Source organism: Fistularia commersonii, chromosome 13 (genome assembly GCF_037954325.1).
Source record: "Fistularia commersonii isolate RoL2024-O1a breed Wild chromosome 13, RoL_Fcom_v1.0, whole genome shotgun sequence".
NCBI classification, from domain to species: Eukaryota; Metazoa; Chordata; class Actinopteri; order Syngnathiformes; family Fistulariidae; genus Fistularia; species Fistularia commersonii.
The window spans coordinates 5,924,683-5,989,727 of record NC_141296.1 but is presented as its reverse complement, the minus strand read 5'-3'; the positions used below and the strand labels follow the sequence as shown (position 1 = coordinate 5,989,727).

The following is a 65,045-nucleotide window of genomic DNA, read 5'->3' as shown; positions in this document are numbered from 1 at the left end:
TCTCTTCCTCTTTTCAGGCAAACCGTGTAGAGCGTTTCATGTGGTGGTGACCCATCCCGTTGGGTGCGGACACGCGTGTGGTGGTGCTGTGATTGCCTTGGTAGTGTGATGGCGAAAGGAGCGCCTTATTGGACTTCTCAACTCCCTGCGATCAGTAGCTCCCGGCCGGAGGGAGAGTCTGGGCTCTTGTGGTTCAATAGGTCCAACCCAGAAGTTTTCGACATTGGAGTGTGAGAGTGGATGTCTCCTGTGCGGCTGATTGTGTGTACAGCAACCCTTCAGTGCTTCACTCGTGCAGATCAGCTGCATCTACTTAACCTGAGCAGTGAGTCAATGCATGAAGCGTACATGTGGGTGTAACTGTCCTGTACATCAATTCATCAATCCCTATGCTCAGTGTTTAGACTTTGTAATCCTATATATGTGTGGGTAGCTTTTTTGGTGTGTTTTTTTTTCACCCTTGATAGAGATTTTTGGGGTGGGGGGGACTGGCTAAATCGTTTTTGGAGTTCTTCTTTTTACAGGCCTGATCCTCCCTAAGCTGACACACCGAAAGAATCCCCAGTGATAGCCATTGGTACAACTTGAACCTGTCTTATTTACTATAATGCTATGGATGGAAACCATGCGAATCTGCACCAATTAAGAGATGTAGGAAGGTATTCTGTATTCATTAACCATAATAGACTTACTATTTGTTCTACATCTGGCGCAAATTGTAAATTGTTAAAACGGGTTTCATGCACACTTCGGGTAATGGGGGGGTGGGTTTTGTGGGGGTTAATCAGTCTCTCCCTAGACTTCAGTCCACAGCTCCATGTTCCCCCCCGAAAAAGCTTGAATAGGAAACATCCAGGTGCCCCATCAGGAATCGAGTGGACACAAGATAGCAACCTCTAAAGTAGTCTTCTGGTGTAGCAAGAAGCCCTGTTTCCCAGGCATTTGGAGTGCGGTAACAAGTCTTTTTCCTAGAACGTATTCAATTCTGTACAGGCTTCAAGTTGCTCTTTGGGGGTCTTTGGGAGGGGGCTGTGTATTTGTGACTCTTGCAGATAAAGGTTATATGGCCAGCCCAGCAAAAATCTTCGCGTCGTCGTCATCGGTTCATAAGGAAATCTTCGCATTCAGGCTTGTGGTATTTAAATGTTTCTTATGGATATTGGATGACATTAAATTGTATTCAGTTATTTGGTAGTGTTTTTTACAAGGCATTTGTACCTCTGTAATGCCAAGTAATTGAAGTAGTTCTGCTTCATTGTATTTTGGGGATGTTTTGTGGGAGAGAGGCTTTTTTTCCTTTGCATTTTCCAGTCTGCTGTGTCCTGTGCGCTCCTATACCTGAGACCATCAAGAAATCTCCTAAATCACTAAGTTTTCTTGCGCAACGCGCTTCACGTAAGGTCCTTAAATGTGTTCATTTTCTTAAAACATTCACTGTCTGGCAAAATTCCTCCATTGCAGTTCCTTTGCAATTAGTTACCATCCCTTGTATTGATAATACAATGAGTGAACTATCTGTAAAGGATTTTCTTATTGCATAATAAATGCATAGCTTGTTGTCATTGAATACAGTATTGGTATGCATTTGTTCTTTTGGGGGGCCTGTATGGGGAGCTTTTCTTGTGCTTTTCCAGGTATGACTAAAGCTTGGAGCTTTGTAGAGCACGGATGTGACCTGGGCTCGAATGACATCCTTTTCAAAGTGGAAATTGAAGGCAGATAAGTTGAATCCATCAAATTGATGCAGGAGAGAAAGTTGTAATTAACTTGAATGGGCTAAACTGCCCTGATCTTTAAATGGATGGCAGCTCACTGCACTTGACTTTAGACATGGCACTGCTGTGCTTAATCTTTTTTGTGATCATGGGAAGATTTGATGGACCAGCGATTGACGTTATCTGCAGTAAAGCATTTCGGTAAGGATAACTATAGTCAGTTCTATGATACAGTAGGGTTTGGGTCTTTTGTCTGCCTCTCATCTTACAGAACTGTCCAAAGGAAGAAAATAATCTCCCTAGGACGACACAGAAGTCTTGAAGCCCTTGAAATGGAGTCAGGTTGCTTTTTATGTATATAGATGAATATGATTAGTCCTCAGCTATTGGCCCTTATGCAACTGTGTAAGTGGCAAGACCGAATGAATTATTTCAATCGTGCAACTGTGCGATCATATTCCACAATTCAGTAGCTGAGGAAAGCTGTGCATGGTGCAGCTTTGATTTGGCATGGAATGCAGCGCAAATGTGTTGCTACATTGTATATTTGGTTTCGGTTGGGTGTTTCACTTCTCTTCACAGAAATCAGACAGCGATACTGGTTCAAGTGAGTGAAGTCCCTTTAACTGGAGAATATAGTAAGATGTTGGCTAATTTGTCAAATTAAACTTCTGCAATGTCGTAGACAAAATGACCTCCTGGAACTGGCTTTATGTTAACCTCAAATCATCAGTAACAAAATGCTTTACTAGCACATTCCTCTTTGGCCAAGGGGCCCTGTTGCTTTGCATCTCAACTCATAAGATGAGTAGAGTTCGAATCTTGAGTATTCTGTGGTGGGTTTGTTGTGTAGATCACTCTTTGTTTCAGATCATTTTCGTCTGTCCACTCCAATCTCGCCTGCCTCTGAATGCAAAGCCATCTGTGGAAGCTGTCCCCGAATATGACTGTGGTCCCTGAATGAAGTACCAACTCCCCGTGCACTTGAGCTTATATCTGAAACCCCGACGTCCTTCGCAGAAGCCCTGCTCTGTGTTGCGTGTGTGTGTCTGCGTGCGTGTGTGCGCCTCTTCTTTCCATTTGGTTTCTCAGGTTAAATTTCCTAAAAATGTCTTATTGGCATCTGGGATGACCTAACCTGTGGTGATGCGCTGAGAATCCAGTCACAAAGATCAAGAGCTGCAAGCTTGTTTCGCTAATACTGCATCACTTCAGTCTCATGGGTGCGAAGTTAAGTAATTTCGGTTCCCTTGATGATTTTCTTTAACATATCATGCCTTTAATTTGTAACATGTTGCATGCACATCAGCTCTGCATAACATAGTGTTCATTAAGTCGTTGTCAAACATTGCAGTAGTTTTGGTATGGGTTTTTGGGGGGGTGGGGGGGTGTAGGGGTACAACATTCTTCTCTCTTCCTTTCAGAATGCACAGTGCGCTAAACTTCGTTCTGAGCCAGTCGACTTAAAACTGCAGGAAGTCTTGGACGCCATTATTCAGCGTGCTTTAGAGTTAAACTCAATTCCCCAGAAGACTCCTGCATCACTCAGGATAATTGCCCCAACACTGATTCACCAAATGTGGTAATCAATAACCATAATACATCAATGGGGGTAGGGGGGGGTGTTAAAATTGTTTGGTTTTTTTTTTTCTTTCCTCTTATACAGTGTTGTCTTGGCAAGCCACTCCTCCAGGGGTCTGTTCAGCCTGAGAGTCCTGATGAAAGTACTTGTGGAAAGCCGTGCCGGTATCATTTCTTAACAGGCATCGCAAAATTGCCTTTGTTCAGGAAAATGCTGGGGATCAGGGATGCTGGTTGTCTTGTCTTCTAGTTTTCAGCCTTGTGGCCAAGCAATCCCCGTGCGGTGACAGGATCTTGTAGCAGCCAGGTGTACATGGGTTTTCTTTTCCTGGGGGTACAAACTTCAGTTTGTTCCTCCAGGTTTTGCTTTTGCCCTCAATACAGCAACAACAAAAAGCAAAAGACTCCGGTGATGGCACTCCTGACTCTCAGGACAGGGTTCAAATCCCTGCGGTGTCTTGCTTTTTCAGCTTGCTATGGGAAGATCAGTGTATCATGTGTGGTGTTTTTTTAATAGTCACAGGAAACCCGAAGATGAAGAATGTCAAAGATTATGAACAGAGAGATTTCAAGGTTAAGTGTAATAAGATAAATGCTGTTTAAATAAAGATGTCTGTGCTCCTGCCCACTTTGTTTGCTGTAACTTTTTGATGACCTTAAAAGTGTGTCATGTATCAGACTAATTATTAACTTCTTATATCACTGTCACATCAATGACTCAAGTGCTCAATACACTCCACAGGGCAGAAAGTGAGTGATATTTTAAATGTAGTTGTTTTCAGTAATTTACCTCTGTGCTGTAATCGAATACATATTCTTGTTATGCATATTCTTGCATTATTCTCCTGAAAATCAATAAATTATTCCGTGAGTGTATTTGCACCTTACTGTAGTTTCTTAAAAAAAAGCCCTCTGACAAAAAATGGCAGATTCCAAGCAATTTGACTACATAAGTTTCACATAGTACTGACAGGCAAGGAAAAGCATGAAACTTCAGAAATGAGCTTTTGTCCTTGGAATGATTGCCAGTGAATCATACCACTGCTACTAATCTTATGAGAGGAAAATGTTCCTGTAATATTTAATAAATCAACTTGTAATAAACAACTGAAGTGCCTACAGAACAAAAATTCATATGGTAAAAAAGCATGAACTGAAACAAGAGGGATACATTTCCAAGAGTCTAGAATCAAATCCAACCATTATCCTAAAACCAAGTCAGCAATTGTCATGTTACAGCGGGCATTTTTTCTTTTTTTTGAAAAAAAAAAAAACTGCTTGACCATGGAGCTGACCTTTGACCTCGCACAGAAGATAAACACGGCAATAAAAACCTGTGGAGTATTGCCCGTGGGACTTTTCAACATGTCAGTGTTTATAATCTATTATTCTTAAGGCAATGATGGCTTGAATAATATTTTTTTTGGTTTGTCCAAAGTGGTCAACACAGCAAATCAACCTCCTCCATCTACCCCTATTCTCTGTATCCTCCTCTCTCACACCAACTAACTCCATATCCTCTCTCACTGCATCCATAAATCTTCACTTTGGTCTTTCCCTAGACCTTCTGCCTGGCAGCTCGAATTCCAGTATCCGTATCCAGTATCAATCATATTCACTATCCCTCCTCTGTACATGACCCAACCATCTCAATCTGGCGTCTCTGACTCTCTCCAAAACATCTAACATCTGCTGCCCCTCTGATGGACTAATTCCTGATCTTATCCATCCTTATCACTCCCAAAGAGAGCCTCAACATCTTCATCTCCGCTACCTCCAGCTCTGCTTCCTGTCCTTTCTGTAATGCCACTGTCTCCAAACCATACGACATCGCTGGTCTCACTACTGTCTTGTACACCTATCCTTTCATTTCGGCTATATATATATTCTTTCCTCGTGTAGTACCCCTGACACATTTCTCCAGCCGTTCCAACCTGCTTGAATTGTTTCTTCACCTCTTTTCCACACTCGAGGTTCCACACTGTTGCTCTGGACCGTTGACCCTAAATACTTGAAATCCTGCAACTTCTTGATCTCCACTTCCTGTAGCCTCAGCATTCACACATATATATTCTGAGCTGGCGTAAATAAAATAAATGAGAATGATATATATATATATATATATATATATATATATATATATATATAAAAGAATAAGAATAACTTTATTTATCCTGAGGGAAATTGTTGTGTCAGAGTTTCAAGTAAAACATAACAATAATAAATAATAATGGGAAATTGTATAAACTATATAAAAAAGGGGGGAGAATAAGAACTACAAATAAAACTATAAAGTTTCAAAGTAACAAGTCAAGCTATAAAGTCTTTTAAGGTCTTTAGTATAAAGATTTTACATATCGTAAATGTATATATATATGATATATATATGTGTGTGTGTATATATATATGGTTTTATATATCCTTTCATTTTATATGGTTTTTATATATGGTTTTATATGTATATATATATATATCTATATATATACATAAAAAACCAGCTCCAGTTTATCAAAAACATATCTTTACATTTTATCCACTACATGATTCATAACAATCATTCGCGGAACCACTTAGCGGCAGCATCTTTTCCGCGGAGTCATTTCAAACCCGTACCGTTAGCAAGCTAAAGTTTCCCCCATTACTATTTGTGTCTCTGTGTGTGTTTGATGAGGTGTGGAGGAAAGTGGCGATGTGGTCCTTTTTCGTCAGGGATCCTGTCAAAGACTTTGCTTATGAAATTCTCCCAGACACTCAGGAGAAGTCTGGAATATGGTCCCTGCATCGGGGGAAGCGAAAGGTAATAGCTGGAGAAAATCTCTGATCTTTTGCTAATGTTTCGCACGTTCAGGCCTGCAGTTAGCCGGCTAACATTAGTGACCGTTGAAGTAGCCTCTTTACCTTTCTTATTGTATTACAACGGCGAGACAGCCTGTATTTCTCTATTCTATTTTTCCCAATGTAATAATAGTATCAGTTCAACACGTTTTTACTGATGTACGGCTTTGTTTATCTTTACTCCGGGAGTCGGACACGCAATCATACCTGTCGCCACGTCACCTCGGTTCAGAGGTGTTAACATTTGAAACTGAAGTAGTATTTTAGTATTAAGATTGTCAATCCATCGTGACTGCAGTCTATCTTTGCTGACAGCACGTAATAAAAACAGCTTAAACGATTATCATCCTTCGAATTTCTCGATCTGTGTTGTCAGTGTCATCGTTCCTTTCATCTAAATGACCACTAAGCGTTAGCTTCCTGTTTCAGCATCCTGAAACATGTCAACATATATCTTCACGAGTGGGTGGATGAACATGACACATGGTTTCTGAAAAACAGATCTATGTACCGCTTTCATTTTGTGGTACAAATATGAGATCGGTCTGTTCCGAATGTTACGAGTGATTGTCCTGACTGTTGCTTTTGTGATCACTATTTCATCCTAACAGATATAATCAACCTCATAGACAACAGGGTCTGTGTCTAAGCTCCTGTTTTTTGACTGAATGTTTTCAAGATACCTGTCATTATGCAAACTTCCAAAAGAGTTGCAAATGAAAACAGAATGTTAATGTATCCCATGTTGTTTAAAAATGCCAGAATAATAATACCAACAAACGTCTGTTTTTTTTTCCATGTAGTTTTCTTGTTTTAGTGGATTGAGTGGCACACTTTTGAATGATGAGCCTGTGTTAAGTGGATGCGATGTTTTCTCCTCAGACCACCGGGGAGCCGGTGTCTGTGTTTGTTTACGAAGTGGCTCTGGGAACAGATCAGCAGACCCAGCTGGCAAAGGCTGCCTTCAAGCGTATGAAGACCCTTCGCCATCCAAACATCCTCGCATATGTTGACGGTTTGGAGGTATGTGTTGACTGTCTGGAACCAACTGTCAGCGATACGTACACGCTTGTCCATTTTTCTATCCATGATGTTAACAGGAAAAATTCATTTCTGCTTGAGGGGGCAAAATATCTACCGAACAATATTTTAACAATTGTCTCATCTGGAAAATGTTTTGTTCTCCTTTTGCGTTCAGACAGAGGTGAGTTTAAAAACAGTTTTTTACTTTGTTTAGTCGTCTCACCGTGTAGTATTAGAATTTTTTTACGGGATTTTTACGATATCTCAAATCTGTTGAATTGTTCCATTTCTCTATTCTGTTCCTGTTGATGTAATAGAAAAAAACATATTAAATGGTAGTGGCAATTGTCTGAAAGATTTAAATTACAAGGAAACCGTGTTCAGTGAAATAAAGATAAGTAATTTTGAGCAAAGGCCTCTTATTCATTTCTTGTCCTTTACCTCATTGTTATTGATAGGTTAAACCAGAGCTGTCCACAGCATTTTGACGAGCTACTTTTAAAATGGCATGGTCAAAATGATCTAGTGACGTTAAAAATGCTATATATACACACAGTATATGCTGAGAATGATTAAAATACGCCATATGTTGGTGTGCATTGCAAAACTATATGAATCTATATGGTACAGTACAATTAAAAAAACACTAACTTTTATTGAAGATACTATTTTGAGTTTGTGGTTTGTGCTTCTGTGGCTGCGTTTGCTTTTGAATGCACCTCCATGAAAAATGACTGCTATCCGATTAACTACGATTTTAGTTCGCTCCCTCTTTCCCAGCCTTGCTTTTTAGGGAGAAGTCAGTGTAATAGTTTTAATGAGCAGTTTCAAATAGCCTCTCTTCACCCAGATCCTTCCTTGGAATAGCAATGAAAGATTGACAGATAAAACAAATGCAATTAACATATGTCCTGGTAAATGAAAAAGTATGAACTCTTGGGTCTCTTCCATGGTCTAGCACCCTAAATTATTTTTTTATATCCCTTCTCCAGTAGATATAGACTGGTAGTAACTAGGTCACTTAGCTATCTGGAGTTTTGCAGTAGCTCACTCGTCAGATCATTTGTGTCTGGTGACCCATGTGTTCGAAGATCTTGGACTAGCCACTTTGTACATAGGGAGGATGGATTAATAATTTAGAACTTTTTCTTTAATGCCACAGAATCTACCTTCTCTACCTTTGCAATCTATCAGTCCACAGGGAGCCAAGTATTGGGTATCCCTGGATTAAACCTTTTAGATATTTAAAACAATTCAAGTCCCCCTCTGGTCAAGAATATATTGTGCTTATAAACCAGTTGTATATCTAATAGGGATGCAAAAACCTTTTATAAGTGAGAGGGTAGTTTTTCATATCTAAGCAGGGTGTTATTATACCAGAACATAAAAAGAAATTGCAATTTCTAACACAAATAGGGGTTATGATACAGCTGGATGTGACTTTTTATACTGCTTTAGTCTACAGTTTGAACTATCAGACTGAAGTTCCAGTGAGTGTTTCATAACTATGTGAGTACCAGAGTATAATTTGCATAAGATTAATTTGGCATTTTCTAATTTCATTGGCTCTTGTAGACAAAAGAAGCCATATAGGTGTTTCTAGTTGAGTGGAATAGCTTTGATTTGTACAAGTACTACAAATACATTCTAATGTTGCTGTTTACAGACAGAGAAGAGTTTATATCTGGTCACTGAGCCAGTGACACCCTTGGCTGTCCACTTGAAGGCCCAGGCACAGAGGGAGGGATCGGGTGAACTGGAGGTCTCTTGGGGACTGCACCAGATCGTGGTGAGTATAGAAAGTGGATATAATCTAGGTTCTGGGGTGCAATAGTCAAGCAATTTCTGTCAAACATCTCTTAGAAGCGCTCTCAAACAGACTCTGTGCTCCTACAGAAAGCTCTGAGTTTCCTCGTCAATGACTGCCATCTCCTTCACAACAACTTTGGTGTCTGGGCCATTTTTGTGGACCGAGCCGGAGAGTGGAAACTCGGGGCTCTTGATCACGTTACCCCTGAGCAGGATGACCAAAGCGGGGTGTCACTTCCTGCTCCCAAAGCTGTTTATCCAGACATGGAGAAATATGACCCACCCGAGATGCCCAGTAACAGTGGAGAGAAATGGTGAGAGAGCGAAGCTGGAAAGGAAGAGATATAAGAATTAGGATTTATCAGGCGCCAAAGATGGGAAAACAGGTTTCAGCACATCATGGAAAGATTAATGAAATGTTGTTAATACAATGAAGTTCATGTCTTTGATTCAATTTTTTGGTTGTTGCAGGGTAGGGGAAGTGTGGCGGCTTGGCTGCTTGATCTGGGAGGTGTTTAATGGGCCGTTACCGCGCGCATCCTCCCTCCGGTCGCTTGGGAAGGTACAGCGTCATTGATGATATATGATGTGTTTACACAATAATGTTCTTTAATTGTAGTTACTTATAAAGATTATCTTTGCAATAACCCAAATTTGCACAGACTAAGGTACGCTGGATTTGAGAAACAACCCAAAGTTTACCCATATTTTCTGCTTGTGTATTTTTAAAAAAAATTGTGAAATACTTTTACCATATTCACCATGATTTTTCCATTACATTTTCCTGCTGCCTTACTTGGATGATAAATACAAAAATGGAATTAAAGTAGTCCTATGTAAGCATTTTGAACATATTGTGTTGTGTATCTGTTTCACAATAAAATTATTTATTTTCTCAAAAAATAGATATTAATTTGTATAAAAAATTTATAATTGCATTCATTTTAATCTAAATATTGGAAGCTTCTACTTTCTTGGAAAATAACTTAATTGTTTATAAACAAGTGCATGACAGCTCATTCCTAAGCATTCTTCTTCAAATATCTCCCCTAGGAGAAGATTAGTGTGTTTAGCACACTGTTTTAGAGTTTGTCACAATTCTCTCTGCATTAAATCAAGATGTAGACACTCTTATGTTTCTTTAAGTTTTGCATAAAAATGCTGTCCAGAACCTTCAACTACAACTCTTCTGAATTGGCTATTATTTTACATTTTTTCATCTTAATCCATCACCAATTGTCATGAAATGGAGAATTTACCTCATAAAGAATATCACCATTCACTCTGGGATGTATTGTCCTCTATGCCCACAGATCCCCAAGGCCCTTGTCCCACACTACTGTGAGCTGGTGGGTGCCAACCCACGGGCTCGTCCCAATCCAGCACGCTTCCTCCAGAATTGCAGAGCCCCGGGAGGATTCCTCAGCAACAGCTTTGTGGAGAGCAACCTTTTTCTGGAGGAGATTCAGGTCTGAAGACTGTTAAAAACACATCACTTTCACCTACAACAGTGATTGCCACCACTGGAATCAGTTATTATGAAATCTCATCTTTTAAGTCTCGACCTGAAAAGCATTTTCCCTTTAGCTACAGTCTGCACAGCTTCTGCGCAGATACTTTTAAGCGTTGCTTCATTCTACTTTTGCTTAATCTTCTTAAAATTGCTTAAAAAAAGAAAGCACGAGCAGGAGTTTTATTTCTTTTGCAGTTTCAAGCTAATCCTGCCCTTAGTTATTTTTCACAATTCACAATTAAGAGTGCGGTTTTGCACACGTAATGTACTGAATTGTACATACCTCATTCCTGCGGCACCAGCCTTTCTACCTCCATTTTCTTCACAATATGTTTGGTTGAATGGCACAATAACATAAAGTCATCAGAAAGATTTTTCTTTAATTGGAAATTGCATATCAATGTGATAGTACAACAAAAAGAAATATTGAGCTAAGGGACGTGTTTGGCCTAAATAATCATGCATTCCAACTCAGATAAAGCAGATTATATGCTAACGTATGGTCATCTGTGCATAACATGTCTAAATCTGCCATGATTGGGGAAAAAATAAAATGAAATAATTTTGAATCTTTTGTAGATTAAGGAACCAGCTGAGAAGCAGCAGTTCTTCCAGGATCTAAGTGACAATCTGGACTCTTTCCCTGAGGATTTCTGCAAACACAAGGTCCTGCCTCAACTGCTCACCGCCTTTGAGTTTGGCAATGCTGGAGCTGTAGTCCTCACTCCACTCTTCAAGGTAAAGGCTTCCACTTGCCAGGCAGCTTTGTTTTTTTAGATATTTGACAACCTAATCAGAATCAGAAAAAACCTTGCTGGCCGTATACAATTATTTTAAGTCTGTTAGTGTCAGACACTTTCGGGCTGCTGCGTAAAAGATGGTGCTGGCCATAACATACTCAAAACATTCTGAGTATCATCTGGCAGATGTTGAACAACCTCAGCTGCCCCAGGAAATAGAGACAGCTCTGGCTCTCCTTGTAGATTGTGTTTAGTTTTTTTGTCCTCCACAATGTCCACATCAACCACATGGATGAAAACAGGATGTAGATGACTGGGACCTTCTAAAATGCTCAGTCGGCTCCTTTGTCGAAGGTAAGCTGCAGGGGGTTCTGCTTGCACCGGGAGACAAAAGAGTCACCCCGGTATTCTGACTTATCACCCCTTCTGATATATCCGACCTCCTCTGAGTTATCAGAAAATCTTTGGAGGTGGCAGGTCTCAGTGCTGTGTCTGAAATCGGAGGTGGAGAGGACCGTCCCTTCCAGACGCCCAGTGTTGCAGACCACTCTGTCTGACACACAGTGTTGTAGGCACACAGACTGTGGTCTATCACTGAGATAGTCCACAATCCAGGACACAAGGGAGGCCTCTACCTGAGTTGATAACAACTTAGCACCAAATAGAGATGGTTAGATGGTGATGAATGCTTGAGAGAAGTCAAAGAACATCACTCTCACAGTGTTCCCAGGCTAGTCCAGATGACCAAAGGTGTGATCCAGCAGGTGGGGCAGGCAGAACTCAAAATATTACACTCAACTTAGCAGCTAGATACACATACAGATTATTTTTCAGGGTAACAGCTGTGTTAAGGTCTTTTTGGGAAAAAATCCGCTTCCTGTTATTGTCTGCCAGGTGGGGAAGTTCCTGTCTTCAGAAGAATATCAACAGAAGATCATCCCTGTCATTGTGAAGATGTTTTCCTCCACAGACCGAGCCATGAGGATACGACTACTTCAGCAGGTACTTGGCCTTCAGTCTCCTACAGTTAAAAAAAAAAAAAAAAAAAGATTCACATAATCTAAAAATACTTTTCCTTTGTCTGTGTGTGTCTGTCTCTGCCTTCCAGATGGAGCACTTTATTCAATATCTTAATGAAGCAGCAGTCAATTCCCAGATATTCCCTCATGTTGTTCATGGCTTCACAGATACCAACCCAGCCATCAGAGAACAGACCGTTAAAGTACGTCATATGTGGTCACTAGTCTGATTTAATTCAGGGTAATTTAACAGGGTAAATGCTTAAAGTTTACCAAAAAATTGGTGCTTTTTAGGAACTCGCATATCCATCTCTGTCACTTAAAGGGGGATGAACCCCCTTTTTCTAATGATGTCTAACTGACAAGCTTTTAACTCAGAGGATGAACAGGCAGAGTTTTAAGTGCAGTGGAAATGCTTGAACTGGAGGGCAAAATCCTCATGTCCATAAAAAAAGAATCCAATATAATCAATTTTCAACAGCACTTATTTTCAGAAAGCTCTGTCCGCAAAAGCTGGGAGATTATCATATGTAGATGATGCAATTCTCTCAGTGATTTCACTTTTGTTTTTTGTTACTTGTAACAGGCCTTAGTGCATAGATTTCCTTACATGGTTTGTATTAATTGTTTCATTTGAATCTTATCATATAGATGAATTTGTTTTATAACTTGATGAGTTTGTAACAATCGTCACCCAATACGAATATTATTTTGTCATCACGCGGGCCTTTGCCATACTACTCACAACATACTGAATAATTTCTACAAAGTCGCCGTCTGCTTGCTGAAGGCGTTTCCTCCCTCTCTGTCCCTCTCTCTAGTCAATGTTACTCCTGGCTCCCAAGCTGAATGAAAGTAACTTGAACCAGGAGCTGATGCGACACTTTGCCAGGCTTCAGGCCAGAGATGAACAAGGCCCCATTCGCTGTAACACAACCGTCTGCCTGGGCAAGATCGCCTCCTACCTCAACGCTGGTGTATGCTACTATCACGCTTTGTTTGTTGTTGTTGTTTTTACAAACTTCCAGAACAAAAAAAAAAATCACATTTCAATATTAATACAACTACGGGAATCTTTCTGTTTACAGACACGACAACGAGTTCTCATCTCCGCTTTCTCCCGAGCTACTAAGGACCCCTTCCCAGCTTCCCGATCAGCTGGGGTGCTCGGGTTTGCTGCCACACATAACTACTACAGCGTAACAGAGATCGCCGCTCGCATCTTGCCCACGCTCTGTGCAATTACTGTTGATCCTGATAAGAGTGTCAGGGACCAGGTACACATGACCACAGGATATTTGACTTCATGTCGCTGTAGTCCGAGACAACCAATTTTTTTTTCTTTCTGCATTTAGACTATTTGGTATTATCTTTGAAAATGTTGTGTGATCTTGCTCCTTCTCTATCAGGTGTTCAAAGCCATCAAAAGTTTTCTTTCCAAGCTAGAGACAGTGTCGGAAGATCCCAAAAAGCTGGCTGAAATAGGTATGTAAACATGTACTGCTTGGCAATATGTTTTTTTTATCTTTTTATTTTTATCAATCATTATTCATTGAGGGAGCCTGTGATTGTTCTTATCTGACATTCTCTGGCAATGGCCACTGAAAAATCAAATTTTCTTCTATTCAACCAAGTACTCACAACACTTTTTACTCAATTATGTATGTTTTTTGCAAGAAAACATGATCAACTCAATAATCCTCAAAAAACTCCTTTGCCATCATTAAGAATTTGAGAATATATAAATATTTTCAAAAGTTCCTATACCACTTGACATTAAACCTTAGGGTTCCTAGATAATATTTAACACGCTGTGAACTTGTCACAGACATAAAGAACATAATGTGCTGACATTGAAATATCTTTTTTGTTTGTTACACAGAAAAGGATGTGGCGTCCTGTGCTCAGCCTGCTAATGCCTCTTCTGGTTGGACTGGCTGGGCAGTGACAGGCATGTCCTCGCTTACGTCAAAGCTGATCCGCAATGCTCCCGGGACAGAAGGAGGGGCAGCGGCCGACGGCAGCGGGCCTGCAAGCATCCCTAGCTCTACTGATGCAACTCCTGAACCTGGTATGGTCAAAGAAAATGACATGTTGTAGCACAAGGTTTTCTCGTGCTACCACATGGTAAACCTGATGATCCCAGGGTTTCGGTATAAAGAATATGTGGATAATCTATTGTTAATTAATCACAGTAATCAATGTCAATACATAATCATAAGTCTTTTTTTTTTCCTTTTGCCTACTCCCTTCAGGGGTCACCACAGCAAATCAACCTCCTCCATCTAACCCTATTTTCTGTATCCTCTTCTCTCATCCCAGTTAACTTCATATCTGCTTTCACTACATCTATAAATCTTCTCTAGTTCTCCTGCCTTGCAGTTTCAACCCCATCATCCTTCTACCAATACTGTACATGACAAAGAACATCTCAATCCGGCTTCTCTGACCTTTTCTCTAAAACATCTAACATGTGCTGTTCCTCTGATGGATTCATTCCTAATCCTATCGATCCTGGCTACTCAAAAAGAGCACGTCAACATCTTCATCTCTGCAACCTCCAGCTCTGCCTCTTTTCTTTTCATCATCACTGTTTCTAAGACCATACAGGGTTGCTGGTCTTACAACCGTCTTTTACATTGCATCGTTCCCCTGATACTTTTCTCCACCCCTTCCAACCTGCTTGAATTATTTCTTCACCTCTCCACACTCTCCATTGCTCTGGACTGTTGATCCTAAAAACTTAACAATTATCCCCACTCCCTTATAACCTCACTGTTCCACTCGGGTTCCTCTCATGTACATCCATGTATTCTGTCTTTCTGTAGCTAATCTTCACCTCGGCTTTCAAGAGCACACGGGAGCTGTTTGTTATTCCATTTCTACCTTATCCTGAAAGTACCTATATAGTAGCACTTCGGCATTACACTGTTTTAAAATGGTGAAATGTCACCTAAGTACCCTATGTACATTGAAACGGTGCTTTGTTTACCTTCACAACTTACCACATATTTATTTATTTATTTGTTTGTTTATTTGTTTATTTTTGACATTCATTTCAAGATGAAAAAAATTGACTGACAATTGCCATTTGCCTATTTTCGGCATTTGATTTTGGAAAAGTGTTGTTTAGTATTTCATTTTAAAACTGACTGATCTCCTATCTTAAATTTAGAAAGAAAGGAAGAAGAAAAAAACAAGGAATTGAATTCTAGGAAGAATAGATGGGAAACCTTTATAAGTGTGAAGTCCAGGTGTAGAATTTGGTCCAAAACCAAACACAAATACCCCAACATACTGGAAATTTATGAGCGGGTTCATTCGGTTGTATGTTTTTTAAGTGGGTGCAGGACACCCCCATTCAGCTCTTTTTCCTTGTTTTTCAGGCTCAGAGGATAAAAGACCACCTGCACTTGTGGCTCACCCTGGTACTTCAAGCCACACCAACCAATCACAGCAATCCCTAGAAGTGACTGAACCTGATGATGAGACACCAGGAGAGAAATGGGATGATGAAGAAGCCTGGGGGAGTTTAGAGGTGAGATTTCAGCACTTCACTTTGATACTAAACAATTGTGTGTATGTATTGTGTACCATGGTTACAATTTTACTTCTCATTAACTGTTTACACCTTCTCAATAAGGATCCAGAGAAAGCTCTAACAGAAACTGATGACTGGAATACTGACTGGTCAGGAATGTCATCATCCAGAAAGAAGGCCAGTGGCAGAGGAGTATGTTTTTATGTATAAAAATAAATAAAAAATAGCTTTATTTAAATGAACGCCGTGCTGCCTCAGTCAAAATAAAATCAAAACTAGGCAAAAGCAAATCAAATTGACCTTTTCAGTATGAAACATTTTTATCTCTTGGGTTCATTTCAATATAATTTTTTTTATAGGATGCCCGGTCATCCTCCTCCATGGCGATGAAAAAGCAGAGCTCTGACTGGAGCAGCTCCGGCTGGGACGCCGATGACAGCTGGTCCAATGAGAAAGAGGGCCAGGGTCAGAGTTCAGCTGGTGAAGAAGGCTGGGGCAATGACTGGGGAGAGGAGGATAGTGACTTGGCATCAGTGGATAAAGCCCTGCCTGAAGGGGTCCGCTTAGCCAGCGAATACAACTGGGACACCAACAAAGGCACCAGTCAGAACGATCTTTTTGCCAGCGTGTCACAAAGGAACACCGCCAGCAGTGTTACCACGGTGAGGAAGGACTAGGTGGTACCACAACACAAGTGCAAATGGGGAGAATTTGTTTTTGGCAACGTGAAAAGCTTCAGGACCCATGACTCTTGAATGTTATCAACTAATTTTCCTCACTGAACCTGTTAGAGCTGCTCTTTTAATAGTGTTTCAAATTGTCATCATTTTATATTCAAACACAAATTAATCTTCCGCTACGGAAAGTTAAGACCCATAGTGGACATTACATGGTTTTCTGTTTATGGAGGTAGAGAAAGAGAAAACTAGGGTTAAGATCATTGTACAGTATCTTATTTTTTTATTTTTCTTCCTGTCAATAATATTTTTGTTATTTACATTCACACAAGATGCAGCAGCTTCTCTTAACAAACAAGGCAGCCCCCCTATTTTAAACAGATTGTCGGGCTGACCAGGAACACTTGGCTCTACATCTAAAATGTAGGGTTAGCTTTTTTGATGTGGTCTTATTTTCTCACATGATTTCATTTATATCTTTTTTGATCTTTGGCAGAGGTGATAAACATGTCACTGAAATGGAGACATGGTTAATGGCTTTTTAATCTTTCAGTGTTTGAGTACCAAGACTAAAATAACAGTTTATTCAGGATTTTGAAAGGGAAATAGTTTCTTAGTGGCTTCTTGATGATAATGCTATAACTCCTTATATTACACATGAAGGTGGCTGTTGATGCAGCCTCAGGCGTATGCACAAAAACAATTAGCACTTGAAATATACATAGCTCGCAGAAAAGTAAAGCCGAGTGCAGTCGTGGATGGGCAGTTTAATGAAGCGACCGTTGTGTTTTGTCGCTTCAGGCTACAGATGGTTGGAGTGCAGAGGCAACAGGAGACTGGGGTACAGAGGAGAGCTGGGAGTCAGTGGATGCAAGCCAAGGTAAGTCTCGCTTATCTGTTCAGCTTTATTGTATTTATTTATCTTTTGGTAATGCGATTATTACTTTATTTTGAAGGGAGTTGTCTTAGCGCTGGTGATGTGTGCATTTGTGGTAGTCCATTTGCATCACCTGGGTATTGGCAAAATTGAACCTGGTGAAAAGTGTCTATTTTCCCATATGCTGACAGGAGTGTATTTATATTGCCCCTCATTATTTAATTTTTATCATTCATCCATAATGATAATATTAAATCAGGACCGCCTTTTTCCTGCTTTTGTCTATAAATAGGTGGAATATGTGCATGTCAGCTGTATCTAATGATGGCATGAGTGAATTAAACATTGATCTCACAAATGGAGGACATCTCATGGTTTTGAGAGAGGTTGTGTCTCTTCTCCCCAATCTGTGGATTACATTCTTGAATTGCAATTTGACTAACTTTTTTTTTGCCCAAATCGAAAGTAAATATTTCGTCTTTTTTCATTAAATGCACAAAATGAAGTTATTGCTTCACTCCCCTTTTTCTCTCTGAACGGTCACATCCTGCCTGTTTTTCAAGCAATGCATTGCTTGTCTCAGTTTCTTTTCAAAGACATAAATGACAATTTACGTGGGAATACAATAATTGAGTCTCTATGTGAACAAACCATACTCAGTGTACAATAAAACACTGTTGGCTAACATACATATTTTAGCATGGTGGTCATCTCCTGCTCTCAATACTTTTTGCTTGGACCTGTGGTTTTGTGTTTGTCCACCAGGTCTCAGCAAGGCCGAGCTGTCCAAGAAGAAACGAGAAGAGAGAAGAAAAGAGCTTGAGGCAAAACGGGCAGAGCGCAAAGCTGCTAAGGGTCCTCTCAAACTAGGAACACGCAAACTGGACTAATAGGGTGACAGAGGGAGACACATGAACTGCATTGACCCATGGAGGCTTGATTTATTTTTATTTTTTCCTCTCAAATAAAGAACCAGAGAGAATTGTCAGAACTGGAGAGTCCCTCAAAAGAAGATGAGCTGTAGAGCACAGTCTATTGCTCTATAGATAAACTTTGAGCTCTCAGCTGTTCTTCACAAAAGCATGGAGTAGCAGACGAGTGTTTATAAATGCTCTACAGTTTGCAAAAAGAAACCTGAAGAGACATTAAGTAAGTCCAGATCAGCAAACTTTTTTTTTTTCTACCGGTATGTGGTCCATTTTTGTTTTTCCTGTTTTGAATACCCAAAAGGTCGCGAACAGCAGCTGTAAAGTAAATGTATATAACTGGTGCATCTTAAATGATATGAAGAAATGATCCTTTTTATATAATGATAAATACATAAATATATATACACACACACCCATATATATATATAAATTTCAGAATTAAGCATATTAATACAGTATACTGAATGTTTTTCAGTACACCTGCAAAGAAACACCGTGGATATGAATATGTAGCTTCAGTCAGTAACACACAGTTTAACTTGATCCATGCATGCCCATGTGTCTTTGTGAGGCTTCACAGTAAATCTAATGGTCCAGAATTAGAATTACATGTTCGCACATAGAACACTGAGGTACCTACAGGGACACCGATCTTTAGCTGAACGGCATCAAATTCTACAGAACTCTGGAAATAAAGAAAGGCTGTTCTGTTTTAAAATGGAAAGTTCCTTTTTGTCTCCGCTACTGTAAGTGTGCTGTGATGGTCAAGGTTTTTGACTCAACATTGTCCTTTTCTTTTAATTTATATTTTAATTAAGTCCATGGTTCTATAAAAGACTGCAGATATAGAATTCAATGAAATAGATTTTAAAAAGAAATGTATCCCCAGTGGTTATCTTTGAGGGTTTGGGGTTAAAAGATTATTTTACTCTTGCATATGTGCCTTTAGTTAAATTGCAGATGTCTTTAGGTGCATATCCAAAATTGAAAAAAAAAATGGAGATTGTGTTTTCATGCATTTTTGTTGTGAATTCCCACATTGCCTACCTATTGCATATAGCATTGTTCAATCAGCACAGTACTGGAAAATGAAGTGGGTAGAGATGAGCTGGCCAGCGCCACTAGAAGTATATAAATGTCCTGGTTTAAGAGGGTACTACAGTAGGCTGCACTCACCTTAGTGAAACCTTTCTTGAACATTGAATCCAAATCATGTAGCATGTGAGCTGTTAAACAATAAAAAAGTGTATATATATATATATATATATATATATATATATATAAAAGAAATACATATAACACTTATCTACTTTAAAGGACTACATTTTTGATTCTTCATAATGCCTGACCAATTTCTCAAAGTCAAATGCAACGCATGGTAACTGTTATGAAGGAGCATCTACCATTTTTGGCTACTGCTGGTACTGCTTTTTGGATTTTTGCAGGGTTTACTTTCTTTAATAAAATATGTTACATGAGATGGATTTATTAACGTAAATACATAGCCAGTGATATTGAGTTCTCTGGGTTTCCATCTATCCCATTCTTGTCAAGAGTCCCTTTGATTATTTTACATAAAACAAGAGATTGGAAAATATATGAATATGCGCTTTTGCTGATTTTACATTTGGAGATCAAAATAAACGGTGGTGTATTTGTGCAAAAATTTATTTTTGAGAGGGGATTGAGCATTCGTCCAAACAGATACTAAGTGACAAATTAAATGTATGAAAAGGTTTCAAGGAAAAATATTCTTTTGGAATTGATTGCTGTGTCATTTGCTCAACCATAAATTAGTAACCACATTTTCAAGGCCTTGACCAAGATAATGTAGGTTCTTCTATTGAATGTGGACCTATTTTGACACACTTGCAAATACTGAACCTTTATCCCACATGAGTATGTTACCAAAGCTTTTAAACAAAAGTAAGGTGAAAGCCAATGGTTAAGTTTGCAACCATTGATCAAGATAATGGCCTCTTGACAACTTTCTGACAAAAGCCGCATTTCCAGACATGAGGCAGTATTGGTCTTAGAGAATTTGATATGTTTCAAGCAATGTTATGTATTGTATTTTGAATGCAAACTGTCTGCAGAGGAAATCCATGCCTCAGAATGCACAGACAGGACATGTGCCAGATATAATGCGCTGTTCAGTATTATAAGCCTATTGTTGCAACTGGATCGGCTTATGTTTCGCATGATGTTTGGTCTCATCCAAGTAGCTTCTTTGGTTCACATGGAATGGGGGAATATAATGACCAGGGTGACTTGGAAAAAACTCGGAAACTCAAGATGATAGATATATGACGAAATCCTCATTTAATTATATCATGAAAAACGACGGCCCATGCACCGTGTGGACTCGTTAACATGGAGAATTCCTCACGAGTGGAACATGCAGGAGGTGTGTAGATACAGTATGCAATCTATGTAATGGTATCAAGCTCATACAAGAAGAACTTTTACACAATAACAAATGTTATTCTGATGAAAGTTTTATTTATAAACAAATTCAATGGAAATTTATGACACTTGTAAGTTTGTCCAGTACATTTTCGGAATGAAGAGATTCAAATACCCTCTAAAAATTCCTAGTCTTTTTTTTTGTTACTGAATGATTATGAGTCAGTAAGGAATAACATAGTCAAAGAGCACTTTTTTAAGTCAACTTTTACACAATAACAAATGTTATTTTGATTAAAGTTTTATTTATAAACAAATCAAATGGAAATTTATGACACTTGTAAGTTTGTCCAGTACATTTCCCGAAAGTAGAGATTCAAATACCTTATAAAAATTCCTAGTCTTTTTTTTTTGTTACTGAATGATTATAAGTCATTAAGGAATTACATAGTTTAAGGGCACATTTTGAAGTCAACTGACGCACTGCAGCTACATATAACTGTGTGATTCCTCATTTTTGCTTTTGCTGCCTCCTAACATTTTTGCCAAAGCCAAAACACCAAACACCAGCCCAGCAGTCGCCCCTACTGCCAAGACTGCTTGTCCTGCCTTTTGTACCTGCAGAAAAACAAACCTCTGTCAGTGAGGGAAAGTCTCCTTGATGCCCAAAACACCTCTGACAACCCTTGAATATCACTTGAAGGGAACAGTTTTCAAGAGACGGTGGCTTTTTCTTTTCTCTTGTATTCATCAAGAGGCCAGAAAAAGGTGAGTTTGTAGCGTTTTTGGCATGATTAATATCCCAAACACCATTATCATTTACATTTAACATTTATTGTGAAAATATATTTTCATGAGCTACTTCGTGAAAATCCTTTGACATACCTGTCTTGACTCTGCTTTTCCATAGCGCAGGTCATTGACAAAGTGCTCACAATTCCTCCTGACCACACAATAAGGCAGTCTCCTTCCCACCAGCTCACAGGCCTCCTTCACGATGACACGAGCTGGACGAGGTTCATACTCTCCATCCAGTTTGTTGCTGATTTCCCAACGGTCAGTTCCCACCACAACCCACAGATCCTCTTTCTTCACCAAGGCCACGTCAGACAAGACAGACATCATGCTGAAGACACCTGCACCCGCAACCTCAGCTATGGACAGGTGAGAATCAGACACGATAAATGTAAATTCTTCTGAGTTTTGTGCGGTTTATGGTCAAGTGGAGGTCGTTTATCATCCAAACCACTACTCTGATTCTGAAATGTGAAATATCTGTAAAATACATTGTGTACATACTGATAAATAATTGGAAATAAACCTTGGTGGGAGTGATACTCACAGGGCGGTGCCAAGTGAACAACAGATCCATTACCAACATACAACGCCCAGTGTTGATAAGTGCCACGGTAGATCTCTATCAGGTCTCCGGGCTTTGGTTTCACATCATACTAAGAAAAACAGAGAGGAAGAAAAAACTCTAACAAAATACATAGAGGCAAATCAACACAGGCTCAACATTAATTCTGTTAAATGACAAATTGATTACTTTATTACTTTATTTACACAGAGTAATTTGTTTAGCCAATCTAAGCAGTGACGTCATTCTTACCAGCGTTGGTGCCATGAGGACGGATTGTACCACTTTTGGAAGTCAGAATGTGATCTTTGGTTTAATAGTCCTATTGAAACGAGTGTAACTGTATTGTTATGGCGCTGTGAATTAAAAAAAAAAAGTGACACTTACGTAACATTAGACAACCAACAAATCCGTCGTTGTACACTCAGCATCCGTCGATAAATGAGCTGGGGATGTTATTTTCGTTGTTGTTGTTTTTTTTTATAATTTTTTTAAGTCATTTCCCAGCAATAATGGGTAATTCGTAGATGTCGAGGTGAGAAATTGTCATTTTAATGCGTCACCAATTCTCCCCCCCAGAAGGAGTATGGCTAGGGTTAGCTTGAATAACTACAGGTTGTTGTTTTTTTTTAGCTTAAACAACACATACTGTACATTGGATTAAATACCTTGGAGTTACCGAAAAATTGAAATAGATAAAATCAAATAAAACTTACCTGAATTTTTTGACACCGAAGAGCACCTCAGCTCTCTTAAGCTGAGCTTCCCCGCCGCCGCCGCTGCTTGGCCTCCATTCAGCTCCCATTTCAAAATAAAAGCCTTATTTTCCATCTGAAGGCCTCTGAAAGGGACCTCCTTATGACCACAACCACCACCGCTGTTATTATTGTTAGCATAAATGCCATTTTTGTTGTTTGCATAAAAACGAGCAGAAAAACATTAAATTCAAACAGGGGGTTGGCAAATTAGAGCCCATTGGTCTTTTTAATCTGGCCCGCCAAAGATTTGTACAGAATTCATACTTGATGTGAATGATTGGATCAATTAATGTGGGAGCTCAAACAGGAGGTTATTTCATTTTTTGAGCTACTTGACAATTTTCCTGAGTTGATATGACACAGTTTGGCTCTGTGACTTAGCCTTTATTGTGGACTTACTGACACATGGATGAGCTCGATGTGAAGCTGAAAGGGAAAAACCGTTTTTTGCATGAAATGCAAGCAAACGTCAGAGCCTTCAAAACCAAGCTGGTTTTATATTCAAAGCAAATTACATTACATTACAGTCATTTGGCAGATGCTTTTAGCCAAAGTGACTATCAAAAAGTGCAATTCAGTCACTGAAGATCCGAAGTACTAGTAGTTGGAAGTCAGAAGTGACCGCTCAAACAAATAGCCATCTCAGAACCATATACATACATACAGTCATTTCATCCTTTTTTTTGTGTCAGACGATTCTGATATGTCCTGTTAACAAATGAGTTTTTTTTATCTGTATAGTATCTTATGGCGACCCGGCCCGTCTGTCAAATTTTAACCCTCTCCAGGCAGATGTTGCAGATTTGCGACAGCCAAATGCTACTTAGCTAATTACGCCACAACTTAATTTGAGCCTGAGAGGGTTAAAAGACAATGCGACCCCTGAGCCAAAAAGTCTGCCCACCCCTGAGTTAAAATGTCTGTGGAGGTTCTCGGTCATCCAGGTCATGGGCAGACCAGGTCACAATCCCCTTTTATTGCTGGAAGATGTCTCACTTCTCGTTTGAGAGGATGAGGTGAACTGAAGAAGCCTCTTGGATGGCAGGTTAAATGTCCTCAAGGGAGGAAAATCAGTTCCTCTTTCCATTAGGAGAAAGATGTTGACAAGTATTGTATTGAGACCCTGCGGTGAGTAAGTGCAGCAGCAAGCAAAGAGAGCAGAGGAGTCATGTCTTCGAGGATAATGCCCATTAATTTATCATTCAACATTCAACAAATCCTGAGTGGTATTTTACACAGCGAACACTCGCTTGTGGTGCCTCCACATTCTGTCCTTGTGTTGTGTGAAAGCACCAGTGCATTACCTGTGCGCCCATGCAGGACACACATATAAACACAGGTGTTGAAACTACAGGAGGCCAGCAAAGTTCTAAGTGATTAAAACAAATAATCCAGGTGGAAGATGTGAAAATACCCCTCAAATTATTCCAGTTTCTCCAATTTTTATGTTAAGGTCAGGTGGGATCTTTACCTATCCTCAATGGCCGCAGGAGCTGTAAATGATTTTTTTTTGTTCCTCCCCAAAAACATCTGATTGCCTGAATGTGAAATTGAGCTGTTTGGTGATCGAGTTAGAGTGGACCGAAGGTACCGAAGCAATAATGTGTGATTTTCACTGCCATTTCAAGCTACAACATATGAACAACTGAGTTTTTGTCGATGAGATTGTGGTTTTTATACGGGGGGGTTTGAAAAAGAAATAGTAGAAATATAGTTAAAAGAAGTGATGAAAAGAGGTTAGTGGAAACTGAGCAAAGGATCAGAATCAAAGCGGAGGCTTTATTGTGAAGGATTAAACATTATTTCTGTCACTCCTTCATTTGACCACTCCCTTATGGTTCAGCAAAACAGCCTCCTCTCCCCTCACTCTTTTCTGTATCCTCTTCTCACACATGAACAAACTTAATGCTTAACGCCACACAAGCCTGCAATACAACTGGTCCAGCTCAATTCCAGGAAAAAAAAAGCATATTCTTGCATTATTCTATAAATGTGATTCCTCGAGTGTTTTCTTTGCAACTTAATGTAGTTTAACAAAAACAAACCCTCTGAAAAAAGGAAAATTGACAATAAAATTGATAATATTTATATTACTACACATTCTCTCTACGACACATCTTCCTCTTATTTCCACAATTATTTCCTTTTCAAGGCACCTCTGTTTTTTTATATAAGTGTGTAAAATTTTGCACTAGATTGTCCTGTTATATCTTGTACCTATTTCCTACTCATTCTTCCAAGCTGATTTGAAATTTTAATTTCTCCACTGTGGGATCAATTAAGTCAACCCTATCCTATCCCATCCTTTATCTTCTAATCAAAACATTGTAGCGAGTCACGAATGTTTGGGTTTATGTTGATGCTTGTTTTCTGTGTGATTTTGGGGCTCCTGGGAATTTTGTAGGTTTGGTTTGGGGTGCAAGGAATTCTGTTTTGTTTCTTTTTTACCTTGGATTGAGCTGGAACAGTTAGTTGCATTGCAAGCTCAAGTGGCGTGGCTGTGGCCAACAACAGCTATTTCTTATTAAACGGACGTTTTACTGTCAACCAGGTGTTTTCCTTGACTAAAACATTACAATGTATAAAGTTACTAACCAATTTCTTAATGACAAAGATGCACACACAAAAATGCCATTTTATCTCATTTGTTTTTATTTCCTGTATTGGCTTGAAAGGTATGAGTTTTTTCAGTGGTGGGCCGTCAGGGCCTGCAAGGCCTTCTCTGCTGGCCCAAAAAAATATCTGAATCACAAACGTTAATTAAAATTTGTCCATGAAAATGTATTAAGTATTTCCAAATGATCTGTTCACTTCCTTTCATAGCTTTTCTCCTGGTTGTGCCGCTTCCAGACATGCATTTTCATACCAAAGCTTTTAATCAATCACATTTCAGCCCTTATCTGTTGCCAGGCAGGGTCAAAGTCAAAGGAGTCTGCCTGGGGGGGGGGGGGCTGCACAATCGGTTCTCCAAGCCCTTTTCGTAAAAAATAAGTGTTGATGACGCTGTTGCTTCAACCAATCAGATTTTGAGTTGGCGACATCCAAAGCCTTCTAGCTGGCTACAGCAACATCACCGTATTCACACCCTCTGATTGCATAGTCACAGAGTGGACACGCGTATTAGGGAGAAATGCGCTAGCAAGCTGTGAACAGAAATATAATTGTGTTTGTTTAATATTGTTTTTTTTTCAACCCAGAATGGCTGCAGGAGGAGAAGAAACGTTACTAATATATTGTTAAAGCGATCTTCTTTTTGAAGAAAAGCTGGACATAGTAAAGAAGGGTCGGGCAACTCCTAAACTGTCACAACCAGGAAAAGGATTTGTCCGACATTTTTAAGCCATGAACTACAACCGGTACCCCTGGCTCACAAACTCCAAGGTACACTGCAAATTGTATTGCTGGGATTGCTTGGGGACGAAACGCAGGGATAATCTGTACGACAGAATAATTGAACTCTATTTGAGGAAAGAAAGGAGGATAGATTTTGTCTACAAATGATCATAATTTTGGTGAGTAAAATTCTGCTATTTCCCTAAATAACACTGCGAGTTTATAAGGTTATTATTGGTGTTTTTTTATGTGTCACAGCTGTTTGGTAGAAAGGTATTTATTGTGGCTACTGTCCGCTACTGATGGCCTAGGTATAAAATGCACGGCCCGCCACAGAGTTTTTTAACTTATATTTAAAAAAAAAAATCACGTGATTTAGAGTAATTCAATTCATTCACAACGAGTGAATTACTCTTAAACACTAGATGTCGCCACCGAGCTGAGCATTCTGAGTCAAGCGTCTTTTATTACTCTAAAAGAAGAAGAAGAAACTTCCGGTCTAGGAGCGCCCTTTTTCGGTACCTTCTGTCTCAAAACTGACAGTGAGTGGTAACATAAAGCTGTCATTTTTCTCTCGTCGAAGCACCGGGACCGAATAAAATGGTCTAATATGGTGCTTAAATGCTAAAAGACCAAACGATGTCTGCGGTGTTTGACGGGACTGCGCTGAAAGCGATGCAGAGTTCGCACACACACACGCAGCCTGTCTTGAGGTGAGTCGTATGAGCGACCGACTGAACAATTACATTGATGTTTTTGAATAAGAAAAAGTACTGGTTTTATGTTTTGTAAAAATGTTAATGCTGCACACTCCATTGTGTATTCATCGCACGAACACATGGGGGGGATCGTTGGATTTTTCCGCGGCTTCAGAGGGAAATAAAACTCACCGAATTGACAAAAGATGCTCGGGATTTCTTAAACAACCATCATTAATCGACTCTTCACATGAACTCCCGAAATACATAACGCCATGATAGATTATTTTGTCTTATTTCCCAAGATTTTTCACTCATGCCACTTGATATGTTTCAAGCAATGTTATGTATTGTATTTTGAATGCAAACTGTCTGCAGAGGAAATCCATGCCTCAGAATGCACAGACAGGACATGTGCCAGATATAATGCGCTGTTCAGTATTATAAGCCTATTGTTGCAACTGGATCGGCTTATGTTTCGCATGATGTTTGGTCTCATCCAAGTAGCTTCTTTGGTTCACATGGAATGGGGGAATATAATGACCGGGGTGACTTGGAAAAAACTCGGAAACTCAAGATGATAGATATATGACGAAATCCTCATTTAATTATATCATGAAAAACGACGGCCCATGCACCGTGTGGACTCGTTAACATGGAGAATTCCTCACGAGTGGAACATGCAGGAGGTGTGTAGATACAGTACGCAATCTATGTAATGGTATCAAGCTCATACAAGAAGAACTTTTACACGATAACAAATGTTATTCTGATGAAAGTTTTATTTACAAACAAATTCAATGGAAATTTATGACACTTGTAAGTTTGTCCAGTACATTTTCGGAATGTAGAGATTCAAATACTCTCTAAAAATTCCGAGTCTTTTTTTTTTTGTTACTGAATGATTATAAGTCATTAAGGAATTACATAGTTTAAGGGCACATTTTGAAGTCAACTGACGCACTGCAGCTACATATAACTGTATGATTCCTCATTTTTGGTTTTGCTGCCTCCAAACATTTCTGCCAAAATCAAACCACCAGCCACCAGCCCAGCAGTCACCCCTACTGCCAAGGCTTCTGCCTTTTGTACCTGCAGAAAAACAAACCTCTGTCAGTGAGGGAAAGTCTCCTTGATGCCCAAAACACCTCTGACAACCCTTGAATATCACTTGAAGGGAACAGTTTTCAAGAGACGCTGGCTTTTTCTTTTCTCTTGTATTCATCAAGAGGCCAGAAAAAGGTGAGTTTGTAGCGTTTTTGGCATGATTAATATCCCAAACACCATTATCATTTACATTTAACATTTATTGTGAAAATATATTTTCATGAGCTACTTTATGAAAATCCTTTGACATACCTGTCTTGACTCTGCTTTTCCATAGCGCAGAACATTGACAAAGTGCTCACAGTTCCTCGTGACCACACAATAAGGCAGTCTCCTTCCCACCAGCTCACAGGCCTCCTTCACGATGACATCAGCTGGACGAGGTTCATACTCTCCATCCAGTTCGTTGCTGATTTCCCAATGGTCAGTTCCCACCACATCCCACAGATCCTCTCTCTTCACCAAGGCCACGTCAGACAAGACAGACGATATGCTGAAGAAATTTGCACCCGCAACCTCAGCTATGGACAGGTGAGAATCAGACACGATAAATGTAAATTCTTCTGAGTTTTGTGCGGTTTATGGTCAAGTGGAGGTCGTTTATCATCCAAACCACTACTCTGATTCTGAAATGTTAAATATCTGTAAAAGACATTGTGTACATACTGATAAATAATTGGAAATAGACCTTGGTGGGAGTGATACTCACGGGGCGGTGCCAAGTGAACAACAGATCCATTACCAACATACAACGCCCAGTGTTGAAAAGTACCACGGTAGATCTCTATCAGGTCTCCGGGCTTTGGTTTCACATCATACTAAGAAAAACAGAGAGGAAGGAAAAACTCTAACAAAATACATGGAGGCAAATCAACACAGGCTCAACATTAATTCTGTTAAATGACAAATTGATTACTTTATTACTTTATTTATACAGTTATTTGTTTAGCCAATCTAAGCAGTGACATCATTCTTACCAGCGTTGGTGCCATGACGACAGATTGTACCACTCTTGGAAGTCGGAATGTGACCTTAGGTTGAAAAGTCCTATTGAAATGATTGTAACTGTATTGTTATGGCGCTGTAAATAAAAAAAAAAAAGTGACACTTACGTAACATTAGACGACCAACGAATCCGTCGTTGTATACTCAGTATTCGTCGGTAAATAAGCTGGGGATGTTATTTTCGTTGTTGTTTTTTTTTTTTTATAATTTTTTTTAAGTCATTTCCCAGCAATAATGGGTAATTCGTAGATGTCGAGGTGAGAAATTGTCATTTTAATGCGTCACCAATTCTCCCCCCCAGAAGGAGTATGACTAGGGTTAGCTTGAATAACTATAGGTTGTTGTTGTTTTTTTTTAGCTAAAACAACACATACTGTACATTGGATTAAATACCTTGGAGTTACCGAAAAATTGAAATAGATAAAATCAAATAAAACTTACCTGAATTTTTTGACACCGAAGAGCACCTCAGCTTCACCTTATCTGACTTTAACAGCGCTTGGATAACGCTCTCTTAAGCTGTCCGAGTTCAGCTCCCATTTCAAAATAAAAGCCTTATTTTCCATCTGAAGGCCTCTGAAAGGGACCTCCTTATGACCACAACCACCACCGCTGTTATTATTGTTAGCATAAATGCCATTTTTGTTGTTTGCATAAAAACGAGCAGAAAAACATTAAATTCAAACAGGGGGTTGGCAAATTAGAGCCCGTTGGTCTTTTTAATCTGGCCCGCCAAAGATTTGTACAGAATTCATACTTGATGTGAATGATTGGATCAATTAATGTGGGAGCTCAAACAGGAGGTTATTTCATTTTTTGAGCTACTTGACAATTTTCCTGAGTTGATATGACACAGTTTGGCTCTGTGACTTAGCCTTTATTGTGGACTTACTGACACATGGATGAGCTCGATGTGAAGCTGAAAGGGAAAAACCGTTTTTTGCATGAAATGCAAGCAAACGTCAGAGCCTTCAAAACCAAGCTGGTTTTATATTCAAAGCAAATTACATTACATTACAGTCATTTGGCAGATGCTTTTAGCCAAAGTGACTATCAAAAAGTGCAATTCAGTCACTGAAGATCCGAAGTACTAGTAGTCGGAAGTCAGAAGTGACCGCTCAAACAAATAGCCATCTCAGAACCATATACATACATACAGTCATTGCATCCTTTTTTTTTGTGTCAGACGATTCTGATATGTCCTGTTAACAAATGAGTTTTTTTTTATCTGTATAGTATCTTATGGCGACCCGGCCCGTCTGTCAAATTTTAACCCTCTCCAGGCAGATTTTGCAGATTTGCGACGGCCAAATGCTACTTAGCTAATTACGCCACAACTTAATTTGAGCCTGAGAGGGTTAAAAGACAATGCGACCCCTGAGCCAAAAAGTCTGCCCACCCCTGAGTTAAAATGTCTGTGGAGGTTCTCGGTCATCCAGGTCATGGGCAAACCAGGTCACAATCCCCTTTTATTGCTGGAAGATGTCTCACTTCTCGTTTGAGAGGGTGAGGTGAACTGAAGAAGCCTCTTGGATGGCAGGTTAAATGTCCTCAAGGGAGGAAAATCAGTTCCTCTTTCCATTAGGAGAAAGATGTTGACAAGTATTGTATTGAGACCCTGCGGCGAGTCAGTGCAGCAGCAAGCAAAGAGAGCAGAGGAGTCATGTCTTCGAGGATAATGCCCATTAATTTATCATTCAACATTCAACAAATCCTGAGTGGTGTTTTACACAGCGAACACTCGCTTGTGGTGCCTCCACATTCTGTCCTTGTGTTGTGTGAAAGCACCAGTGCATTACCTGTGCGCCCATGCAGGACACACATATAAACACAGGTGTTGAAACTACAGGAGGCCAGCAAAGTTCTAAGTGATTAAAACAAATAATCCAGGTGGAAGATGTGAAAATACCCCTCAAATTATTCCAGTTTCTCCAATTTTATGTTAAGGTCAGGTGGGATCTTTACCTATCCTCAATGGCCGCAGGAGCTGTAAATGATTTTTTTTTGTTCCTCCCCAAAAACATCTGATTGCCTGAATGTGAAATTGAGCTGTTTGGTGATCGAGTTAGAGTGGACCGAAGGTACCGAAGCAATAATGTGTGATTTTCACTGCCGTTTCAAGCTACAACATATGAACAACTGAGTTTTTGTCGATGAGATTGTGGTTTTTATGCAGGGGGGGGGGTTGTTGCTTCCGAGTTGAAAAAGAAATAGTAGAAATATAGTTAAAAGAAGTGATGAAAAGAGGTTAGTGGAAACTGAGCAAAGGATCAGAATCAAAGCGGAGGCTTTATTGTGAAGGATTAAACATTATTTCTGTCACTCCTTCATTTGACCACTCCCTTATGGTTCAGCAAAACAGCCTCCTCTCCTCTCACTCTTTTCTGTATCCTCTTCTCACACACGAACAAACTTAATGCTTAACGCCACACAAGCCTGCAATACAACTGGTCCAGCTCAATTCCAGGAAAAAAAAAAAGCATATTCTTGCATTATTCTATAAATGTGATTCCTCGAGTGTTTTCTTTGCAACTTAATGTAGTTTAACAAAAACAAACCCTCTGAAAAAAGGAAAATTGCCAATAAAATTGATAATATTTATATTACTACACATTCTCTCTACGACACATCTTCCTCTTATTTCCACAATTATTTCCTTTTCAAGGCACCTCTGTTTTTTTATATAAGTGTGTAAAATTTTGCACTAGATTGTCCTGTTATATCTTGTACCTATTTCCTACTCATTCTTCCAAGCTGATTTGAAATTTTAATTTCTCCACTGTGGGATCAATTAAGTCAACCCTATCCTATCCCATCCTTTATCTTCTAATCAAAACATTGTAGCGAGTCACGAATGTTTGGGTTTATGTTGATGCTTGTTTTCTGTGTGATTTTGGGGCTCCTGGGAATTTTGTAGGTTTGGTTTGGGGTGCAAGGAATTCTGTTTTGTTTCTTTTTTACCTTGGATTGAGCCGGAACAGTTAGTTGCATTGCAAGCTCAAGTGGCGTGGCTGTGGCCAACAACAGCTATTTCTTATTAAACGGACGTTTTACTGTCAACCAGGTGTTTTCCTTGACTAAAACATTACAATGTATAAAGTTACTAACCAATTTCTTAATGACAAAGATGCACACACAAAAATGCCATTTTATCTCATTTGTTTTTATTTCCTGTATTGGCTTGAAAGGTATGAGTTTTTTCAGTGGTGGGCCGTCAGGGCCTGCAAGGCCTTCTCTGCTGGCCTAAAAAAATATCTGAATCACAAACGTTAATTAAAATTTGTCCATGAAAATGTATTAAGTATTTCCAAATGATCTGTTCACTTCCTTTCATAGCTTTTCTCCTGGTTGTGCCGCTTCCAGACATGCATTTTCATACCAAAGCTTTTAATCAATCACATTTCAGCCCTTATCTGTTGCCAGGCAGGGTCAAAGTCAAAGGAGTCTGCCTGGCGGGGGGGGCTGCACAATCGGTTCTCCAAGCCCTTTTCGTAAAAAATAAGTGTTGATGACGCTGTTGCTTCAACCAATCAGATTTTGAGTTGGCGACATCCAAAGCCTTCTAGCTGGCTACAGCAACATCACCGTATTCACACCCTCTGATTGCATAGTCACAGACTGGACACGCGTATTAGGGAGCTGTGAACAGAAATATAATTGTGTTTGTTTAATATTGTTTTTTTTCAACCCAGAATGGCTGCAGGAGGAGAAGAAACGTTACTAATATATTGTTAAAGCGATCTTCTTTTTGAAGAAAAGCTGGACATAGCAAAGAAGGGTCGGGCAACTCCTAAACTGTCACAACCAGGAAAAGGATTTGTCCGACATTTTTAAGCCATGAACTACGACCGGTACCCCTGGCTCACAAACTCCAAGGTACACTGCAAATTGCATTGCTGGGATTGCTTGGGGCCGAAACGCAGGGATAATCTGTACGACAGAATAATTGAACTCTATTTGAGGAAAGAAAGGAGGATAGATTTTGTCTACAAATGATCATAATTTTGGTGAGTAAAATTCTGCTATTTCCCTAAATAACACTGCGAGTTTATAAGGTTATTATTGGTGTTTTTTTATGTGTCACAGCTGTTTGGTAGAAAGGTATTTATTGTGGCTACTGTCCGCCACTGATGGCCTAGGTATAAAATGCACGGCCCGCCACAGAGTTTTTTAACTTATATTTAAAAAAAAAAAATCACGTGATTTAGAGTAATTCAATTCATTCACAACGAGTGAATTACTCTTTATAAACACTAGATGTCGCCACCGAGCCGAGCATTCTGAGTCAAGCGTCTTTTATTACTCTAAAAGAAGAAGAAGAAACTTCCGGTCTAGGAGCGCCCTTTTTCGGTACCTTCTGTCTCAAAACTGACAGTGAGTGGTAACATAAAGCTGTCATTTTTCTCTCGTCGAAGCACCGGGACCGAATAAAATGGTCTAATATGGTGCTTAAATGCTAAAAGACCAAACGATGTCTGCGGTGTTTGACGGGACTGCGCTGAAAGCGATGCAGAGTTCGCACACACACACGCAGCCTGTCTTGAGGTGAGTCGTATAAGCGACCGACTGAACGATTACATTGATGTTTTTGAATAAGAAAAAGTACTGGTTTTATGTTTTGTAAAAATGTTCATGCTGCACACTCCATTGTGTATTCATCGCACGAACACATGGGGGGGATCGTTGGATTTTCCGCGGCTTCAGAGGGAAATAAAACTCACCGAATTGACAAAAGATGCTCGGGATTTTCTTAAACAACCATCATTAATCGACTCTTCACATGAACTCCCGAAATACATAACGCCATGATAGATTATTTTGTCTTATTTCCCAAAAATTGATAATCCAAACATTTTTTCATTATCACGTAAAGAAACCGTATCCATCAGTTGTTTATTTTCATTAGTACAGCAACGCAACCTTCCAATTCCCTTTCAACCTTTGAAAAATATCTGGATACATTCACACAAAATACCCGAGTATATCCAAAAATGTCCATAAATCTCGTGTCCCGGCTGCTTTCAACTGAATCTGCTTTAAATTAAAAGCGAAATATACAGTTAAAAGAGTCCCCTTGTAAGTGTATCAATCATTTAATAGAATAATTAATTTCACCAGACCAGAATGTGTTAATAATAAAATGATTAAAAATGGATGAAGGATTAGTATGCAAAGTTGTTTTTTTTTTCAATCTGCTGCCCGAGGTTTTAAATCTGACGCACATGCACGCCCACATCTTTTTTTTTTTTGTTTTACTTTTTAAAAATTGTTTATCAATTTCTGCTCATCGATACTAAGCTCTCCTCCTTCTATCTAACTGTAATCCCCTCTAGCGGCCAGGAGCTGTCTCAGGAGATCAAGTCCTTCATCAGTGGGGTGGACAATATCCAGGGACGGAGACTCAGTGTCCGGGAACACGCCCGCTGTGCAGTGCGCCTGTTGCGTTCAGTCCCAGCCTGTAGAGCTGCAGTGCTCGAGCATTTGAGGGGCGTATATGATGAGTTTGTCTCTGCCTTCCTGCACAGCCTGGAAACCGAAGGCGATGGCAACTCTGGAGTCAGTGCAAACCTGGAAGATATCATACAGGTGCGTTGACAAAAGCTCCTGCAATTATACTAACCATTATGATCAATTAAAGGAATTGCCGAATACTGAACACATCTCCTCGATTCGTCAACATTAAGTTTGTTGTAAAATAGCTTTAAAATGTATACATTTGTAGCTATTCAAAATTTACCAATAGGGATCAATACAGTATTATCTATTTCTTTCATCAGCAGGAATTGTTTAAAGTTGCTTGATAAATTAAGTGAGGAGGGAATTTTGGAAGATTTATCCTCACCAGCATTCATTTTGTATAACTTGAAAGAACACATGTTCTTTCAATATTGCTATCAAACCACAGTCTTAATGAAGTGGTAGTTGCAAGAGGGCTAGTTTCCCGTTTTCCCATATATTTTGATGGAGGCAAAATATTTCCTTTAGAATATCAGTGATTTAATTTCTCTTAATATGGAGTGTTCTCTGTAAATTGAATTTAGAAAACCACACGTCTCATTTTTCTCTTCAACTCTCTTAAATTGTTGGAAAAACTGCCGTTAATTTTCTTCTATATTTTAGAAAAATTTTAGCAAGATGAGGTTAGACAGGAATCTTCATGGACCATTACGTTTGCAGGTGACATCGTGATCTGTAGTGAGAGCACGGAACAGGTGGAGCAAAATTTAGAGAGGTGGAGTGGTGCTCTGGAAAGGAGAGGGATGAAGGTTAGTCATAGCAAGACAGAATCTATGTGTGTGACTGAGAGGAACCTGAGCGGAAATCAAGAAGTTGGAGGTTTTCAAGTACTTCGGAGCAATGGAGAGTGTGGGGAAAATGGTAAAGAAACATGTCCAGGCAGGTTGGAATGGATGGAGAAAAGTGTCAGGGGTACTATGGAATAGAAGACTATCGGCCAGAATGAAAGGAAAGGTGTACAAGACAGTGGTGTGATCAGTGTATGGTGTAGAAATGGTTTGACATTGACAAAAAGACAGGAGACAGAGGCGGTCACAAAGATGAAGATGTTTAGGTTCTCTTTGGGAGTGACGAGGATGGACAGGATAAGGAATGAGTCCATCAGTGGGACAGCACATTAGATGTTTTGGAGAGAAGATCATAGAAGCAAGACTGAGATGGTTCTGATGGTTCAGACTGAGGATGGATAGGGAATATATTGATAGATGGATGCTGGATGGAGGCACGCAGTCTGGAGGAACACCAAAGAAAAGATTTATGGACATCGTGAGAGAGGATTTGAAGTTAGTTTGGGGTGAGAGGGGAAGATACAGAGATTAGGATTAGATGGAGAAGGTTGATTCGCTGTGGCGGCCCTTGAAGGGAAAAGCCGAAAGGAAAAAAACAAGATATATATTCATATATAGATATATATATACACACAAAACCCAGCCCATACTAGCTCACAAAGGGGTAGTAAAGGCTATAACTACCTCAGTACAAATTGTCATTAAATCACTGTGCAAACATCTGATGACTTATTACTGTGTTCTCTAGGAGGTTCATGGCGTGCTGTCGGAGTTCATCCGCCTCAATCCGCGTGCTTGGGCCCCTCTGGTGTCCACATGGGCTGTGGACTTACTCGGTCAGCTGAGTAGTAAGCACGCTAGCCGCCGAGTGGCCCCACACTCCGCTAGCCTCAATGAGCTGCTCCAACTCTGGATGTCATGTTCTGCCACCCGCTCTCTCATGGAGGCCTACTCCCAGTGCTTGGCTGCCATGCTTGCCTGGTGCCCTGATGCCTGTGTGGATGCACTTCTGGACACTTCAGTCCAGCATTCCCCACATTTTGACTGGGTGGTGGCTCACATTGGCTCGGCTTTCCCGGGGACTATCATTAGTCGTGTCCTGGCCTGTGGACTCAAGGACTTCTGCTCCCATGGTGCCAAGGACCAAGGGCTAGTGGTGAACGGCGTGGACAAAGGCAGCAGAGTGCCAAAAATTGGCTCTGTGGTAGGAATTCTGGGACATCTTGCAGCACACCACTCAGACAGTATCCGGAAAGAGTTGCTCAGAATGTTCCAAGAAAGCTTGAGCCCATCCAGCCCTTTGTCTCCTTCGTCATCCTCAACGTCCTGGGAGAGTTCTCCTCAACTGCGTCGAGCTGCGGTACCATTTCTTCTCCAGCTGGCTGCGATGTCCCCGAATCTCTTTGGCGCGGTGTCTGCAGAGTTGGTGGACCTGCTGCGTCCCCCTGTTCTCCTCCAGCTACAGACACTGCTGCAAGGACTTCCCAGAGAAGAGCTAGATAACATGCTGGGACTTGCTGTCCACCTCATTAGCCAGAGCCCTTCTGGAGGGGCCAGGGTCCTGCGCTTCCTGGCAGACACAGCGACCCCAGCTTCCGTCATCATCTCTGGTCCCACACCTTCCCCTCATGAGGGTGTCAGAGAAGGTTGCGACCGCCTCCTTCAGATGCTACTTCTGCATCTCCACAAACTGGTCTACAACCGCTCAGACAATGTGGAGGGCCATGCCCATCAATTGCAGTCGGCTTTCTCTCAGCCCCAGACGGTGGTGCCATTCTTGGAGGAACTGCAGTCACACGTAGGCGAGCTGTGTTCCGAAACACTGAGGCTGGAGAGAAAGCGTCACCTCTGGCTGCATCAGTTGCTTTGCCTCCTGTCGGTGTATGGAGGGCCCAGTGTGGCCACCGAGGCCCTCTGTCAGCTACTCACTCAAGCCCGCAACCCAGAGGAGCTAGCTCTGGCTTGGCAGCTCCATACTACACTCTCATCCTGCATGGCGGGACTCATCCCGGCTGCTGTAGCCCGTTGCGTGGCCCAGATCCACACCCACACCTTGGGACCCCGGCAGCTTAGGCAGCTGCTGCTTAACCTCGCCACAGCCATCCAGAGTCAAGATGAAGAGAGAAGAGGAGCCCCAGGTGCTCAGTCCACCATGGCAATGCAGGTGGGCTCAGCAGTCTCAGGACATCTTCATGACTTCTGCCCGCTCCTTCTCCATGGCGACCCGGCTGTATCCCACGCTGCAGTGCGACTCCTGTCTGCCAGCCCACTGCCACGTACCTCCTCCCCAGCACACCTGCTCCTGCTCTCCCGTGCTGCAGTCACTCATTTCTTTCTAGCTTTGCGAAGGAGAGGGGAAGTGGGGAAAGGAGGGAGAGATGGAGGACAAGCAGCTGAGGCAGTGAACTGTTCAGTCCTGCTTCTGTCCCGTTTTTCTGCGTACTCCCCCCTCACTCTCAAGGCAGTGCTCCAGCAGTTGGTTGAGGATGTGCTGCATAAAGGCAATTCGGACCTGTTTGGAGGTCAAATAGCGGACATGTCTGGCGCTCCGATAGCTTCACCATCTATGTCCCCTGACCTTGGAGCCTCCCTGTTAGATATCAACTGCCGCTTTGGTACAACTGTTAACTTCTCTGGCAGTGTGTGGTCTGTGTTTCATGCCGGGGTGATTGGAAAGGGGTTGAAGATCCGTACCACCACACCTCTACCTGACCCATCTGGCGTTATCCAGGTGAGTTTTTATGCTTATAATTTGCTGGACTTTTAGGTATTTGCATGAGGTTGAACGTCAACCAAGGTGAACTATCACAGCTCTCTTTTCATTGAATGTATATTTATTCAGGTAGACGTTTGAAAATGTCTACTCGGGAGAGGATTTCAGTAGCCTACGGTTGCCTATGTATCAAAACATTAAAAAGATGAAAGAAAGGGATACAGCATTCATAGGCAAATAATGCATCATATTGTTCATGCCCTCTTTAAAAGATTTTTTTTTTGTTTGTGATGTTTTCCGCTGTGCAGTTTAATATAATGTTAAGAAAGCCAATTAGTCTTCATCATTTCAAAACAGTTGTAACCAGTGATTGAGCAGCTACTGTTTTAGATTGCATATATGCAGTGACAAAACTTCGGAGGAAAGGTATTGTGTTTCAGGGCTAATTATGTACTTGGTCTTAATTTTATGCTTCCTGGCCCTGCATTTTTGGCCCTGCAAAATCAAACAGCCTCACGAATATTTGTGATTCACCATTTCGTGTTTTTTCTCGTCTCCGTAGAATGTCCAAACCTTGCTTGCTGTTATTGTCCAGTGCTGCAGCTCCTCTGGTCTCAATGGCTCACGACCACCATCTGACCCTGATGAGCCACCGCCCATCAATGCCGAGGCTGCCAAGGTTGTTGCTGTCACACTGGTGGAAAATGTCTGTCCAGATGTGGCAAACGGAGAGCTCTCCTGGCCCCCAGAGGAGCACGCACGCACAACTGTGGAGCGAGACATCCACATTCGGCGCTGCTTCGAGGCCCACCCTGTTCTTTTCCCTTTGCTTCAGGTGGTGGCAGCTGGACGTCCAGCTCTTTGCTACTGCTCCGCCGTGCTCCGAGCCCTCATGGCTACGTTGCTGGCACACTGGGAGGCATCACGCGAGGGCTCATCAACAGACTCCCCCTGGCACCTCCAAGCCTCCTGCCTCTTGGTTTCCTGCATGGGGGAGGGTCAGCTATTGCCTCCTGTGCTTGCCAATGTCCATGAGGCCTTCCCCCTTCTCACCCCCTTTGAGGTGAGGCTGCTGCTCCTCGCTGTGTGGGAGTATGTGAGAGCCAATGGGCCCTTGCCACAGAAATTTGTTTTCAACTCAGAGAAGGGCCTTTTCTGCAGGGATTTCTCCCGGGATGGTGACGTGGCACGATATGTGTCACCAATTCACAGTGTCCTGCATAAGAACATTGACAGACTCGGACACCTCTGTTGGCGGTTTCAGCTCTGAAGTATAAGCAAGTGGTCTGTGAAGAGAAGCTGCCTAAAAAAAAAGAAAAAAAAAGTAAAATAGACATTGGTTTAAGTGTGGACAGCAATGTTGCTATCACTGTACTCCAGTTTCATACATTTCAAAGTGTGTGAATGTGTTTGTGTACCTTTTGTACCATATTTGCAGACTACTTTTCTAACTAGTCATATCTTTGAGAAGGACAAGGGGACTAAAGAATGACAAATACATGATGTTCATAAAGAACAAAATGTAGCCTTAAACTTCCGTTCTGGTTAGTGAATAATTCTCATTTCTAGATTATCATTTTAAATTGAAATACATATTCTGAAACTGTGGTTATGGACATGCTTTGCGTTTCTTGTTCAGTGTTCCTGCTGCAAACTGGTGTTTCAATTACTGCAAAATAAACCGATCTGAGACTTGACTCTTTCTTCAATCCATGTGCATTGTCTCCTCATGTCTTAGTCCCTAAAATATCTGATTGTTTTTGCTTGTAGTCTCCCATTATAAATTATATTGGAAGCTAATATACATAGTGTATGTGTTATGTATACATTTATACACCAACTGATTGAATACAGAGTTAGACACTGGATTTGAACGGGTCATTTTTTGTATCCAAAAATTAATGCTATAGTTTTTGTAGATAATCAAACAGAGACAGCGGTTTGGCACTGAAGGACAAATTTCAAATTTAAATGAAGGACAAATTTAACGCTGGATTTTCAGGCACTTGCTGGGAAGTTCGTGCTTTTCTCTGGTGGGGGCTCGGCGATGACGTGTCGGTGTATGACAGGATAAAGATGAATCCCAAAGTCGCGCATATCATTTGGATTAAAAAAAATAATCTGGTAAATTTGTAAAAAATTACTACATTAACATTTTAAATTTTACAAATGAGACTGGATTGGTCATATCGTCTCATCGTTTGTAATACCGTCAACATTGTTGCATTTTGTCCTTGAAAATCTCCCTCTTCTAATGATCTTCGTTGCGGACTGGAATGGGCGGAGCCAACCAGAAGCAGAATCAAGATGGCCACCTTCACTGAGCGGTAAGACAAAGCTCTTCCGCCTCATCATCGCCAATCTATCACTGATTTCATCAATGATGGGTAAAAGGGGAAACGGCGTTAACCCCCGTAGACACACACTCACTGAAAGAGAACGGAATGTGTCTGTTTTCGTGTGGATTGGCCGTCAGGGACGATCCTACGGGTAAAATGTGTCCTCGAGTTGAATTAGCGGCTTGACAGGATGCTTTCAATGCTGTTAGCTAGGTTAGCACGTAAGCCTCAACCCTCTGTAAAGCGGCAGTTTACGATAGAACCGCTATTTATCTATAAAACTAAATAACTTAATATTGGCACATTGGTAGCAATTGCTCTTTTTTACGATGTTTTCCGCAGTAACGCGGACATTAGGTTGTGCACTCAAGGTAGTACGTTAGCTAGCTCAAGCGCGTCTTCTGAAATAATTTCAAACAAATTGTTCATATTGACGGCGAAATTAGGTTTAAATAGATTTATACGAGCACTCTCTGGGTTCGTCGTGAGAAACACAATTCTCTGAAACGTAATATGTTGCTTTTGTGTCAATAATCCCCTATCGTGTAAGTGCACCCAAGTGCCCCTCACATGCGAACACATTTTAACTAGTGCAGAGATCAAAGTCCGTGTGTGTGTATTATTTACGGTTCTATGTGTGTACCATGAATTTAATGGACAATGACCTTGACATCTGGTCATTAGATATAAATTAATAACATTGAGTAGTAACTCAAATCATGTGAAATGTTGTCCCTTTCTTTTCATTCATAGGATGGCGCCTGTCTTGGTGCTCTGGTTGGCTTTGTGTCTCAGTGGGACCTGGGCTGTCGACAGGGGCAACTTCAAAACATGCGACCAGAGTGCCTTCTGCAAGTGAGTCGATTTCAGTGATTTGAAAGATGGAAATACATTTTTAATATCACCTAATCTTCCATTCACTTCCGTTATTTTTTTTTTTTTTTTATAGGCGCCAGAGAGCATTGAAGCCTGGTGAGTCTCCATATCGAGCCCTCTTAGAGACGATGGAGCTGACAAACAGCAGACTCACTTTGCAGCTCATCAATGACAACAACAAGGTATATAGATTTTCGACATTTAAACCGGATATGACAAAGGAGAAAATGTGGCCTTATTTTGCCTCCTTTGCTGTAGTGATTGAAAAGATAAACTGTATTGATCCCCAAAGGGGAAATTCCTATGACACAGGAGTGTAACAGTTGTAATGTAAGAAAAGGAAAAAAATTAAAGTAAATATGAATATAAATAGAGACAGAAGATAGCAAGACATCCACAAATGAGTAGGAAGCAACAACATCAACATCAGGGATAATAGTGGAGAACATAAAGGAATAGTGGGGGTAAAAAATACACAACCAGAACTAAACTACAATATAGAGTGACAATATAGAAAATAAATAAACAAAAATAGGCAGGATGTGTGCGGGCTGGGACAATAAGGATGAGAAAGACAGCAGTGTTAGGGGCTGACGTGAATGGGATCGGTTGTGAATGGGGCAAGGTAGTGAGATTGTGGAAGCAGTACAGGTGCACTCAGGCAGAGTTGTGTGCGCCGTTCAAACTGCTGTTTTTCAGTCTGATGGCCGTGGGCACAAAGGAGCGTCTGAAGTGTTCTGTTCTGCACTGGGGTGGGATGAACCATTAGCTGAAGGAGCTGCACATCAGCCACCGCTTGGTGTGCAGGGGGGTGGGAAGGATTGTCCAGGATAGCTCCCAGTTTGTCCTTCACCCTGTGTGTGTGACCACTCCAGTTTGTTGTTGGTGTGGACCCCAAGGTTCTTGTAGGAGTCCACTATCTCCACCTTTTCACCCTGGATGGTGGTTGGTACCCGTCTCCTCCGATGCTTCCTGAAGTCCACAACCACCTCCTTGGTCTTGAAGATATTGAGAAGGGGGTGGTTCTGGTTGTTCCACTCAACAAAACTCGGGATCAGACCTCTGTGCTCCTCCTCGTTGTCATTGTTGATGTTTTCAATGATGGAAGAGTTATCGGAGAACTTCAGGAGGTGGCAGGAACTGCAGTTGTACCGGAAGTTGGAGGTGAAGAGGAATGGAGATAAGACAGTACCTTGGGGCACTCCTGTGCTACATGCCACGGCCTCAGAAACACAGCCATCCACCCTAACATATTGCGGCTAACCTGTGAGGTAGAAAAAAAAACACTATATAGTCTCCTGCGAAAGAAGAGTGGACAGGTAAATAAATAACTCAAGAAAATAAGAGATGGAGTTAAAGATAATAGAAACTGCTGCGACAGGCTGCCGTCTTCCAGCGGCATCTTGGAAAAAAAAGGATTGTACAGAGGATAGATAAGAGCAGCAGAGGGAGAGGATTGCAGAACAATTGTACTCTTTCCCATTGAATCTTTCTCTTTGCCCCTCAGGTGCATCTGCTGCTCGAGCTCTACCGTCTCCAGGGAAACATAACAAGGGTGAAAATTAATGAGCTGAAGCCACTAAAGCCTCGCTATGAGGTCCCAGACGTGCTTGTCAGAGAACCACCTACTGAGCCGTAAGTCACCCGGGGTTGTTTGGGTGTGTTGTTTTTTTTAAGTCGGCTTAACTAATGAAAGCATCAAATTTAGAAAATAGCACACACACACAATTGAAATTCTGTATTCAAGATGCTTATCTGCTGAGCCCTATCAACGGTTGCTTGTGGTATAGTATACAGACTTCACTGCCAGTGGTCAGGCATAACTCCAACTACAGGAATATTGGTGGTGCGATTCCCAGCTCCTCCTGTTTGCATGCTGAAGTGTCCTCGGGCAAGACACTGACCCCTCAGTAACTCCCAAAGGTTGCTTTGCTTGGCAGCTCTGTTGCCATTGGTATATGAATAAATATAGCTAATCCATTGTTGAGCAGACTAAAACTGCCTTTCCAACTCTCCGACTCAGCTGCAGGAAGGTTAGTATATCATAACCCACTTACAGCCCTAGATTTGGTCTCCAAAAGGCACTTATTGACATTACAGACCCAAATTGAAATTCATTCCTACACTTGTGAAACAGTACATTAACCGGCCTACATGGTACTCATTACTATCATCAAAAAAGTTCCTGATATCCACAGCTGCACATTAAATCAGTAGGTGTGCATTAAAGGATGGGTTTCTTTTGAAATTTCTTTTTGACCTTTCTTTTGGGTTTTACAGTAAGTTTGATTCTACAACAGACTCAACAGCAATGAGTCTGAAGTAGGCCAAAACATGAGAATGGCAGTAATGTACCTCCATGGATGCCAAATTACCTCAATAAAACCTCATAGAAGACCATGGATACAATTGTTTTCTGTATTGAACTTTATGACTAAATGCTGACTTTTATGTTTACTTTTTATGTGCTATAAGAGCCAGTCTCAGTATATGGATGGTTATTGTACAAAATTGAGGACATGGTTTTAGTCTGAGTGAATAATTAGGAGTTGTCCTCAAATCCTTGATTTTCATTACCTTTCTCTCTCCACCTCAGCCTGTCTCTATTGTCTCAAGATGAGAATGGGGTGGTGCTTTCCTTGGGGGCAGAGTCTCAGCGGGTCATTGTTAGTGCCCAGCCTTTCCGTTTGGATATCATGGAGGGGCGCGAAGTGCTGATGTCACTAAACTCACGTGGTCTACTGGCCTTTGAGCACCTGAGGATGCGCAAGGACACGTGAGAAGACACACATGCACGCACACTTTGACAAATACCAACCCACTCTTTTTAATCCACATCCCCTCTCAGTGGATGATTTCTATTTTTTTTTTTCCATGAATCGTTTGTTTTTTGAGTATTGTCTCTGACTCGTTGTTCTGTCCTCTTCTCCCTATCATCCTAGTTTCTCCTATAAAGTAACTAGCACAGTGGCTAGCGTGTGGGATAATATCAAGAGGGTATTCTCTAGGTAAAGACCCTTAAGATTTGTAAGTGTGTATTCTGTTCCTTGTGCTAATGCTGACAATAGAGATATAAACCTAGGGACACCCATTACACCCAAGTCACTATTTATCCCCAAATAAATGTGAATGAGACAGGGGCGTGGATGAGTATGTGCATGTTGATTGATTTAAATTCAGAGTAAATGGGCTGCTTTGGCTCATACTCTTATGGTTTTCACTCAAAAAGGATCATTAAAACAATCAAAGTCCAAGGAGTTTGCTCTTTCTGAAATCATTTTGTCAAACAAACAATAAATCATTCGAATCATAAAAGAACACTTTTCTATGAAGCATATAGGGTTTCGTAATGTTGTCTTGTCAGACCTGTTTCTGATTACACACAGTTTCCCTTTAGTCGCTCTAACACAACTGCATGAGTGATTGATTGGTTAGCTTCTTGACCCCATATGTCGGCAGAATTATTTGTCTGGCTTACTCATTCATAGAGAGAGAGAGAGAGCTAACTGCAGTAGCTGAAATTTAGAAATATTTTGTGTTAGATATGTACCAATGTGTTTTGTCCCACATACATGTCTGTTGTCCTGTAGTTTTGCAGCCCTTTTCCCAAATCCAACAGCACATTTATGGTTGTAGGAAAGGTTTCTGACTTAGTTTTAAGACTTGAAAATGTCTTTTTACAATTTAAATAATTCAGTGGATGGATGTGACGATTAAAGAAACTTATAGGAGTGCATAGATTGTGTGAAAGGGTCTTTGGTTTGGCACTCTGGCCTCAAGTCATGCTGTGCTGTGGAACCAGTGACTCCAGTCATGGATGCTTTAAGAGAAATGGTAACAGTTTGTAAGTATTTTGTGGAAAAGTTGTTTGTCCCAGTGTGCGTCAAATGACCAAGACATTACAATTCCACAGTCCAGCCACTAGTAAAGATAATGATTCTACAAGTTCTCTTTATACATCAGCACTACTTGTGTCCTGTCTGGGTCATGTCCCATTATACCCACTTTAATACCATGGGGTATAGTGTTGCCCCTTGTTATCTATTAAAAACTGTGCAAAATACTTATTGTCAGTGAAATGTCAGTTGTCAATCCCCATGAATGTCTGTCCATTTCATTTTAATTATAGTTAAGATTGCTTTATTTCTATTTGTCACTAGAAGTACTAAATCTGTAGAGAACCCCCCCCCCTTTTTGCAATATCTCCTCCCTAACTCTTCCTCTCTTTTTGTGCTGTGATTCAGTGAAGCAGACACAGATGCTGAGAAGAAAGAGGAAACTGATCCATCTGACCAAGCAGAGGTACCACACATAGGCATTCATATTCATAAATCCTTTCATACTCTCTTTAAACTTTCTTAAGAATCTCAGGGCTAGTTCATCCCAAAATGATTGATTTAAAAAAAAAAGTTGTCTTTTCTGCTTGGTAAATTACTGCCACTACTAATATTATATTGCTCTTCCTCCCTTTGCATAGCAGGCAGCAAAAGAAGAGGAAGAGGAGAAAGTAGAAGATGGCATGTGGGAGGAAACCTTTAAATCGCACACAGACACAAAACCTAATGGTGAGTTGGTGGAGGAGTTTCGGTCCCTTTGCAGCTTACGTCATCTACAGCTAATTTTTGCTAAAATGGTTTGACAACAATTTTGTATTTGCACGATGTCAATATTCCCATTGATAACATTGGTGTATGGTATGATCAATAATCAAGCACTAGGCATGTTGTTCCATACCAGCTGCATCATTAGTGCACACAGTTACAGCTTTGTTTCAGCTATGATCATAATGGAAAATTTAAGCAGGGCACTCAGCTTTTCTTTCAGTTTGAGGATATTCCACAATTGTTGTGGGGAAGTTATTAGATTTCCTGTGGATGTTGAGCTTTTTAGTGAACCTGATAATTTGATTTTTGAACAAAAGGGTTTAGAAAAGGGGAGCATAAAGTTTGATACTGCTACATAACTTTTCCTTTGTATCCATAAGGTGTTTTATGTAAAAAGGACATCCTTTCTCTTATTTTTAGACATTATACTGTGTATGTATTGTAATCCCGAAAGAGCTCTAAGCTGTGATTATTCCCGTGGTTTCATTTGATAATGAAGGATATACTAATGTTCCTGTTGCTTCCCCACTCTGGAATTGATGATTGACTGTTCTTGCACTGCAGGACCTTCTGCTATTAGTTTAGACTTCTCATTGCCGGGCGTGGAGCATGTCTATGGAATCCCAGAACATGCAGACTCTCTCCGACTCAAAACAACAGAGTGAGTGGCATAAATGCCTGAAAGTGAATTGATATAAATACATGCCTAATATTAAGTACTGTCTAAATGTGAAATTGTGTTTTTCAGTAATGGTGATCCATATCGCCTTTATAATCTGGATGTGTTCCAGTACGAGCTGTATAACCCAATGGCTCTTTATGGTGTTGTCCCAGTTATGTTAGCACATAATGCACAAAGAACCACAGGCATCTTTTGGCTTAATGCTGCTGAAACCTGGGTGGATATTAGTTCCAACACAGCAGGAAAGGTAAGTGCCTCTGCAAATGTTTTTCTTTCTTTCTTATTAGGAACTTCATTCCATATAAGGCCTTTGGCTTCAACTTTGCATCTGCAGGTGGTTGCCATAAAAGCTCAGATTAATTTGTGTCTCTTTCTGTCTAGACTGTATTTGGGAAAATGCTGGATTATGTTCAGGGCTCTAGTGAGACGCCACAGACAGATGTTCGTTGGATCTCTGAGAGTGGCATCATCGACGTCTTCATTATGCTTGGCCCAACCCCCAAAGATGTCTTTTCTCAGTATGCCTCCCTCACTGGTAGGAAGATGGTTACTCCTTTCACAAAATTAGATGCCCTTGCTTTTTTTGTCAAGTTTCCAGTGAAAAATGCAAACTAGAGTCCATAAACCCAAGTACAATACATTGTATGATAAGTAAAATATAAGTATATTGTAAATATAAGCACAGTTTATAAAAACACTGTTGCCCTGTAATCATAAATCATCCAGCCTACTGGAGGGAATTGTTTGTGGTTTTTTAAATGAAATTTCTCAAAATAATATGTACATACCTTTTAAAGACTTGTTTGTATAGTTTGACTTGTTTGTTTACCTCAGTGATAAAGACCGATCAAATCTCTTCCCACTGGCTCTGTTTAATAAATATCAAGGCACTCGCTATAAAGATTCACTGGTATAGAAAAGGAAGTTGAGTTTTCTAACATGAGACATGAAATGTTACCTTTTGACTGCCCCTGCTATCATCACATTTCCTGCAGTTTTACATCCATTTTGTATTCTACATTGTTCCTCAGGCACACAAGCCTTCCCTCCTTTGGCTGCCCTTGGCTACCACCAGTGCCGCTGGAACTACAATGACCAAGAAGACGTGCAGACAGTGGATGCTGGCTTTGACCAACATGACATTCCCTATGACTTCATCTGGCTTGACATTGAGCACACAGATGGAAAACGCTACTTCACCTGGGATCCACACAAGTTTGCCACACCAAAAGAAATGCTTCAGGGTCTACAAGACAAAAAACGCAAGGCACAGATATTTTAACTATATTATATCACTTTATGACATATCTTCTTTTTATGCTAATATCGTCTAATATCTGATTGTATTCTATTCAAGATAAGTAAGAAAAGTGTAAAAATGTCAGTCCCATAAGTGAAAATATTTGTTTTAAGCACTTTTTGGTATATTTTTAAATTATTTTCTGTCTCTTATAGATGGTGGCCATTGTGGACCCTCATATTAAAGTAGACAGCAATTACAAAATACACAATGATATTCGTTCTCGAGGTTTCTATATAAAGAACAAAGATGGTGGCGACTATGAGGGCTGGTGCTGGCCTGGTAAGAAACCTAAACTGTCTATTCGATGGGTTATTTTATGATAACGAAACAATAGTCATTTAACTCTTATAACTAAATTTAAGATTAATTTTGCATTCTCTTCCTGATTTTGGGTGTTTTGACAATCTGCAGGCAGTGCTGGCTATCCGGACTTTACTCGTACAGACATGAGGGCATGGTGGGCAAGCATGTTTGCTTATGATCAGTATGAGGTATGTATCAGTATCAGTATCAGTATGTACTTCGACTAACATATCGCAAATTACCCCACCTAACATTTTAATGGAAAAATATGACATTCTCATATGCCTAGAATAGTGACTAAGCTTCGCAAGCACATTTTGGCCCTGATACTTTTTTGTCGTGGATTTCTTTTAAGTCACATTTCTTTTACAAAGGGTATTTTAGCCACATGATTTTCTGTGATACACTCTACTCTCAAGGGCTCCATGGAGAACCTGTATACATGGAACGACATGAATGAGCCATCCGTTTTTAATGGGCCAGAGGTCACAATGCACAAGGATGCAATGCACGGAGCCTGGGAACACCGTGATGTGCACAACATCTATGGCTTCTATGTGGTGAGTTCAAACCAAGTTTGTACAAGGAGAGTTAAATTTAGACTGTGTGAAATCCCCAGCCCTATGCTACATGTGATAACTTTGTCATGACTCGAAATGTTAAGTCTAAACATTCTAAGTTTAGAATGCTTTAAGAGGCTCTTATGTTTTCATGGTTTAAGAAACATCTTCCTAATTATGTAAATTTGTTGGGATATTCTTTGGCCAGTGAACATTTCATGACATGATGGCATACTTGTAATTCCACTGTTTGGTCACAATGTAAAATACATTGAAATTCCCTGTGTTCGTATGTGTCCAGATGCTTCTATGATGCAGTAATATTTCTCTAATTGACTTGATTGGTCCAATTCTTTTGCAAAATCAGTTTGTTTCAATTTTCAGAACTTTATTTTGGAATTAATAGTATTGACTTTGGCCAACTGGCTGAAGTATAATGGGAAACATTAATGTTTTTAATGCCGTTATATTTGCTAATCAAATCCATGAATACTAGTATCTAGCACTTTCACCTTGTTTATACTAGGAGAAACAGAATTTGAAATTTCCCCACTGTGAGATGATTAAAGAGATATTATTCTATTAAATACTTCTGAAGGATTTTGCTAAAAATGCTCACTATAGTCAATGTCTGCTAACATATTTCTTGAGTCTAACGTTATGTATTTGTATGTGTGTGCATTCATTTATGTGGGCAATGTAGCAAATGGCCACGGCAGAAGGTCTAATCAAGAGGTCAGGCGGAGTTGAACGTCCATTTGTCTTAACCAGGGCCTTCTTTGCCGGTTCTCAGCGCTACGGTGAGACATTTATTATTCTGACTTCCTACTTGTCTCCTCTTCAATCCATTGTTGTAGCATACCATCTCAAACATTTGTTTAAGATAAGATAAGATAAGAACAACTGTATTAATCCCGAAGGAAATTGTTGTGCCAGAGTTACAGAAAATAGAACAGTAATAAATAATAAAAAGAAAAAGGCAGAATTAGAAATAAAAATAAACTATAAACTATAAAGTGTCTCAGTGAAACTATAAAGTGTCTTAGTAAACAAGTGATAAAACTATATGTGTCTTAGTAACAAGTGAGGTAAGGAGTGCACAATAGTATGATAAAAGGAAAAATTGTAGTGTAGCTGTTATGAAATGAAATATTGCACAGTGCAACAGAATATTGCACTGTTTTTGTTTTAGGTTAAAGATAGGTTTTTATGGTTTAATGTTTTTTGTTTTTTTTTAATCATACATTTGACTCTCAGTTGTACATACAACGTTGACTTTGCCTCTTATATATATATGTGTGTATATAAAGAAAAACATCTTAATGATAACATTGGATATCCAGTTTACCACAAAAGCAATTTCAACTCAAGCGTGTGTGGTTCTGTAGGTGCTGTGTGGACAGGTGACAATGCTGCTGAGTGGGACCATTTGAAGATCTCCATCCCCATGTGTCTTAGCCTCGGCCTGGTTGGAATATCTTTCTGTGGCGGTGAGTGTTGTTAGATTTGAGTCTACTGATAGTGTGGTACCAAAATAAGTTTGGTTGGCTTATATTAATGACAGTGGATAAAGTAGAAAAATTGTTCTTAGAATTGAAAAAAAAAAAGAGTGCAAACATCTAATAGCTAAACCACCCATCAAAAATGAGAGAGTGAGCAATTCTACCCAGAGCACGTGTTGCTTTTTTTAAATTTTTTTTAAATCAAATTCCAAGTGTTACTACACATGCAGGACACACATTAGTTGAAGATTTTGCGGCTGGATGTGCAATCATTTTTTGGGGGGGAAATTAAAAAGTTCAATCCATTTTTGGTCAGTCATTGCAGAGGAACATTGTACAAATATTAAAAATTGTAGGTCAATTTTTTTGTAATTAAGTTTATTTTTGAATGATAAAATCAGAGATAAGTAAAGTATAATGGACACCACAGAATTTAAGGGTAGTGGGTAAATTGGAAACTAGACAACAAAATTATATGGATTTAATTAGGTCTGAGATTACATGTTTGACAACAATTGGTGTTTGTGAATATAATTTTCTGTCTTGAATTTGAACAGCCTAGACCTGTCTAATTCTTTGCCTGTCTGAATCACAGCTGACGTTGGGGGCTTCTTCAAGTCTCCAAGCACAGAGCTGTTGGTGCGTTGGTACCAGACAGGGGCTTACCAGCCTTTCTTCAGAGCTCATGCACACCTGGATACTCCACGCCGTGAACCTTGGCTATTTGGCCCAGAGAACACTGCTTTGATCCGCGAAGCTGTGCGCCAGCGCTACACCCTCCTGCCCTACTGGTACCAGCAGTTTTACCACACATTTCGCACCGGAGAGCCCGTCATGAGGTGAGGATCCTCCGGGATTGATTCCCCTGCCGCCTCTCATTAGTTCAGAAACCCCCAAAGTACTCACAAATTCACATCGCAGATTAAAAACTGGACAAAAAAACATAGGAATATAAGGTAATTTGCCAGCCATGTCATGGGCTGTTGCTCTCAGGTCATCCTCCAAAACCTTCCTATCTTGAAAAAATAATCAGCCACATTTTCTCAGATGTTTGTTTCTATTGCAGACCATTGTGGGTTGAGTATCCTCAGGACCCTGCTACTTTTGCACTGGATGATGAATTCCTGATTGGTAAGATACAAAATGTTTAAAATAAAAATTATCTTGCTATTTTAGTGACATTATGAATATTTTTCCTGGTTTTGATCTCCATTCCAAAAACACAAGGGGTCAAACAAGAATTTTTTACTGATGTGTAGCTACTGTAATTAATATTTGCTCCATAGTTTGGTGAAGTTTGAAAAACAAACACATTACTTTAATAATGAAATGGGGATGCTGCTTTGTAATAGAGGCATAAAAGGTGATATGGTATCCAAAATCTGTAAAATCAGCTGACTTCGTTTAATTTGTCGCAGGACGAGACTTACTGGTGCACCCAGTTACTGATGAGGGGGCCAGGGGAGTCACTGCCTATCTGCCTGGAAAAGATGAGGTAGAACAAAATGGTTTTGCACATGAATATTTTCTTCAATCACATTATGTCTGAAGTGTAGACATGGGAATAACAGATTCAGGTGAAGTAAAAGAATATTCATAATTTTGTCTGTGAAGGTTCTCAGCCATTCAGGTCATGGTACTTGTTTCCAAACTGGACTTGGTCTATCATTTGAAGTTTCATCTCTCATCGGGAAGAATATTGATTTAATATCCAAAAAAATGAACAAAAAATGGGGTGAAAAAATTATTATATATTTTTTAATAAGAACGCATCAATGTTGTAGAACTTGATACTGTTGAGGCTGCTTGGGGGCAGTTGTTTGATTTAGTTTTAAATCAAGGACAGCAGATCCGCTTGACAATTTATGGGACACCCAGTGGAAGGGAAAGGGTAAAAAAGTTACGATACTTGAATCAAAAATTTCCATTTTTAATTTTTTTTTTTACCTAGCATTTAAACATTTATGGAACATTGAGAATTTAAGCACTTGAAATGTGGCAAAGCACGTTCATGTTTTTTTTTGTTTGTTTATTATTTTTTATTATTATTTTTGTGCCAAATGGGTTCAAAGCCTCTGGTTGAACACTTCATTGCATGTTTTAAATCTTGTTAAATAATCCATTGTATAAAATTTTAATGTTTTTGCTGAAGTGCTGAAGTTTTCTTATTAAATGAGCCCATTGAGGTAAGATTGAGTCTCAACAGCCTTTTTTGTGCACCTCAGGTCTGGTTTGATGTCCACACTTTCCAGAAGCACAGTGGAGTCCAGAATCTTTACATCCCTGTCACGATGAGTTCTGTAAGTCACACAGTGATGACCGCACATTTACGTGAGTGGATGTGTGTTTACTTGCTGAAATGTTTTTTTTCCCACTTGTTTCAATATGGATTATTCTGTGTCGTCAGATCCCCGTTTTCCAGCGTGGTGGTTCAATTATTCCCCGAAAACTTAGAGTTCGCAGATCCTCCACCTGCATGGAGGAAGATCCTTACACATTATACGTGGCTCTTGATCTACATGTGAGTTGTGTCAGAAACATAACGGACAGCAATTTGTATTATTTTACACACAAGGTCCCTTGTATTACTGAACAGCTGTGACCTTTTTGACAGAGATCAGCAGAGGGTGAGCTCTACATAGATGACGGCCACACCTTCAATTTCGAAAAGCAGCAGTTCATCCACAGGAGGCTGTCCTTCTCCAATAACATCCTTTCCTCTATGTGAGTAAAATTGTTAGTGAATAGTCCTGCCTTTAACTTGACTCGTGAATCAAATTTTCATTTGTGCTCCTATCATCTAAATTGTGAGGGACATTAATACACAAACTAATGAAGACAAAAAGGTTGAGTACCATGACATATACACGTAAATTGAGGTGTGTGTGTGTGTGTGTGCGTGTTTTTCTTGGTCCACAGTAATGTGGCTCCAGAAGCTAAGTTTTCTACCAGCTCCTGGATTGAACGCATCATCATACTGGGAGCTGTTAAGCCCAGCAAGGTTATCCTAAAGACAAATGGTAAGTCCTTTCCAAATACAAATTCAGAAGATGATTTAATTTATGAGAAGGTTTTATTGTTTCCACATTTAACTGTGATTCCAAGCCTTATATTTCTGTTATTGTTTTATTGTCTTTTACAGATGGTCAGGAGAGCCAACTAGAGTTTGAGTTTGATGCCTCCATGTCAGTTTTGACGCTCCGCAAGCCTGGCATGAATGCAGGAGCAGACTGGACTATCACATTGGAGTAATGGTGATAGGAGAAGAGGAGTAAATAACTGAACTGGACTGAACAGTAGGAGGGAACAGATATGAGGCACTGAGACTGATTAAATGAAGCAAGACAGCAGGATATCCACCACTGAATTTAAAGGACATAAACGCATCAATTACATACAGCTTCTACCCTTGCATGATCAGTCTCTTTCAAACTGAGCCACATAACGCATTTCTGCCGTGTCCCTCTTGCGTTCAGTTACAGTATGATATGAAAAGGGTTGCAAATAGATAATTGTCTGGTTTATTTAAATGGTAAACAACTGATATTCAACTTCTGATGCTTTGGGGTAATGAGAGATCTCGAAGGCACTTTCTCCCCTGATTTTCTACTTGTTTGTCCATCATGTCTCTCAGAGGAAAAATTACTGTGAGGAATTGTTCAAGAATGCTTCCAAAGCATGCACTCCACCCATTGCTGATTCCTTGAGTCATAATTTAAAAAGTTTCTCCTCAAACAAAGCTCCAGAAGACATAGAACACAAACTATTTGATCGGCACGTCATAAGAGGCCTCAGGTTAATCTGTTTATCTTTTTGCTTTAGTTTTTGTGACAAAATCTAATCTATACTACTGCCTCCATGAAGGTTATATTTTAAGCCTCTTTCGAAATTAAACCGTTAATTTGAGTACATTGAAAAGACTTCTTCATCTTGGGAGTGACGATCATTCAGCTGCTCAGAGGAGAGCTGTTGCTCAGAAGATGATATTACATGGCAATTTGAATCATTCAGGGGACTGAACCACTGATGTGGGTGGATCATCCTGTAGACGTGTTCATTATTTTATCATGTTCTTTTCCATTGTTTACTAGATCATTTTAATACACTTGAAAAGGAGTGAAATCTTGTTAGTTTCATGTGTTCCTAGATAACAGCAGTCCACAATTTCCAGTTCATCCTTTGTGTTTGAATGAAGAATGAATGCGCCTTTAAGACATTTAATTTTAAAAACGTACTTTATCCGATTTACACCACAACAAATCCTAAATTTGTCCATTGAGCATTTACAAACATTCAAATCTTCTGGAGATGCTGGACTCTTTACTACCTGGTTAAATAATTTCACCTTTTGAGGGGATTTTGACAATTTTTTTCCCCCTCAATTGTTTTTATGATCAATCATGTTGCTGCATTTTGCTGGTGTCTGCTTTGGTTGAAGGAAATGGAGATGAAGAAACACTTAACTCTAAAAGTTGTCAGATGTACTTTTCAAACGATGAGACCAATTTAAAATAAAGATGACCAAATGTTATATGAATTTATTTTTGTTTATAAATTGGAATTTTAATTTTGTTTGTAGATTGATGCGGTAACATAATTCTACGTTTTCACCTACTGGCATTGGGAAGCCAATAGATTTATCTTCGTCAAACAATGAGCAGGAAGTGGCTCCATCTACACCAACATGTCTAACTATGGATTTTAACAGCTTTTCTTCGGTACCCAGAACTCAAAATAGTTTCGATTGCATGCTCGAAGGTCAACTAGACAATTAGACAATTTTGCATGTCAATGAATTGACCAAGCTTGGAATAAAGGGAACCTCGAACTGCTCCCCTGGCGCTGGTTGACGGCAGCCTTCTGCTCATGGTGCATCCATGATGGGTTAATTGCAGAGAAAGAGTGTCCCCACGGGGATTAATAAAGGATAAATTATTATTAAAAAAAATCTAATCGCGATGAAGCCAATAGTAATGTCTCCGTGGGCAGCTAGAAAGTTTGGAAAATTAATTTTTATATTTAGGTGATATTGGGGACGTCATACCAACAGAATACGGACGGCTTTAGTGATAATCAGTCGGTGCGGTTTGTGTTCCTTCTTTTGAATGCCGCTTATTTACCTTTACCGGTGTTTTGACGCATTTTGATGACGTCACGAGTCGTCAACCATCATGGCGGCGGAGGGCAGAGAAGATATGAGCGGCAACGGGGAGCTCGAAGAGCCTTCAGGTAGTTTAATGGACTCAAAGAAATTACAAACCCAACTTTTGTGTCATTTTGCATGGCAGTAGAACGCTTTAAAGTAGAAGATCCTGCAATAAAGCTCCAAAGAAGGGCTTATTCCCTGGTTGAACTGACATGACATGACATGACAAGCTAAGCTAAGCTAGGCTACGCTGACGTGATTTGGACCGCAAGCGTTGTAAAAAGAAACCACTTGTCAGGGAATTTTAAGTCACGGACCGTGCGTGGTGAAGCTTAGACACTACGTCCCGCGTATTGGTTTTGGCCACAGGTTTGTCAGTTCAGAACAATCACAATACGAAGATCCTGGAGTTGATACAATACTACACTTGGTGTAATATGCGTTCAATGAATGAACGACCTCCCTCTCAATGTTTGTTGATATTACTACCGTGTCATAACTCCGATTGAGATGACTGTGTTGCATTTTAAAGAGTCGCATAACCGGTTTGAAATAGCTAATGGTAAACTGGTTAAATTGCGAAGGCTGATCTCCAGTTTTTATTGAATAGATGGAACTACTGTTCATTTTTACTTGTAATGTCCAGCAGTGTTGTATATTTGCCAAGTGAAAATAGCTTGAAGAAAGTCTTGGATATTTAATGATTATATTCAAGACAAAGAAAATATAGATTTTTTACAATTTTAAAGCAAGTCTGATATTTTTTCAACTTGCTGTTTAAAAATCAGTTATTGAGAATTATACACTTCCAGGAAGTTACTTGTGATCAATGTGTCAAACTTTGGCAATCCACAGCAAATACCTTTTTCAGGAGGTAGAAATCTGGCCCCTCTGGTCCTCAAGAAGCTTTCTAAGTTTCTGAAGAGGGAAATGTGAATGGTTGATGGGGAAAATACTGTTTAGATACATTTTGGTTAATGTCTTTCAATGATCTCTTCATTCTTTAGCTATGGAGGCTGATGAACTCCCTGCACCACCTGCTACTGAGGTACAAGATGTGTCAGAAGAGAAGAGCGATGTTGCCATGGTCATCAAGCCCCCTGTGGACCCAGCTCCTCTGTCCTTCTCTCTGCCTCCAAGTACAGAGGATGAAGAAGGAGAACTACCTGCAGATTTCGAGCGGCTGTGGAAGGCTGCACATGACAATCCTCAGGACTTCACCAGCTGGACAGATCTCTTACAGTACTGCGAGCAAGAGGTGCGTGTTCTTGTTATGTTGACAAGAAAGACTGGAAACCTACAGGGTTTGATGTCGCAAAGAAACTTTATCCCTGGCTCATGGTGCATGCTGCTCCTCAACCCTCAAAACAGTGATTTGTAGCATGAGGACATGAAACATGTGGAGTATATCCTATTCCCTCAGAGTCACATCACAGCATCACGCAGAGCACTGAAGGCCTTTCTTGTCCGCTACCCACTCTGCTATGGCTATTGGAAGAAATTTGCTGATTTAGAGCGGCGAGCTGGGTTTAACAAGAAAGCAGAGGAGGTAAAGCACAATTTTTGAACAATTTTGTTTCCCAGAGATCTGTTCAAATTATTGAAGCAATATTTTTTTTCTTTGCTTTTTTCCTTATTAGTTGGACAATTGGCTATTAACTACCCTGTATTTATTTTATTTTATTTTTTTTTTCTATTTTTGAGTTTGCTATTTTGTACCTAATTGCGAGTTAGCAAGAAAACCGCAAAAAAAAAAAGCCATACAATGGCCAGTGTTTTCAATGCTACACTCAATTTACTAAATATTTTTCACAATATCCTAATAAGCCCTAAAATAGATCATTGCAATGTAGTGGATACTATGAATATATTATTCTGTGAAGGTCGGCAGTAGATCTCACTAATTATGACAGTTTCTGCACAGAATTGTATGTCACTGGCTTATGCTAATTTAGATAATTTTGTGTCAGGTGTGCGTTCAGGGTCTCGACTCAATACCTCTGAGTGTAGATCTGTGGATCCACTACATTAATTTACTGCTGGGAACTCTGGACATGAACTTGCCTGAGTCACGGAAACGTATTCGCAGGTACACACATTCACACACATTTAAAGGCCACTGTGTTTTTTTCACCCTCAGTTTGTCTCATTGATCTCCGACCTCAACCCGCAGTGTATTTGAGGATGCAGTCGCAGCGGCGGGTCTGGACTTTCATTCAGACCGACTTTGGGATTTGTATGTGGAGTGGGAGAAGGAGCAGGGGAACATGAGCAATGCAACAGCAGTCCTGGACAGAGTCCTCAAAGTTCCCACCCAGCTGTACAACACTCACTATGACAAGTAAGACCAAACACGTGCTGTTAGAGACCATGTCCACAGCTGCTTCTTTGTTTTCAATCTGAGCATTAGCGACCGCTTTAAAAATGTTTCTACAGATGAGCTATCAAAAGAAGAATTTCTGCATCTTTTTTTTTTCGTGGCCACTCTTGAGTATTTCTTGTTCAAACAAAGCCATTTTCAGAAAGGCACTGATGTTGAGCCTGTGGTCAGTCTTGCAGCTGAAAATGGTTTGAAACCCGTCCTTGGTAACCAACAGAGTGATGGGGACATGTTGTTTAATCTGTTTACCCTGGGCTATCTCAGAAGTCTGATATGGCGATCATAATAGAGAGGATGTCTATTTTGATTCAGTTTCATTAATGACTGAGCTTTGTTTCACACTGCTTGTGACACAGGGAATTTTCAGTAATTCAAATCCCTGTTTGGTTTATGAGGACATACTATAACTCCTCTGGGTGCCAGTTTCAAAGTATTTGTTCAGATTACTTAAATGGTTTATGGGGTTGTTCTGGCCAAAACACAGTTTAACCAATCTGAAGGACATCTCACATGTCCTTTATAGGACAGTCACTCTGGGGACTCATCATTGTTATCAGGAGGAAGACGTGTTTACAAAGAGCTGATCAGCTATGATTCTCATTATAATTACAATAATAAACATGAAAAATGGATGATATGTAATTTTCCTCCCCATATATAACCCCGAAAATCGTATACACACACACACACACACACACACACACACACCCACACACACACACACAAGAAATGTTGTACTTACATACCAGATATCAAAATGGTCATATATGTTTTTTTTCCATGGCAGTTACATACCGGCTTGCTATTTCCCACTCGTTAGTAACTCCATCTGCAGTCCCTAGCAGTTAATCCTGATGTTTACGACAGCTGTTGAGCATTAATTCTATCTGAGGCTTATGGAATGAGTTAATTATTTCTAAGCCTGTGGTCTTGCAATTACTTATGGATGCTTTTGTTGATCTAGCTTGGTACTTAGAAGAGATAGCCAACCTCGGTCGCATCTTTGTCTGGCCCGCTATCCATTCAGGCTAATTTCCAACAGCTTCAGTAGTCTGACCCATCACAGTTCTCTCATAAAAGGACTGATTTAACAAGAGGAATGGCCACTTGCTACGGAGGAACCCGAGCGCTTCTTGAAATGCTTTGTTTTCCCGGAAACATTTTGTATTTATAAGATGGCTGGTGCAGCCATAATTGAACCTCCCATGTGGTTAGGGTTTTGCACAACCTGTTTAATTCTCTATTTTTAAAATAAGATACTTATATTACGATAGATAACCTGTGTTTGATAATAAACTGTGTACTGTGCAATCGTAACCATCAAATGAGGAAAAAATTCAAGCAAATTATTTGTAGAACTTGTCAAATACTAAAATGCTAAAATAAGAAAGGCACAAAGAGACCGTGGTGCTAGGGCAAATATTTTTTAGTCTGTTATATCAGATATAAATTATGATTGCAGCTTCTTATTTTTTCATCATCTAGAAGTTATGCTAATTTGAATAGTCATTTGGGTTGTAATGATAAATAGATTTTAGTTGTTGGGAAAAATGTCTACTCTTACATGTTTTATGCATGTTATCAGTTAAGTCACTACCGCAATTAAAAAACAAAAATAACTTTTTCATGATATTCTAATATTTTGAGATAGGATTTTTGAGTTTTCTTAAGATGTAAGCCATAATCAGCAACATTTAAATTGTAAAAGGCCTGCAATATTTCAGTTGATTTGTGATGAATCCAGAATGTATGACATTTCTGTTTTTGAAATAGCATTACAGAAGATAAAGAACTTTATCACAATATTCTAATTTTCTGAGATAGTCCTGAATACATATCATTTACCCGAGTATATATTTTGACTATCGCAGGTTCAAGTCCCACCTGAACAGTCATGATCCCAGAGAAGTGCTTTCACCAGAGGAGTACGAAGAGCTGAGGACGTTTTGCCGTCAGAGTCAGAAGGCAGAGCGTGCTGAACAGGCCCAGGAGCAGGACGCTGAGCGGCCACCTGGGGAGGAGCAGCCCGCCACACCTGAGGGCACAGACTCTGTAAGGAACATGAGCTATTTGCCATGCAAATATAAACGTTAAAGGAAAAAAAAGTAAAATAGCGTAGTACAAATGGCTGATATGTATGCAAATGCTGTACGGCAGTTCGGTAGAAAAAGGGTTTCGCTTAACGACGAACTCACTTAACAGCCTCCTTGGAACGTAACCCCATCGTTAAGTGAGGACCACCTGAAATGGAGTCCTCTCACATTTTACACTTTTAGAAATAATGATTGCAAAAATATTCTGAATATTTCCTGTTGACTTTGATTGCAGGATGAACTGATACAGAAGATTCGAGAGCAAGTGATGGTTCACAGAGACAAAGTTTATCAGGACAATGAAGGAGAAGTCCGTAAAAGATGGCACTATGAAGATGCCGTGAGTCTTTTTCACCTCTGTCCTTGTTCATATTCTCTCATCCTTTTTGCAGTTTCTCTAAAAATCAAGACATTGCAAATAAAATTATTTTCAGGCACATGGTTTTGAAAGTTGTAGTCTATAACGTAAGCATTTTAATTGACACTTGATTTGGCTTGAACACAGAAGTCTACAACTTTAAGTTGCCAGCGGTATACAAATGGTCTCTGAGCATGTTGGTTTTGAAACTTTCCCTATTTAGTTACATCGATTTTGTTTTTTGTTTTTTTTTTTGACAAAAAGGATAAAATCAATAACAACATCGATAGTAAACACTGAAAATCATTGATTTCTTCTTTTCCCTTTTGGGCTGCAGATCAAACGTCCCTACTTTCACGTGAAGCCTCTCGATCGCCTTCAGCTGAGAGCCTGGCACTCCTACCTGGACTGGGAGATTGGCGAGCTTGCTGACAAAAACAAACAAGAGCTAAACCAAGGTGGCTATAACTATCGTTCTTCTCCCTTTTACTTCCATGAATATGTTTTGTGGAGCACACAGCATCATTTTAGACACATTTGTCTTGTTATAGATTCAAATCAGGCATCCACAGAGGGTACAGAAGTCACGGCTCAGCCTGCGGCTGCTAGTGTTGTCCATAGCGACCATAGGGTCTGTGTACTATTTGAGCGATGTCTAATTGCCTGTTCTCTGTATGAGGAGTTTTGGACCCGGGTAAGAATGTTTTTAAATGTATATGTGCTTCCAACTTTTAATAAGTTCACAAATTCATGTGCTTTTATGTCTGAGTTTTTGATTTTGATCTCTGTATTGTGTATATGTGTGTTGCTCAGTACGTTCAGTACCTGGAGCCGCGGTGTGTGGAAAAGGCGCGGGCTGTGTACAGACGAGCCTGTGAGATCCATCTGACGCAGAAGCCCAACATCCACATGCATTGGGCCACTTTTGAAGAGCGGAACGGTAGGAGAAAACACAAACGACTTTATTCATTTCCATAATGTGCAACAAGGTCCTTTGTTTATCTCAGTCTAATGTACGGTAATGTGTTTGTTTTGCCCTGCTCGACAGGGTTATGCATTTTGATAGGATAACGAACACAATTTTTATGTATTTAACAAAGACCTGTTTTAGACATTTTTGTCTTTTTGTTTCCTTTAACTGGTCTTCAGCAGGATGAGTTGCATTATAAATTTCTTTACGTTTGATCTAATGCTAGCTTTTCACAATTCATGGTTATAAATCACACCCAAACATGTCTTGATTGGGGACTAACTAATTGCGGAGTTCCAAGTCAGTGACATTTTGGCAATAGACGGGTGGTGAAACATCATTTCATTCATTTTCAAATATCTGATGCAAAAGAAGTAAAGTGCAAGAGCTATTTATAAATTGTGTTTTTCATTTAACCTTTTGATAATACATTTGTGAGATTTATTCTTCTGGTTGGAATTTTTTTGCACAGCATCATTATTCACCAATGTTGTATTGTTGGAGACTTGTAGGTCTCACATCTCAGATGTGAATTATTTGTCAAAAAAGTAATTCAAAAAAATAATTTATATATATATCATTGATGCCTCCTCTTGCACAACTGAAACAAAAACTTGTTCGTCTTTCAATCCTTTACCATTTTATACAGATATATATATATATATATATGTTTTATTTATATAGATAGATAGTTAGCTAGTTGTATACATATAAGCACTACGCTTTATTCTATCTTGTTCACTTTTCAGACAATACATAAGTTGTACTGCGCTATTTTGTAGATTGTTTTTATTTACGACTGCAACAGAATTCAGTCATCTAAAGTGAAATAGAGATTGCTCATTTTAAAGCCACCACACCTACAAGATCCCCCTCATTCTCTTCATCAGGTGACTTAAGTGAAGCTCGGCGAGTGCTCATGGAGCTGGAGAGAAACCTGCCAGGGTTGGCCGTGGTCAGACTCCGGAGGGCCGCTTTAGAAAGAAGGGCCGGGCAGCTGGAGCAGTCAGAGGCCCTACTGCTGGAGGCGGTGTCTGACTCCAAAGGGAAACCCACCTTACACGCTTTCTACTCAATAAAGCTGGCTCGTCTGCTGCTGAAACTCGGGCGAAACCCTAGCAGAGCTCGCTGTGTTCTCCAGGAGGCGCTGGAAATTAGTCCGGTGAGCTAAGAAAATGATCAATATGCAGATAAAACAGATAAAGTGTTCAGCCAGGAGATAAATGCAAATGGTTTTACTAATTTCTTTTTGGTCAAATCTCTATCCTATAATAACATTACTTTTTTTTTTTAAAGTGATTACAACATAAACCTCTAACTCCTGCACTTCCTCCTCCCTACAGGATAATGATAAGCTACACCTTAACCTTTTTGAGCTGGAAGTATCAGGTGACCCCTGGTCCTCAGCAGAGGCTGTGCAGGACTGTGTGACACGAGCCCTAGCAGCTCCCCTCACTCCGCAGACCAAGATCCTTTTCTCCCAGAGGGGCCTCCAGTACGTTGAGGAGTACAGCAACACTATCCAGAGGTCAGATAGCTTCCTTTTTTTTTAAGCTACTCTCTAGGAATTGCTGTCCGTATATGGTAGGACAGTTTGAGGGTGAGACAGGAAAAGCCTTTGCTTATTTGTTAAACGCTCCAGTCGCTTAGCTAGTTGATCCCGAAGTAACTAGAACCAGCACAAAATATCAAATGTATGCTAGTGTGATGATAAGCATTTTTTTGAACCTGTTTTTTTTTTTTTTTGACTCATGCTCTTTTAGAAAATATATCAAGAATAGAAAATGTTCTTTGGAACTCTTGCTAATACGACTACAAATTGCTGCTTAGCTAATGTCTTCTGACAAATTTATATACAATTAAATACAAAAATGATATTATAAAAATAATCAGCCCAATTGTAAAGTTTGAAGTAAACAGTTGTTTCAAGAGCAGGGTGCATACAGAGCAGGAGTGACTTTGAAAACAGATGGCTGCATTGCAACGTTTTGTAATGTCGATTTATGTCAATTCATCATATCGACAAACTTGGCGGAGAGGATCTCCCCACCCCTCCTCAAAATCCACATGGGCTGGATGTTATTGTCCGATAAATGATCAAACACCAAGCTTCACCTGTTCTTGATGTTCTCGAGCTTTACACTTCACTCTTCTGCATCTTCATCCCCTCCAGTGTGTTGTCAGTCAATGAGGAGCACCAGAAATTGCTGAATGAGCTTGGCGGCACAAAGCGTGGAGCAGAGAATGGGTAAGGGGAAATGCTGATTCATAGATTGCAGCTAACATATCTTAAGCGGCCCTTAAACTCATCTTGTGGTGCAATCTGAATACGTCACGTCAGTGATGTTCCCGGGGTCATCGGATGTTTTGGATGTTTATCAAGACACCGTCACCCAGGCAAGGTCTGGGTAGCACAAATGATTTGCCTAGTTTTATCATCGACTCCCCCATGTGAAAAGATGGGTTTACATTGTGTTAAAAACGAAACGGTCAAACCTTTACATTAATCTGCTCTTTGTTCTTCAGGGATGAGGAAATAGAGAAACTGAGCAAGGGTGACGATGGGTCTACGGTTGCGGCGTCAGCACAAGTCCCACCCACCATGCCACATGTCCCAATCACTACGCCACCTCCACCAGTGGTGGGCACCGACATGAGTGCCCAGGCCGGTTACGGTGGATACAACAGCTGGTACCAGGTGGGTTCAAGTTAATAACACATGTAGAGGGGTATCTCTACATACACTATTCCAACAAATGGAATAGCGTGATTTTTGAATCTAATGAATAAAGTGGGCTTCGCATATGCAAAAAACAGATCTTTTAAGCTGTAAAACTACTCAGATGAAAGAAATGTTGCTTATCTTATACTGCACTGTTGTCTTCAACTAAAAACAAAATGCAATTTCTACGTGTTGCTGTCACCGTATTTCAGCTCCGACATGGGCATGAAGTTACACTGTTAATCATTTGAACTGAAATCAGACTGATTAGTTCAGGTTGGTTTTTTTTCCCATCTCCTTGTTTCCAGATTGACAATTGATGCATATTTTGCTTTTTCCCAGCAACCACAATATGGAAATTATAGCTACCAAAATACCTGGAACTACAACCAGGGATACTATCCATCCAGTTGAAGAAGGCAGCAGGGAATGTTAAAGGTCGCGGGCAGCAGTATGGCCGAGGATATAAAAGAGGCTGAACAAAAAAAAATAAAAATGGACGATCCAGTCTGGCCGTGAGAATCCTGCAAAGAAGTATCCCAGCATCTTTTCCTCTCCGTCCGTCCTCTGAGTTGCCTCACTCTCCTGGATGTATGAAAAGAATCATGGGTTAAGGTCTGCTGTGCCGTCATTTCAGCAGTCAGGTGGAATGATGGCAAAAGGAAACTGTGGGGTTTGCCTTTTTGTGACATTGCTTCCTCAATTGGCCCCCCTCACCATTTTAATCTGGACTTTTTTTGTATGTTTGCAAGCCAGCATTTTAAAACCATCTAGTGTATCCAACTTTACAGGTGATGTACGATTGACATTTTGTACCATTCCACAAAGTAGTCGTTTTTTTTTTTTTGTTTTTTTTCTAATGTATATAAAGGTGTTTTATAGTGTGTATAACAGAGCGCTTGTGTGTTGCGTCTTTCCTTGTATTTGCTCAATGGAAAAAAGTATTGATTGGGAAAAAGTGGTTATTATACTGGAACTCAGTTGGTGAGAAAGCTTGTCATTCCCTGTCCAAACCAGTGTTTTCTAGTTTTATGAGTACGAAATGTTTCTTTTTTGGCTCAGAAGACCCCCATGAAGAAGACAATCATTGGCCCCAGTTTTCCCTTGCCTGAATATGGGTCTCCGGGGCCCAAGCAAAGGAATTTCATGGGTCCCCCTTCCCTTTCACCACCCACAGGAAAGGCCTCGGGGTTCGGATGCAGTGTGAGCCAGGTGGTAGCCAGAGCAGGGTGACATTGAGTCTAAATGGGCCATGTTTCGCGC

The 65,045-nt window shown here is 40.2% G+C and overlaps 6 protein-coding genes across 12 annotated transcripts; 4 read left to right on the top strand and 2 right to left on the bottom strand.

Annotated features, from left to right (window-relative positions):
• The first annotated feature begins 5,934 nt into the window (after nt 1-5,934).
• On the top strand, nt 5,935-20,723 carry scyl1 (SCY1-like, kinase-like 1). Its single transcript, XM_086157907.1, has 18 exons — nt 5,935-6,093; nt 7,014-7,154; nt 8,821-8,943; nt 9,051-9,277; nt 9,435-9,525; nt 10,277-10,432; nt 11,056-11,214; nt 12,111-12,218; nt 12,325-12,438; nt 13,057-13,212; nt 13,324-13,512; nt 13,645-13,720; nt 14,118-14,306; nt 15,622-15,773; nt 15,879-15,968; nt 16,136-16,438; nt 17,255-17,333; nt 18,096-20,723. Exons 1-18 carry the CDS (start codon nt 5,986-5,988, stop codon nt 18,218-18,220), a joined length of 2,586 nt encoding a protein of 861 aa, XP_086014033.1. The 5' UTR covers nt 5,935-5,985; the 3' UTR covers nt 18,221-20,723.
• A 16-nt stretch (nt 20,724-20,739) lies between these two features.
• LOC147227727 (phospholipase A and acyltransferase 3-like) lies at nt 20,740-22,889 on the bottom strand. Its single transcript, XM_086157909.1, has 5 exons — nt 22,742-22,889; nt 22,278-22,381; nt 22,008-22,116; nt 21,551-21,819; nt 20,740-21,283 (listed from the first exon to the last, which is right to left on the bottom strand). Exons 2-5 carry the CDS (start codon nt 22,290-22,292, stop codon nt 21,155-21,157), a joined length of 522 nt encoding a protein of 173 aa, XP_086014035.1. The 5' UTR covers nt 22,293-22,381; nt 22,742-22,889; the 3' UTR covers nt 20,740-21,154.
• Nucleotides 22,890-25,879: 2,990 nt separating this feature from the next.
• Nucleotides 25,880-39,805, top strand: ints5 (integrator complex subunit 5). Of its 3 annotated transcripts, none has more exons than XM_086157904.1 (9): nt 25,880-26,295; nt 26,700-26,829; nt 27,913-28,056; nt 28,267-28,452; nt 32,619-32,933; nt 33,342-33,471; nt 34,260-34,512; nt 35,980-37,962; nt 38,507-39,805. In XM_086157904.1, the coding sequence occupies exons 6-9, from the start codon at nt 33,380-33,382 to the stop codon at nt 39,212-39,214; spliced, it is 3,036 nt and encodes a 1,011-aa protein (XP_086014030.1). In that variant the 5' UTR covers nt 25,880-26,295; nt 26,700-26,829; nt 27,913-28,056; nt 28,267-28,452; nt 32,619-32,933; nt 33,342-33,379; the 3' UTR covers nt 39,215-39,805. The 3 variants fall into 3 exon arrangements, with proteins under 3 accessions (XP_086014030.1, XP_086014029.1, XP_086014031.1); XM_086157903.1 differs by having other exon boundaries at nt 27,858-28,056; XM_086157905.1 differs by lacking the exon at nt 27,913-28,056.
• On the bottom strand, nt 26,838-29,413 carry LOC147227726 (phospholipase A and acyltransferase 4-like). The gene is made up of 5 exons (XM_086157906.1): nt 29,368-29,413; nt 28,899-29,002; nt 28,631-28,739; nt 28,174-28,442; nt 26,838-27,906 (listed from the first exon to the last, which is right to left on the bottom strand). Exons 2-5 carry the CDS (start codon nt 28,911-28,913, stop codon nt 27,784-27,786), a joined length of 516 nt encoding a protein of 171 aa, XP_086014032.1. The 5' UTR covers nt 28,914-29,002; nt 29,368-29,413; the 3' UTR covers nt 26,838-27,783.
• Nucleotides 39,806-40,242: 437 nt separating the features above from the next.
• ganabb (glucosidase II alpha subunit b) lies at nt 40,243-54,644 on the top strand. Of its 5 annotated transcripts, none has more exons than XM_086158340.1 (25): nt 40,252-40,271; nt 41,037-41,138; nt 41,233-41,341; nt 42,667-42,794; nt 43,756-43,935; nt 44,102-44,167; nt 45,404-45,461; nt 45,640-45,724; nt 46,328-46,424; nt 46,512-46,692; nt 46,827-46,980; nt 47,477-47,712; nt 47,901-48,027; nt 48,160-48,239; nt 48,471-48,611; nt 49,315-49,411; nt 50,000-50,101; nt 50,709-50,952; nt 51,180-51,244; nt 51,532-51,608; nt 52,339-52,413; nt 52,521-52,634; nt 52,728-52,837; nt 53,033-53,133; nt 53,256-54,644. In XM_086158340.1, the coding sequence occupies exons 1-25, from the start codon at nt 40,252-40,254 to the stop codon at nt 53,363-53,365; spliced, it is 2,859 nt and encodes a 952-aa protein (XP_086014466.1). In that variant the 3' UTR covers nt 53,366-54,644. The 5 variants fall into 5 exon arrangements, with proteins under 5 accessions (XP_086014470.1, XP_086014469.1, XP_086014466.1 ...); XM_086158339.1 differs by having other exon boundaries at nt 45,637-45,724; XM_086158341.1 differs by lacking the exon at nt 40,252-40,271 and adding an exon at nt 40,417-40,434 and having other exon boundaries at nt 45,637-45,724.
• A 634-nt stretch (nt 54,645-55,278) lies between these two features.
• Nucleotides 55,279-64,677, top strand: LOC147227723 (pre-mRNA-processing factor 39). Its single transcript, XM_086157910.1, has 15 exons — nt 55,279-55,342; nt 56,267-56,517; nt 56,683-56,808; nt 57,230-57,348; nt 57,433-57,600; nt 59,511-59,691; nt 59,968-60,072; nt 60,428-60,548; nt 60,642-60,784; nt 60,904-61,030; nt 61,951-62,222; nt 62,404-62,588; nt 63,234-63,308; nt 63,587-63,758; nt 64,125-64,677. Exons 1-15 carry the CDS (start codon nt 55,285-55,287, stop codon nt 64,194-64,196), a joined length of 2,175 nt encoding a protein of 724 aa, XP_086014036.1. The 5' UTR covers nt 55,279-55,284; the 3' UTR covers nt 64,197-64,677.
• The last annotated feature ends 368 nt before the right edge of the window (nt 64,678-65,045 follow it).

What these genes read in the sequence shown, in the direction of transcription:
- scyl1 (XM_086157907.1), top strand. Translation starts at nt 5,986, where the DNA reads ATGTGGTCCTTTTTCGTCAGGGATCCTGTCAAAGACTTTGCTTATGAA. An exon ending in CCCTCCGGTCGCTTGGGAAG is followed by an intron (nt 9,526 to 10,276) that starts GTACAGCGTCAT and finishes CTATGCCCACAG; the next exon opens with ATCCCCAAGGCCCTTGTCCC. An exon ending in GTCAGTGGATGCAAGCCAAG is followed by an intron (nt 17,334 to 18,095) that starts GTAAGTCTCGCT and finishes TTTGTCCACCAG; the next exon opens with GTCTCAGCAAGGCCGAGCTG.
- LOC147227727 (XM_086157909.1), bottom strand. An exon ending in TGTTCACTTGGCACCGCCCT is followed by an intron (nt 21,820 to 22,007) that starts GTGAGTATCACT and finishes ACCTGTCCATAG; the next exon opens with CTGAGGTTGCGGGTGCAGGT. An exon ending in GAAAAGCAGAGTCAAGACAG is followed by an intron (nt 21,284 to 21,550) that starts GTATGTCAAAGG and finishes GTTTTTCTGCAG; the next exon opens with GTACAAAAGGCAGGACAAGC.
- LOC147227726 (XM_086157906.1), bottom strand. An exon ending in TGTTCACTTGGCACCGCCCC is followed by an intron (nt 28,443 to 28,630) that starts GTGAGTATCACT and finishes ACCTGTCCATAG; the next exon opens with CTGAGGTTGCGGGTGCAAAT. An exon ending in GAAAAGCAGAGTCAAGACAG is followed by an intron (nt 27,907 to 28,173) that starts GTATGTCAAAGG and finishes GTTTTTCTGCAG; the next exon opens with GTACAAAAGGCAGAAGCCTT.
- ints5 (XM_086157905.1), top strand. Translation starts at nt 33,380, where the DNA reads ATGCTAAAAGACCAAACGATGTCTGCGGTGTTTGACGGGACTGCGCTG. An exon ending in CACACGCAGCCTGTCTTGAG is followed by an intron (nt 33,472 to 34,259) that starts GTGAGTCGTATA and finishes AATCCCCTCTAG; the next exon opens with CGGCCAGGAGCTGTCTCAGG. An exon ending in ACCCATCTGGCGTTATCCAG is followed by an intron (nt 37,963 to 38,506) that starts GTGAGTTTTTAT and finishes TCGTCTCCGTAG; the next exon opens with AATGTCCAAACCTTGCTTGC.
- ganabb (XM_086158339.1), top strand. Translation starts at nt 40,252, where the DNA reads ATGGCCACCTTCACTGAGCG. An exon ending in ATCTGCCTGGAAAAGATGAG is followed by an intron (nt 51,609 to 52,338) that starts GTAGAACAAAAT and finishes TGTGCACCTCAG; the next exon opens with GTCTGGTTTGATGTCCACAC. An exon ending in GGTTATCCTAAAGACAAATG is followed by an intron (nt 53,134 to 53,255) that starts GTAAGTCCTTTC and finishes TGTCTTTTACAG; the next exon opens with ATGGTCAGGAGAGCCAACTA.
- LOC147227723 (XM_086157910.1), top strand. Translation starts at nt 55,285, where the DNA reads ATGGCGGCGGAGGGCAGAGAAGATATGAGCGGCAACGGGGAGCTCGAA. An exon ending in CACCTGAGGGCACAGACTCT is followed by an intron (nt 59,692 to 59,967) that starts GTAAGGAACATG and finishes CTTTGATTGCAG; the next exon opens with GATGAACTGATACAGAAGAT. An exon ending in ATGAGGAGTTTTGGACCCGG is followed by an intron (nt 60,785 to 60,903) that starts GTAAGAATGTTT and finishes TGTGTTGCTCAG; the next exon opens with TACGTTCAGTACCTGGAGCC.